Source organism: Pangasianodon hypophthalmus, chromosome 18 (assembly GCF_027358585.1).
Source record: "Pangasianodon hypophthalmus isolate fPanHyp1 chromosome 18, fPanHyp1.pri, whole genome shotgun sequence".
Lineage (NCBI taxonomy): Eukaryota > Metazoa > Chordata > Actinopteri > Siluriformes > Pangasiidae > Pangasianodon > Pangasianodon hypophthalmus.
The window spans coordinates 713,600-785,688 of NC_069727.1; the positions used below are offsets into that span (position 1 = coordinate 713,600).

General features: G+C 42.0%; 3 protein-coding genes across 3 annotated transcripts in view; all 3 read left to right on the forward strand.

Annotated features, from left to right (window-relative positions):
• Nucleotides 1–7,632: 7,632 nt before the first annotated feature.
• LOC113524705 (scavenger receptor cysteine-rich type 1 protein M130-like) lies at nt 7,633–15,391 on the forward strand. The gene is made up of 9 exons (XM_053241858.1): nt 7,633–8,251; nt 9,259–9,564; nt 9,722–10,036; nt 10,151–10,465; nt 10,550–10,870; nt 11,023–11,337; nt 12,891–13,196; nt 13,387–13,452; nt 13,873–15,391. The coding sequence occupies exons 1-9, from the start codon at nt 8,194–8,196 to the stop codon at nt 14,265–14,267; spliced, it is 2,397 nt and encodes a 798-aa protein (XP_053097833.1). The 5' UTR covers nt 7,633–8,193; the 3' UTR covers nt 14,268–15,391.
• Nucleotides 15,392–39,688: 24,297 nt separating this feature from the next.
• LOC117599442 (scavenger receptor cysteine-rich type 1 protein M130) lies at nt 39,689–55,723 on the forward strand. Its single transcript, XM_053241859.1, has 11 exons — nt 39,689–39,836; nt 40,642–40,950; nt 41,160–41,477; nt 41,592–41,906; nt 41,991–42,311; nt 42,468–42,782; nt 49,120–49,434; nt 49,549–49,614; nt 50,474–50,779; nt 50,911–50,940; nt 55,165–55,723. Exons 1-10 carry the CDS (start codon nt 39,779–39,781, stop codon nt 50,937–50,939), a joined length of 2,352 nt encoding a protein of 783 aa, XP_053097834.1. The 5' UTR covers nt 39,689–39,778; the 3' UTR covers nt 50,940; nt 55,165–55,723.
• Nucleotides 55,724–59,042: 3,319 nt separating this feature from the next.
• nav3 (neuron navigator 3) overlaps nt 59,043–72,089 on the forward strand; it is a 184,678-nt gene continuing 171,631 nt past the window's right edge. The window contains exon 1 of the mRNA XM_053241589.1: nt 59,043–59,298. The gene's annotated coding sequence lies outside the window, so the exon portion shown is untranslated. The remainder of the gene's footprint in view (nt 59,299–72,089) is intronic.

The following is a 72,089-nucleotide window of genomic DNA, read 5'->3' on the forward strand; positions in this document are numbered from 1 at the left end:
TTTCTGTAAACACGCCATTATACCCAGTAGCTAATGGCCATGGCTAATGTATGTCATGTGTGGTATCTGCATGCTTGTCTTCATGTGCTGAAGCTGTTGATGATTTGCAATTCTCAGTACCTCATATCATACATGTATTATAAACATTAAAGGTAAATAAGACCACATTACATGGACATTAAAAAGGAGGCAGCCCGGGAGGGGTCGCTTTCAAATTAGCTGGAGGGCCAGCCAAGCCACTCTCCAATCATCTCCAAACCGGCCTGCGGTTGGTTGAAGACCTCAAGAGGCCGGCTCATCTAAACTAACATAAAAACCACATGCCCAAGCAAGAAAAGACAGAGAAACACAGAAACACAGAACACCTCGACCAAGAAAAGAACCGAGCCGGAGTTGGAGCTGGAGCTGGAGCTGAAGCTGTAACCCGAACAGAGCTGGAACAGCAAGAGAACCTGCCTCAGAAGGTCCCAAGGCTGGCAACCTTGAACTTCGCCTGAATCAAGTTTTCTCCCAGCCGTTCAGACTCCAGCCTCCCTCTCCGGCGACGATCCATAACTCCTCTAACATCCTCCAACTCCGATCCGACTAGAACCTGCTGACCGACACCAACTCCTTCCACTCATCACCCAAGCAAAGCAAGTATTGATACCTCCCAACTTCATTTAAGCTGGTGCAGTAAACCTAAAACCCTTTTTCATCAACTAATGCTGATACAGAATGATGGCTCACTCAGGTCAGGGTCTAGTAAAATGGTCACGCATATGCTTCAGAACTCAACTCTCTGGTTATTATCACTGGTTCTTCTCATGTCACATACCCACATGTATGAATGTGTATGTCTGTGTGCGTGTTGATTGTGTGTGGTAAGTTAGGATGTGTGTGCGTGTTGATTGTGTGTGGTAAGTTAGGATATGTGTGTAGTAGTTAGGATATGTGTTGGTCATGTGTGTAGTAGTTAGGATATGTGTGTAGTAGTTAGGATATGTGTGTAGTAGTTAGCCTGTGTCTGTAGTAGCTTAGTATAATGAAGTCTCGTCTATGTTCAAGGTGACGTTGTTCTGTGATTTCCTGCTCACCATCTGAGTTCCTAGGGTGCCCGATCTGTAGTACCGTGCTCTATAAAGGTTGTCCTCAGGGGAAGTTATTACTGTCGACGGCCGCGATTGTAATGACTTGCCAGAGTGGATAATACACCTCGTCAAACTTATTCTGATAAAATTCCCTAAGATAATCAATATTACTGATTACATTAATAATCTTTACGTCATAATAATTATAAGACCAAACTAAGTCAACATCTAATGAGCTAAAAGTTCTTATATAATGGTGGAGAATACATCAGCTTAATTTAAATGAGCTAAACTTTCCCTACACCAGTCTGGGGTAAAGAAAGGCTCTGGCCATGCCAGGGGCAAACTCTAGAAAAGAGGGGGACCGACTCTCTTCAGGGAAGAGATGGCTAATAGAAATACAGTCTTGACTGTAAGAAATCTCAAAGACACCTCCTCTGAAGGTTCAAAGGGAGGTTTAGAAAGGGCCTCTAAAACCACGGCCAAATCCCAAGAAGGCACTCTAGGTCTTACCGGGGGCCTCAGCCTCCTGGTACCATGGAGGAAACATGTCACTAACAAGTTTCTCCCCAGAGATTGCCCACCCAACGGAGCATGATATGCAGCAATAGCAGCCACGTGAACTTGTAAAGTGGATGGAGATAACCTGTGGCAAACCGCTCTTGCAGAAATTCCAGCACTGAACCAACAGAGCAGTTAACTGGTTCTAACTGACGGTCTTTACACCATGTCATGAACAGATGCCACTTAGCAGCGTACGATTTCCTCGTGGAGGGAGCTCTGGATTGGAGTACGGTCTCCACAACCTCGGTTGAGAGACCAGAGGCTACGAGCTGGTCTCGATAACTCCCCCGCGCCTGAGAGAGGAGATCCCGCCTGACGGGAATCTCCCAAGGAGAGTCTTCGAGAAGGGCTACCAGGTTCGCAAACCATGGCCGGCCTGGCCAGTAAGGGGCTACTAATAGAAGACATACTCCGTCTCGGCGGACCCTCTCCAGAACTCCCGGGAGCAGAGCGATCGGGGGGAAAGCATACAAGCACAGCCTCGGCCACATCTGTACCATAGCGTCCAGTCCAAGAGGAGCTGGGTGAGTGAGGGAAAACCAGAGGGGACAGTGCGAAGTCTCTTGAGTCGCAACCAAATCCACTTGTGCTCTGTAAAACATCCTCCATATCTGCTCCACCATCTCTGGGTGGACCCTCCATTCCCCGGGCCTCAGCCCCTGCCTTGACAGGATGTCTGCTCCTTGATTGAGGTGCCCAGGGATGTATACTGCCCTCAGTGAGAGCAGCTTTCCTTGGGCCCACAGAAGGATCTGGCGCGCCAGCCTGTAAAGGGGGCGTGAGCACAGACCCCCCTGGTGGTTTAAGTAGGAGACCACTGAAGTGTTGTCCATGCCGACCAACACGTGATGGCCCCTCAAGTCTGGGAGAAAATGTTTCACTGCTCGAAACATGGCCAGCATCTCCAGGCAGTTTATGTGCCACTTGAGATGGGGCCCTTCCCACAGACCCTGGGCAGAGCGGCCACTCATGACCGCCCCCCAGCCCGTGAGGGAGGCATCCGTCGTTAGCCCGCAAGCGTCTCTTCAACCCGGGGAATTGCCCCATAACCACGCTCTTTCAGTCCCACCACATTAGAGTAGTGAGAGACATTGGGACTGAAGAGGTGGGCCGAGTATGGATTATTCCATGATCTGGACACCCCGGTGTGCAAATTGGGAAAGAAAGGCAGGCCCCGGCGTGGAGGCAGTGACTTAGATTGCAGAAAACGCTCATCTAACTTGCTGTGCAGACGTGCTTCCTGCTTTTCAGTTGGCCAGTCAATATTTAATTTAGCCACAGCTCGAGTCACCACCTCCAATAACTCCTCAAACTGGACAGACTGTGGTTGCAAGTCCACAGACTCGTCCTCTGCTGTGCACTCGTCCTCTGCTGTGCTCCCCTCACCTCCCTCCTCGGAGGAAGATAAGAGAAGCGTCGAGCCCTCTCCCGGGGGGAAGAAACCATTTCAAAACGTGCTTCCGTTCCCTGAGAGTGAACACTGGATCTGGCAGGTGAGGAAGAAGAAAGGGCTCTGCCAGTCTCCATTCCCTCTGCCAAATCCATCTGCGAACCCCACGATCTGAGTCGCCGCTCTGCCTCGGCAGAAGCGGGACCCGAACCGCGAGGAACGCTAGAGAGAACGCCCTCCTCAAAGAGCGCCCTCTGGGAGCGGAGCGTACGCATCGAAAGCCGGACGCAATGCTGGCAATCAAGAGCTGATCGAGCGTGCTCCGCTCCCAAACAAGCTACACACAGACTGTGAGTATCCCCACCCGTAATGAAACGCGGGCAGAGAGAAACACACAGTCTAAATGATTTTTTGCCTTTGCTTGCCATATTTTATTAGAGTGCTTCGATACAATATTGAGACATACAACAATAAATAAGACGAACACACATAGAGCGCTTACTGAACAACAGAAGCTGGCGCCGGCTCCACCGCATGCGCTTTTATACTTCCGGGTTGCTACATCATCCCGCTGGTGACGTCACGTGATTCCGTTGGACAGATTACGCATGTGATTCAGAGCGTGGTCACGCAGAGGTGTTCCCAAAGCATTGTTGACGCAGCTCGAGTTCCCGAAGGGGAACTAAGATGGCGGCGCGTTCACACATAGAGGCTTTGCGCTCTCTGAAACTATTCTACTTATTTATTTAGTTTTTTCTTTCTGTTTATATTACTACTAGTTAGCGCAAATATGGACAAAGTGTATGTGAACATATCAGCCTTCAGGAACTTATAAAAATCGGAACAAGCTGCAAGAAACTCACTCCCCAAGACTCTGATAGCATTCCTGCCGAGCTAATCAGAGCACCGACAGCTCCGTGGATCACTATGCCGGCAGGCAGTAGATACAACAGTCACTGTTTTGGTAAATAGTGTGTAATATACAAATGAAAAATGATTTATATTAAATAATAATGATATGTACAATAATAATAATGCTATAATCTGAGGCACAACACATTGAGCACACCTTACTAATACGTGGCCAAGAGTTAATTATCTTGTTCCCACATGTTACTAAGTCATGGCCATGCATTAGATGTTTTAAGTACGGATGTCACCAGCAGTGCTCCATATTTACACATTTTGCACAGCAGCTCTGCAATTTAACATCACAGTATGCTAGTACGCATTATCTCTGATTTTAACTGACACTGCCTGAAAGCCTCGCCCCCTCCCCCAATCTCACACTTTTGGGCACTCTCAATTTCTATCAAGGTAAAATGGAGAAAGTTTTGAGTTCATTAATATCAAATAAAATTTATCGGTCTGTGTTCAACTTAGCTAAGATTAGACAAGTTTATAGTTAACATGAATTAAGTGTCTCTATTAGGTATGTCACTGAAAATATTCAAAACCGCCACTTTCAGTTTTTCAGCCCAAAGAAAAGATTAAAAAGGCCTGTAATGAATCTAATTTAATAAATGATGTTAACAGTGATGCTAATTAGAAAGGGAAAGATTTTGTTGCACTCCAGCACCGGCGCTGTGCTGAATTCCGACTCCAGCTCACGTGTGTGTGCATTAAAATAGTAAATCGCACGCAGGGAACAATTAATATCGCACAAGCTTATACTGCACAACTGCAACATATTTTTATTTCTAATTTTCTGTATTTTAGGACTTTTTTTAAACTGGGAATAGAAAACCAAAATTCACTGCACTTGTACAACGACAATAAAGATTCTATTCTATTCTATTCTCAGTGTGGGGACATGACCAGAGCAAAAGGCAAGAGACACTGCTTGCAATCAATACAAAAGATTTATTCACTCCAAATCTTGCATTCACCAACAAAAATCAATAAAACAAAAACCATTAAACAGGGACACCAGCTCTGAGCCTCCTCACGGAGGTGCCTCTCCAGAACTGCCTTCAAACAGACAAAATGCACCCTTTCTATCTCAGGGCTCAAACCTATTCACAGGCATAGGGGAATGGAAATCACATATACATAAATGAATTCAAAAATAAACTTAACAGTTGACACTAAAATTCTAAATACATTTTAACATCAATATTACCAAAAACCAGACAAATACCAGAAATAATAAAACAATACATCTTCATAAACTATATTCAAAATAAACACAAAATAAAACAATGACCCCCCTGTTCACACAGGCTTGATAGACTAGGCCTACACTACCCATAATTCTTCATGATAGCATAAAATGGGGAACAGGAAGGCCGCACATCCTCTTAAACTCCACCCCCGGAACCTGCTGCAGCCATGAACCCAGAGACACAAGGTATGAAAAAGGAATTGATACAAACTCTAAATAAAATAAAGAAAGAAAACTCTTGGTGTCTTTTCTTCAGTCTAATGTGCACCTTAGACTAGAAAAAATAACCACAATCATTTTCCAGCAAACAAACAAAGAAGAACAAACATTTATACCAATAATGTAGACCAAACAAACACAGAACATATAAACAGTAAGGGTAACTTATGACATCGTCACACTCAGGAACACACACATGAATACCCCTCCTATTATCTTTGGGGTCAATTTGACCCCATTCAATGTTTAATGTCTCTAAATACATGGTTGACATCATTTTTTTGCTTCTTATTTAATGACTTTTCCTAATATAATGGGGACAACGAGGAAAACATAAAATGAACATGATGATATGTTTTCAATGTCCTGTACACATTTTGTAGCATCAGTTATCCTTGGGGTCAATTTGACCCCAGGCTGTTTTAGCTGTATAAAACATATAAGAAATATCAACATTTTACACACATTTGTTTTAAATGATATTGAGGGTCACTATAACATACAATTTTATAATCTTCAAAAAACGTCCTTCTGCTTTAGGGCCCTAATCTAACATAACCATACCTATAGTATTGCGAGAACCACTCATAGTTCACGTGACAATGGGAAGGGGTAAACACAGTTCTTGTGAGGACATTGATAGTTCATCTAACATAGGGGAGGAGCAAACATATAAAAGCTTACACAAAAGCCTTCTATAAAGATTTCTCTTGGTGCTCTGTGGGCTCTATTTTCATGAAAAAAATAAAGATTGAAAATGAATTGAAAATGACCTTTTAGCAAAGGTTTTCTGACAATGACATTTTGTCACAGTTATTTGACAGTGTAAGTGCCATAGAGGAGAATGTGTCTGAGACAGAGGATAATGTTGAGGATAATGTTGACTCTGATGAGAATGATACTCTTAGTGTTGATCTTCCTGTTGTCTCTCAACCACCAGCAGACACATTACCTTCCAAAAATGCAACGTTATTATGGTCCCTCTCCCCACTTGAACGGCAGGGTAGGGTTAGTGCTGCTAATGTCATCAAAATGGTCCCAGCCCCAACAGATATGCTGAGGGTGGTATTGGACATGGTTGAAGAACTTAATGGTCAAAACATTACATGTGATTTTTTTTTTCACATCGTACACCCTGGGTGAAAAACTGCTGAAAAGGAAGGTTACCATGTAGGGGACAATGAGAAAAAAACAAGCAGGAGCTTGCTTCTGAGCTTCTTGCAATGAAGAACAAGAAGGTAACATCTTCAATGTTTTGCCTTCACTGACAGAGCCACTGTCATCTCCTGTTGCCCCAAGAAAGGGAAAAATGTCCTGTTGATGAGCACCATGAACAAATATGCTGTCCTGAGCACCAGAGAAGACAGGAAATCATAAATGGTCTTGGACTACAATGACTACCCCTTCTGTTTTACAAATTCTAAATGTTTGTAATTGTTTGTTTTTTAAAATTGCTGTACAATAAAATGTTTTTTGTATGTAGTCATGTATAGACAATAAAATAACATCAAATAGTGCAATGCATTCTCTTTATAAATTGGTCTATTTGTTGTTTATATATTATACATATAAAATGCATTATAAGTTAATGTACTCAGTATATATATATATATAATGTGTGTGTGTAATAATGTAATATGTTGTGTTAATGTTTATTTATATTGCTTTATTACTTAATATAAATAAAAATAATTTAACATTCTCAACATTGCAATACTGTAAATTGTAAAAAAAAAAAATTTTGTTTTTTAATTTGTCTTATGGTAAAAAATAATTGTCAACAACAACAACAATAATAATAATAATAATAATAATAATAATAATAATCCAGCAGCATCCTAACAGCGCCCTCAGCAGGTCAGTTAAGAGAAAAACACATTTCACTAAACAGAAATCTCAGTTTGGAAGTGCTTTACTGCCATCTTGTGGATGGAAAAAATGTCAAATTATAAATAACACTAAACATTTATTTTTATTATTAACAATATTAATATGTATTTGTGTATTTGTGTGTACACTTTAAAAATAATATCTAAGTGAAAATGAAAGGATGCACTTTTTGAATAGAGTCAAATCTCTAATATGTCTAATAATGCTTAGGAAATAAATGTTTAACTTCAGTAAAAAGTCTAAAAATTGTTTAATGTGGTTTAATGTATTCATGTAATAAAAATAATGTTATAATAGTGTAGTACTGAAAAATATTAGTGTGTATGTGTGTGTGTGTAGAAGGTATGTTTAGCTGATGTAGTTGCAGTGTGCTGCAGTGGTTTATCAGTGTGTGTATCTGCTCTGTGCAGCTGTCAGGCATTAATGCTGTACCACAGCCGAGTGCTTCCTCTCTCTGAAATCAGTGTGTGATGTGGTCGACTCTCATCAGTCACACACCTCAGAGACGGGAGGCGGAGCTCTGTTCCTCAGTCACACACCTCAGAGACGGGAGGCGGAGCTCTGTTCATCAGTCACACACCTCAGAGACGGGAGGCGGAGCTCTGTTCATCAGTCACACACCTCAGAGACGGGAGGCGGAGCTCTGTTCCTCAGTGCTGACGTTATTTTGATATATATGGAGAAAGTGAAAAATGCCTCATCTGATTTGTTATTGAGGCTGTGTGATGATTTCCTCTCATCTTTCTAATAAGGTAACAGGGAGTATGATTGGCTGCCTCTCTCTCTCTGTCTGTCTCTCTGTCTCTCTCTCTGTAGGGGGCTGAGTGAGGGGACACACTTCTCTCAGTCTCTCTGGGCGAGTGGAGGTGAACACATCGTGTACAGCGAGGAGGGAGATGGAAATCTGTCTGACTTTTATTCTTCTCTCATCCACACTCACACTCACAGCAGCTGGTAAGTACACACTGATTATTCACACTAAAACATCACACACTTCTCTCTTTAACAGTAGGGACGATTTTTAATCATGAAATGTGAGAAATTTTCCTGGAGTGATCGTAACTTTATAAAAGTGTTTCATTTTTATAGAATGTAAAAAGCTGTACATGAGCGTACACACATCATCCTCAGGGGTTTTTCTGAAGCTTCAGTTATAAAATCAGGTCCAGATTAATGTTTAGAGTTTACACATGATTTATTGTGAGTAAAAAACATAAATAATGAGTAACATTAGTCCATGTTCGAGTGTGTGTTTGAGAGAAAGATTGTGTGTGTGTGTGGGGGTGTGGGTGTGCGTGTGTTTGTGTGTGTGTGAGAATAAAACAGCTTTAAAGTCCCATTTCCACATCCTTCATTTTAACACAGTATTTATATTCCATCATTATCCTTGCTTTGACCAAACACTTGAACACTGGCAAACAATCACAGTTGAAAATTCCTTCTATTTTTTTCTTTCTACTGAAATAAATGGCCATCTTTGCCTGTCCAAAAAGACAATTAATTAGTCAACCTTTTTTCTTTTTTGTTTTACCATAAGAATAACCAAAAATAAACATCTGCTCACTAAACCGTTCACCAAAAGCTGTGCAGCATATAAACCAACTTTCTTAATCTTTCACAATTTAAGAAACAATGAAAAATAATTTCTCTGTGAGAGAGAGAGTGTGTATGTGAGTGTGTATGATTGTGTGTGGGTGTGTGTGCGAGAGAGAGAGAATGTGTGTGTGTGTGTGTGTGTGTGTGTGTGAAAGAGAGAGAGAGTGTGTGTGAGAGTGTGTGAGTGTCTGTGTGTGTGTTAGAGAGAGAGAGATTGTGTGTCTGAGAGAGAGAGAGTGCGTATGTGAGAGAGAGAGAGTGTGTGTGTGTGTGTGTGCGAGGGTGTGAGCAAGAGTGTGTGTGTCTGTGTGTGAGCGAGAGTGTGCGTGTCCTGTCATAAACCATAAATTCTCTCTCTCTCTCAGGCAGTGTGAGGTTGGTGAATGGTGGAAGTCGCTGTGCTGGGAGAGTGGAGGTTCTTCATGATGGACAGTGGGGAACAGTGTGTCATTTTAGCTGGGATACGAAAGATGCTGCAGTGGTGTGTAGAGAGCTGCGCTGTGGGGAGCCTGTAGATGTGCAGTATGCTGGTCACTTTGGACAAGGATCAGGACCAATCTGGATGAATAATGTGCACTGTAGTGGATCAGAGTCGACACTGAAGGACTGTAGCTCAAGTGGGAGGGGGGATAGTTGTGGTCATAGACTGGATGCTGGAGTCACCTGCTCAGGTAAACTGCTGTATTTAGAAAAAAACATTACAGTTAGTTAAATTATTATTATGATTGAATTGATTACTTTGAATTATACCAATAAATTAATTTTAATAAAACTTAGATTTTATTTTATAATGATTTCTTGATATTTACACAATGAAATAAAACACAGGTGAAAATGTGAGACTCACTGCTGGTCCTCACCGGTGCTCTGGGAGAGTGGAGGTGTTTCATGGAGGTTCCTGGTCCACAGTGTGTGATGCTGACTTTGACCAGCAGGATGCAGAGGTTGTGTGTCGAGAGCTGGGCTGTGGGATTCCTGTGGAGGTGCTGGGATCAGCTGCTTTTGGCCGAGGGGAGGGTCAGGTGTGGAAAGAGGAGCTTCAGTGTAGAGGCAACGAATCTGAGATTTACTTCTGTCCAACATCATCTTCACTCAAACACTCAGACTGCTCCCATTACAATGATGTGGGATTAAAATGTTCTGGTTAAGTATCATGATTTAACTTCTGTTTAAATAGAGACCACATACCTGTCAATCAAACTTTGAGGTGCCTTTGTTAATTTTCCTCTTTCACTGAGCTCTCGGCTGTTTGTTCAGGTCACACAGAGGCTCGGCTGGTGAACGGACCGGACTCCTGTTCTGGTCGAGTGGAGCTCCAGTACCTCAGTGAGTGGGGCACAGTTTGTGCTGTAGGCTGGGATATGAGAGCTGCAGATGTTCTCTGTGCACAGCTGGATTGTGGGAGTGCTGTGGCTGTGGTGGAGGTGGACTGGTTTGGGGAGGGGAGTGGCCACATCTGGGCTGATGTGTTTGATTGTCAGGGGAAGGAGACACACCTATCACAATGTGGCATCTCATCATGGAGTCGAGCTGCATGCTCTCATAAACACGATGCTGGAGTCATCTGTAACGGTGAGATATTAACGTCACATACACCACGTTAATGAATAAAGTCAGTGTTCATTAGAATATTTAAATGATGTTCTTCTGCTTCAGGATCATCCGTGGCATTTCATGAGGGGCGAGTGCGGTTGTCTGGAGGGAGCGAGTGTCAGGGGGAGGTGGAGATTTATTTCAGGCAGGACTGGAGGAGAGTTCTCCTGGACTCGTGGAGTCTGTCTGAGGCGTCTGTGCTCTGCAGACAGCTGGGCTGTGGCTCCGTGCTGAACTACCGCTCCTCTCCATCCACCACTGAACACAAACACATGTGTGTAACAGGTTTCAGCTGCTCTGGGAGTGAAGCTCATCTGGGGAACTGCAGCAGTGCACAACCTGTCAACTGCGGCTCTGGGGAACAGCTGTACATCACCTGCTCAGGTAAGCAGCACAACACCTACCAATGAGCAACCACAAATGTTTTATAGTTTTAAATTATTCTTATAAAATACACAGACTAATCAAATATTTTACAAAGTTATGTAAGTTTTATATATATAAACTTATTAAATAAAAAAAAATCTTGAACCCAGTCCCGAGGTCCATCAGGCTGGTTGGTTCTGGGGGAGACTGTGCAGGAAGGCTGGAGGTTTTCCACAGCGGCTCGTGGGGGACAGTGTGTGATGACTCGTGGGATATTGAGGATGCGCAGGTGGTGTGCAGACAGCTGCAGTGTGGAGAGGCCCTCAGTACCCACATACCAGCCTGGTTTGGTCCTGGAACTGGGTCCATATGGCTGAATGAGGTGGAGTGTGAGGGGAGCGAGACGTCCCTGTGGAACTGCAGATTTCAGCTGTGTGAAGAGGGAGAATGTGGGCACCAGAAGGACGTAGGAGTCGTGTGCTCAGGTACAGTGTGATGTCTGAGATTAAACCCATTAAATGTGTAAAACATATACAGTCTTGGGACAAAGAAAGTACACCCCCTTCAATGTTTTTATTTATCAGGGTCTAAATACCAATTCTGTGGACCTCACCAACTTCTATAAACAAAGAAATAACCTCAAGGGACAACAAAAAAGCACAACATATTTTAATATGTAATCATTTTTTCCCCAAAAAAGTAAACCAACATTCAGAAACCAGGAAGTAAAAATACCCCAATTATTAAGAGAGTAATTAGCAGCTAGTTGTTACTAATGAGATGCACACAATTAGTTAATCATCAAGAAGTGTGACTACCTCTGTAAAGGCAGAACTTTTGGCTGTTTCGTGTTCTGGAGCACTCAGGTGTGTGTCTACATCATGCCAAGAAGAAGGGACATCAGCCATGATCTCTTAGAAGCAATTATTGCTGCTCATCAATCTGAGAAGGTTTATAAGGCCATCGTCAAACATTTTTAAATGCACCATTCTACAGTGCGTACAATTGTTTACAAATGAAGCACCTTCAAGACTTCCCAGGAGTGGGTGTCCCAGCATTTTCTGTCCAAGGTCACACCATTTAATGCCCAGAGATATGACCTCTTTAATCACATTAAATGTTTTTGTTCATTAAAATACAATCATTATAAGACTGAACAAGTATAACTTTCATGGAAGAGAGGCTGGGAAAAAGGCCCTTCTCTCCAAAAAGAATATGGCAGCACGACTTGGGTTTGCAAAATTGCATCTGAACAAACCACAAAAGTTCAGGAACAGTATCCTTTAGACTGATAAGGCTAAGGTGGAGATGTCTGCTCATCATGCATAGCACTATGTTTGGTGAAAACCAAACACATTGTATCACCACAAACACCTCATGCCAACTGTGAAGCCTGGTGGTGGGGGGTGATGATTTGGGCTTGTTTTGCAGCCACAGGACCTGGGAAACTTGCAGTCACTGAGACCACAATAAACTCCACTTTATAACAGAATAATAGTCATATGCAAGGCCGTCTATCCAGCAGCTTAAGCTGGCCCAGAATTGGGTCATGCAAAAGGAGAGCTGTGCAGAAACAAATGCCCTCAAATATCAATTGGCCAAAATTTCTCTAAAACAATGTGAGAGACTGATAAACTCTTACAGAAAAAGTTACTGAATTATAGGGTGTACTTATTTGTTCTCACCTGGTTTCTGAATGTTGGTTTACTTTTTGCGAAAAAATGAATACATATTGAAATCTGTTTTTGTTGTCACCTGAGGTTGGTGAGGGCCACACAATTGTTATTAAGGCTCTGATAAATAAAAACATGGAATTGAAGGAGGGTGTTCTTTTTCCCATGACTGTATATGTTTGTATTTAAATACTGAGGTCCCATCATCTCAAAGTTTCTGAAATTGAACATCAAATTAAAGAACTGTTTATAAATGTAATCCATGTTGAATATCTTTTTACATTAAGATAATATTACACATATTTTACTGAGTCAATAAAACAGGATTTTTACAAAGTAAGGGCAAGTCATTCTTCTTCCACCAGAGTTTAAAGAGATCCAACTCACGGAGGGCTGTGAGGGGAATCTGGAAGTGTTCTACAATGGAACCTGGGGTAATGTGTGTCACAATCAGATGGATGATGAGACAGTAAACATGGTGTGTCGAGAGCTGAACTGTGGAAGAAGTGGTAGTCTGTCAAACGCTAAAGCACGAGTAAAATCTGCTCCTAACTGGCTGGATTATCTGAAGTGTAGGAAACACGACTCTAATCTGTGGCAGTGTCCATCTTCACCCTGGGGACAGAACAACTGTGATAATGGTGATGAGGTGGCTCGTATTATCTGCACAGGTGGGTGGATTCAGACTTTTCTGGTTCTGTACATTACCATAAACTGCAATGTTTCATTATGAATAGTGTATAACTAATGTGGCTGAAATATAAAGTATATTTGACATAAAATAGTGTTAAAAGTCTGAGAAAAGTCTGCTCTGAAAGATAAACCTTTGTTAATTTCATTAATTGTATTTTATTACTGCAGATGATGGAAAGTCTCCACATACACAAGAAAAGTGCTCTTCATTTCCCTCTCAGAAACATTGCACAAGTAAGGATATATAAGGAAAAGCTTTCAGTACTGTTCTTCATTTGCATTTGTTAGTGACAGAAGATATTTCCTCATGTGTTTATAAAATCATTTTCAGAGGACTTTAATGTATTTTCTCATATAACCATCCTGAGGGCATCAATCTTCCTCACATTTCATGAAAATTAAACCAACAGAGATAAAATCAGTAAACAGAACCCAAAGCTGATCTTACTGCTTCAAATAATTTTGTGCATTCATTCATTCATTTGTAAACATATCAAAGTAAGCAATTTTCAGGATGTTATATAGTTGGCTAAGTTTTGTTTTCAGAACACCCCAAACTTAATATGTTTTTGGTAAACTAGACAATGTTGAGTTATATTGGTTATATAACATACGTGTTGGTGTGTTTCCTCATGTGTGGTGTGTGTGATGTAGAGCACTGGTCTCTCAGGCTGAGTGGAGGAAAGGGAAGCTGCTCTGGGAGGTTGGAGGTGTATCATAACGCTACGTGGGGCTCCGTTTGTGATGATCAGTGGAACATCAGGAACGCTCAGGTGGTGTGCAGACAGCTGGGCTGTGGGTCGGCGCTGAGTGCTGATAGGAATGTTTCGTTTGGTGCTGGTGAAGGGACTATCTGGCTGAACAGAGTGAAGTGTCGAGGGGATGAGATTCACCTGTGGGACTGTCATCATTCCCTGAAGAAACACACTGACTGCTCTCATGCTGGAGTCACCTGTGCAGGTCAGAGCTCTACTGACTCCACTCATACCCCTGTTCGCCCAGTATTAAAGCTTGATAACTTTTGTTTAGAATCTTCGACATTAGTTTGAAAGCTCAGACCCTAAACTGTAAACTAGCTGGTAATAATTTTATTTCTTTTATTTATTTTATTTTATTCATCATCTGTACTCCCAAAAATGTAAGTAAAAATATCCCTTAAAATTTTTCTTAAATATGGTGCTGTGTAAAAACAGTAAACGTAAGTTTTTGATTTTGATTGATGATGATTTGATCATCAAAGATGGCCGCCACAAACCAAAGCTCCCAAACTGCTTTGTGGCCTACAGAAATGGCCACCATGGACTACAACACCCTACACACACATCTTCACAGTCGCCATCATACTGGTCACACACAACTGGACTTAATCATGAGCCCTGCTGTAAGTAAAGTAAAGTAAAGCATGATAAGAGCAATAAGATGTTCAATAATGTAGAATTTATTTTAAAAATAGAATTTACTGAATTACAGAGAGAAAAGAAGAAACACCAATCAACTGCTTAACTATGAACCTAATTTTAAATAGGGACAGAAAAAGAGTTGCATATGTGTGTTAGAGAGAGAAGAGAGGAAAGGAGGAAGGTGTGCATGTGAGAAAAACATAGAGAGATGGAGAGCAAGTGTCTGTTTGTGGACGAATGCTCTGCTCTAAAGCTTGCGTGTCCGTGTGAACATTCATGCTGCGCTTATTAAAATGTATAACCATGAACCATGTGAGATAACAATCGCGTGAGAAATATGGTGGAGACTTTAAAGACTCCATGTATGGTGGATGGCCAGTGATAGAAACTATAAAAATAGCTCTGATGACAAAATACGTTACAAAGTGCGATAACTTTACTAGGAATAACATTACAGTGTTGGATCTTATTTTTCCTAAAAATAAATGCGGATGAACGACTGAGTGATCGTGTTAGTTATCGGAGAAATTTGCTTCTATCTTTAATCACTGTTTTGATATGATGATTGTATCAGTGAGATATAGAAACATTTATACGCCCTTTCTATACAATTATGAATATTCATTATTTTGTAACTTATGAGAAATTGTTCTATCGCTTAAATCGTGGGCTCGCTCTTGCTGTATAGCTGAAGTGAAAACTTACTGTTGCTGTATTGCTGAAGTGTGTCCCTCTGCCAAGAAAGAATAAACTTCTCTCCTTTTGATCTGTAAGACTGTCTGGTGATTTTATTTGGGGAATCGGGAAAATTCTCTAACAATCCTGGTGTCAGAAATTGGGATCCCAAAAAAGACAAGGTAAGCGTCTAAATTATTATTATTTTTATTTATTTATTTATTTATTTATTTATTTTTACATATTTAGTGAACCCTAACTCTTACTTTGGTTCGAGAGGATCCTTGAGCTCAGAGTAGAGAGTAGATTGGGTCTAGCTGAGAGCTCATAAAGAAAAGGACTAATGCCATTCTCTAACAGTGGTAATACAAAGGTGGCCTAAAAACAGGTCAAGCTAAAGAGGTGAACCAAGATGTGGCTGGTCTGTAACTGAAAGGACTACTGCCATTGCTGGAGGGAGTGGTGGGGGGTTTGGGTGGCCCACAGCAGATAGAGGAAAATTTACTCTTCAAATACAGGTCTGTGTGATATTGTGTGTGCATAAATGTGTGTGACTGTGACTGTAACTGTGAATTGCTCTGACTTGGTGTGACGTATGTGTGACTTTAACCTGAACCATGAACTTAACTTGAACGATAACTTGAACTGACAGTAGCAAATTGCAATGGGAGGAAAGTCCAGTAAAGCAAGGGACAAGTCCATTAGTGATGATTACTGGAAAGTCTCTTTGCCTGCTGCCTGAATTTAATAAGTGTAATGATAGTAGGTATACTCAGCTTCACCTCTGCCTCAGTCAACATTGTGCCAGAAGGCTGCACTTTTAAAGTTGATTTAACACCTGAGCTGATGGAAATTTTTGAGGTAGAAACCTCAAACCCACATGTCTTTCTCTTTCAAACCCAGATGTCGTGCGCAAAGTTTGGGTCCTATGATTTTGGCAATAACACAAATGAAAGTTCTAAGTTTGAAGCTGATACAGGCATTTTTTTGTCCTTAGTGAGAGACACTTCTTGTTGAATTTGAGACAACCACTGTCCACACAAGCAATTGAACTCAGTATAACCTCTGCCACCTAATATTGACATTTCACCACTACCTGCACTATCTGTGGTTAATTCTAGCTTTTAGGCAAAACACAAGATTCGCATGGGTCTTTTTTCATCTGCCAAACTCATGTTGTGGTGTCCCTCTGCCATGTGAGAAACAATACTGCCTAGCCCCAGAAGCTTTTAAAAGGGATATAGCAAGTTATTGATTTACTATTACAACAAGATGTTCCAAAAGAGACAAAATGTCCATGTAACCTAGCTATTAATCAAATGGTCATTCCCATTACACCCTTAGTACCAGACACTAACATGACCTTAAATTCCATACCAGTTAACGCTATGCATTTTACAGTAGTAGACTGTGTTCTGCCTTTTTCTCAATTGCATTGCATCCTGATAGTCTGTATCTGTTTGCGTTTGAATGTGATGGTAAGCAATACACATAGACACGACTGCCATAGGGTTATACAGAGAGTCCAACCATTTAATGAGCCACTGTAAAAAGGGACTTGGAGGACTTTGACAGGTCTGAAGGAACAGTTCTGATCCAGTTTGCAGATGACCTACCTTTAGCAGCTACAAGCTATGATATGTGTGTCACAGACTCACTGAAACTCCTCTCCACATTAGCTGACAAAGGTCATTGCACCTTTTTGGCCAAGTTACAGTTTGCACAGCCTCAGGTGCAATACTTAGACCATATCCTGTCAATAGGACAGATATCCATCTCCTCAGATTGAAGAGACAGAAAAAAAGACTTCCAGTGCCTAAAACATAGAAGGATATGATGTTTTTTCTAGGTGTGGTTAATCACCACCATTACTGGATCCCTGACTATGCCCTCCATGATCATGCACTGCATTCAAGCACTCCAAACACCAACTAAACAAGCTGCAGTTTATAGACAGCATGCACCTTCGTGTCCCTGAACAACAAGGCTATGCCACAGGGGTGCTCAGTCAGAAACATGGCACCCACATGAGACCAATTGCCTATAACTATTCTCTAAAATTTACCCTCAACATGCAAGATATGCCCTCTTGTTTCCATGTTATTCATGCTGTCTCTGATTTAATTTGACAAATCTTCCATATTGTGCTAGGCAACACGTCTGCTCAGAGACATTCTTGATATGAGGTTCTTTCTTCTCTCTATATAAGATTCTTTCTATAAAGGTTCTTTCTTCTCCCTATATAACTCAATCCTGCTAATCTTTTCTGATTCTGATGGAGACGAGAATCACCCCCCCCCCCCCCATGGACAGACTTATCTCAGACACCTCTGGATAATCAAGATTTGATTTTTTGCTATTTTGACATGATGATGCTGAAGCCTATGGATTACCACAAATGGTTTCAGCCTAAGCAGCTAAACTCTGACACGTGCATGTATTCTGGCATAGAAACAGACTGTTAACATTTATACAGACTCATGCTATGCTTTTGGTATAGTACTAGTGTAGTAACTTTGTTCAAATTTGGAAGCACCATAGCTTTCCCACTTTGCTGGCAAAGCCATCTTGCATAGACAGCTGTTCTGTAATATGTTACATGAGTTTCAGTTGCCTTCTAAGTTCACTATATAAAATGTTTAGCTCACACATCTGACCACAGACCTGGTTTCCCTGGCAACTCAAGAGCAGATTAGAGCACATTTCCTGTGTGGTTTCAGGCATGCAAACATGCACACACACCAGAGAATGACTTCTGTAAAAATCTAGCTGAAAGATAGTGTTTATATACTGAGCCAGAAAAACATAAATGACTTCTAAATGCTGTGTTCCTAATGCATTCGAAGTCTGGGTTCACACAGATGGCCATTTAGTTTGCCCATCTAGTTTGCTTCCAGTGCTTGTTTTCACATAAATGACCCAGTGCGTGTAAGCAAAGGGACGGATCACATTTGATAATCAACAGGGAAAGGAACAGGTTTACATGAACATCTGTTGCTGCTTGTAGGCCTATTCACACATTTACAGATTGACTTCGTTCACATGACAGGCTCCTAATGCTACAGGTATGTTGTTATGTGTTGACAGATTTAGTAAATGACCAAAGTGTAGCCAGCATGAAGAATGAAGATGCCAAAATAGTAATTAACCCTCTGGGATCGACCAACGCGCCGGCGCGTTCTGTGGCATCTTCTCCTGATAACGCCAAAAAGAACTTAAATTACTCTGTCAGTTTTGATCATACAGATAAGAGCAATACATCATTCGAATCTGTAAAGGGTCAACAAAACGCTGTGCAAACTGTGATTCTCAGATTGGAATTCTGTTATGCATAGATTCCACGTTACCTAATTTTTAACATATTATCTGACCAATATAATCAGTGCAACAAGACTAAAATGGCCCTTCCCATTGCATTCTGCTATGTCAGATCCCATACAACTACAGGTTTTTCCCACAGAAGGTCCTGATGAGGAGACTGATTAACCTGTAATCTGCTGTTCCTCTCTCTAAAGAGAGGCTGTCTTTACTGTGGGTGGATGAAAATATGAAAGATTTCTAACTAAATCGTCTGTTCTTTTGAATAGGAATTGGAAGGCTACACGAAACCATCTGAGATGCTGCCTGAACCATCTGAAAAACTATATTATGAATTTAAACCTGGTGTTTATTAACTTTCTGCTCTTACTCCTAGGTGAAAAAGCTCATACCTAGTGGTCCTGAAGGCTGTTAAGGCTCAAGGCAAACCAGTGTGGCTCCACAACTCGTGTTGTACCTGGCCAGTGGAACCTGCAAGCACAGCAGTCCCCGCTGGCAATTCTCATTTTAGTTAACAATTCATCTGCAAAATTTTAAGTTCAGACATTACATCTTCAAGTCAAGTCAAGTGAGTTTTTACTGTCATTCTTCTATGTAACTTGTATACATTGGAACAAAATGTCGTTTCTTCAAGTCCATGGTTCAACACAGAACAGTATGCAAGACTACATAAAGTGCAAATAGACAACAGTGTCAGACGAGTGCAAGACAATAAATACACAGAACAGGACAATAAATACACAGAACATGGGCTGTAAACTGTAAACTATTGTGTGATGTAGCAGCACAAGTGTAGCAGCAAAATTGGCAGCAAAAATGAGTTCCATAATATAAAAGTGTCTGATGCAACTTTGTAAAGTGCAGTGTGCATTGGTACTGAGTCATACTGGGTTAGGTGTTACATGGTAATCCCATGTGAGTATTGGGAGACAGCAAATTGTTGAGTAATCTGACTGCCTCAGGGATGGTGGTGGCATGGATGCTCATGTATCTTCTGCCAGACTTCAGGCCTATGGCCTGTGGCTTTCATTACATCACATGTAATGAAGACCCTTGAGAGGCTGGTTCTGCAGCACCTCAGGCCCCTGGTATGTGACTGCCTGTATCCTTTGCAGTTTGCTTAGCAGGTTGACATTGGTGTGGAGGATGCCATCATCTATCTGCTTTACAGAGCTTACAAAAACATGGAGAGGCCACAAAGCACTGTGAAGATCATGTTCTTTGACTTCTCAAGTGCTTTTCTGACATGGTCCAGCCAATCTGGCTGGCTGACAAGGACCTTGTGGCCTGGATTACAGACTACCTCAATAAAGCAATACCTGCTTCAATTCCAGAATGCGCCACCTACAGAAGATCTCGGATGACTCCTCCATTGTCTGCTGTATCACAGATGATAAGGAAAAGGAGTACAAAGACCTTATCAAAAGCTTCATAGGATGGTGCGACAACAACCACCTTCAGCTCAACATCAGGAAAACCAAGGAGCTGGTGGTGGACTTCTGGGGCAGCAAGAGGCCCCCACGCCTGTCACCATAAGGGAGGGAAGTGGACGCAGTGGACACCTAGAAGTTCCTAGGGGTGCAACTCAACAACAAACTGGAATGGTCAGACAACACTGAGGCCCTCTATAGGAAAGCACTTTTTCTTTCTGAGTAGGCTCAGGTCCTTTAATATGTGCACTAGGCTGTTACGGCTGTTTTACTAGTCTGTAGTGGCCAGCATTATTATCTTTGCTGTAGTATGCTGGGGAGGAGGCATTGGGACTTGTGGTGCCAACAAACTGGGCAAGCTGGTGAGGAAGGCCAGCTCTGTAGTGGGGATGGAACTGGACAGTGCGGAGGCAGTGATTGAGAGGGAAGTTGAAGACTATCATGGATAATCCTTCTCATCCTCTCTGTGCTGAGCTGAGGCAGCTTAGGAGCACGTTCAGCCACAGATTCATCCAGCTACGTGCCTCAAGATGTCTGGGGAATCTTTTGTGCCATCACACATCCGATTCCACAAAGCAACAGTACCAAGTACCTCCTACTCCACAGAGTCTCACAAACACACACCCCCAGTTAATTGTCATTCCACAGATATTGCACATGTGCAATATCCTTGGTATTTATATACATGTGTGTATATATATATATATATATACAAATAGAACTCTAGAATATGTACATACACACTGATCTATTCTGTTTCAATTATCTCTATTATTTTTACTCATCTTATATTATTTTTATTTTATACCTCTTCTGCTGTATATGTATTTACAGAGATTCTTTTCTCTTTTTTGATATTGCTCCTCTTACTTGTGCTGCTGTGTCAAGTTGAATTTCCCCTATGGGAGATCAATAAAGATACATCTTATCTTATTTTATCTTATCTTAGACTCACGTCTGGTTCCAGCTCCTCCCTCTTGGGAACCACCATCGCCAGAGCCATAGGAACTGCTTCTCTCCAAGGTTTTAGGAGGTTGAGTTGGTAAATTTGAAGTGCATTGCCCCTGTTCATTTGCCTGACCTTATAGCCAACTCGCAGTGTGACCTCAAAGGGTCCTTGCCACTTTGCAAGTAATTCAGAGCTCTATATGGGTAGCAAAACAAGTACTTTATCTCCTGTTGCAAATTCCCATAGCTGAGTACCCCTGTCATACAGCCAGGATTGACGTTCTTGTGCCTGTAGCAAATTCACCTGTGTTAATCACCCCAATGTGTGGAGTTTCACTCTTAGGTCAAGAATGCACTGAATTTTGTTTTCGTTTGTAGAAGGTCCCTCCTCCCAATTTTCCCTAACAATGTCTAAGAGGCCACGAGACTTGTGCCTGTACAGTAATTTAAATGGAGAAAACCTTGCAGGAAATTACAAATCATATTTTTAAGTGTTTAAACTGTTCGATCAGCCCATCTATCTGTGGATGGTAAACACTGGTCTGAATCGATGTAATCCCCAATTATTCATACAGTTTGCATAGTGTGTGTGACATAAACAACATGCCCTGGTCAGTCAGGATCTCTTTCAGGATCCCGACTCGGGAAATAACGCCGAAGAGTGCCTCCAAAACACTGCAAGCTGAGATGTTGCAGAGAGGCATGGCTTCTGAGTATTGCATTGCATAGTCCACTAAAACTAACACAGAGCGATGCCTTCATGCAGTCCATTCTTATCGCCAGATGAGGGCCATACCAATTCTTTCGAAGAGGACCTTGATCAATGGAAGCGGGCACACTGGCCCTTTTGGGGTGGCTGGCAGATTCACCAGCTGACATTCACGACATGCTGCACACCACCTGCGAGCATCACTGTGAATGCCCAGCCAATAAAAATGGGCCATGAGACGCTTTAGTGTTTTATCCTGGCACAAGTGCCCAGCCATGGGATTATAATGAGCCTCATGGAACAGAAGTTCTCTACAGATTTTTGGTACCAACAACTGGGTCGTCTCTTCTTTAGTCTGAGTGTCCTGCATCACTCGATATAACCTATCCTTAATAATTGAAAATTGCAGATGGGATAGCACAAAATTAGGCTGAATTAGCTGACCATCAATTACTCTCACTTGGTTGAGGGCGTGCCTCAGGGTCTCGTTGCGTGACTGCTCCAAGGGAATATCTCCAAGGGGAATTCCTGCTCGATTGGAGGAGGCTTGTGGAGCATCAGGGATCCGGATCAGTATTCCCGCTTCCATGAAGGAACACTGATCCTGGAAATGCCTGGCTTCCCCACCGCACCTGCCTATGTGCCGGTGCTTTTTTTCCCTGGTCCTGGTGGGCATGGAAGGTTCTCCCTGTGTAGAGAGAGAGGGAGTTAGAGGAGACATCAGAGGATGAAGGAACGGGGGGGAACTGGGTTTGGGAGGGCCAGTTTCAAGAAGCTAGGAGAGAACGAGGAAGAAAGTGAGAAAAAAGGGAGCCAAACTGACTAGGAACCGCTGCCAAGTGATCCTCTTCCAGCTGCACAGCTTCATTGAGGGACACGGGCCAGTTGCACTGTCCCCACTCCTCTGTTCCTATCGGGAGTCGGGTGACGATTTGCTCCAGTACCAGTAGCTCAATGGTCCATTCTGCATCCCGCTCCTCTGCCATCAACCCCTGGCAACAGGAGTCTCTCAGCTGCTGCGTGTAGGTGAAGGGGCAGTCGACCTTGGAGAGCTGCAGCAACCGTAAACACCAGCGGTGCTCCTCAGGGGTCCAGCCAACGTGCTGCAGGACTGCCCTCTTTGTGCTGGAATACTCCACCTGACTTGACGATCTTGGCTAGTGATTAGGTTTCCATGGCGGCTTCGGAGCCTTCCCCAGATTCCCGGGTTTCAGCACCACTGTAGAACCCCAGTCTGTGAGGGTATGGAGGAAGACTCGAGAGACAGGAGGAATGTTAACTGAGCCCCGGGCTCACGTTTATTCAGGCCTTTTCAGTGCACTTTCAAAACTCAACCGAACACAACACAAAACTCGCGACTTTCCCACAATCAGGTTCAAGTTCACGTTTCTTGGCATGTGTAAAATTGCTCAACATTTCCATCTATGATTCATTGGCTATGTATTGATGTATTGATGTATTGTACTGATTTCTTGACTGGTTTGCGTGATATTTTGAGATTGTTCGAATCTGAGAAATTTTAATTTAAATATAAAATGAGATCCCTCTATGTTCTTCCCCAGTGTGTAAGTAATCACAACTGGCAAGGAAAAACTGGATTGGACATGAAAAACTGGATTGGACAATATAAAATTATGATATTCTTCTTTGGATCCTGCTGGAGAAAAGTAAGAGAATCAAGAATCTCTGTTGTTATATAGGGAAACACAACAACTGAAATTTGTCCTGGGAGATATTTTTGCAAACTAAAGAACAATCCTCTCAATTCTGTGTACATGAATGTTACATTGGCTATGACAGAATATGGACTAAGCATTTTAATGTCTCTAGAGTGCTTGATTGTCCTAGACATGAGGATTGGGGTTTATACTGTGATTTTTAACTGAATATGGTTGTGTTACATCGGTGAACCGACGCACCCTCTTGAGTAGAAAGAAGGCCTCAGGGGCCCAACGAGGGAGAAGACAAAGAAGACGCAACTTTCATTAACGCTTTAGCACTGTGTTAGCATTGCTAACAAAGGAGGGAAAGTGTTGGAGAATTTTGCTTCTCTGTGTAATCTCTTTAATCACTGTTTTTATATGATGATTCTAGTGTTCCTGTGCAGATTAGTTGATCAGGAACATTCTCCAACATTAGTAAACACAGAGTGAGATTGCATGCAAAGAAAGAGATCAAAGAGAGAAGAAGGGAGGTTCCTGTGTTTAATTTAACATTTTGCAGCTTCAAATTACTCAACACAGTAAAACTTTGAGAGAAACAATAGTAAACACTATCTGCCCTTCCCAGATGTCCAGTCTTACCTGGAGTTGCTCAGTTCATAGTGAGCACAAGAAAAATGCAGCTCGAGCCACTGAAGCATGTGTGTGCACTCTGAATGAGTACTGTTGGAAGAGTTGTCCTCATGCCATTTGCAGATTGAAAGACAGTGATTCTGCTGTAAGTGAATAGTGATGTAGCATGTTTCAGTCTGTCTTCATGCATGTGGGCATTTTGCAGATTGATCCATCAGAGGATTCGCTTCCTGATGCAGTTGAGTTGGTTTCATAACTCGCAGAGGTCTGGCCATCCAATGAAGCTGAAAGCAGCTGTTTTGATTGTCATTAAACATGAAAGTAAACTTGCACAAAAAAAGAAAGACAAAAACATCCGCAATGCTACTGGGTAGCACTGATTGATTCTACACCGGTGAGAGATGTGAGCATTTCTCTTCTTATAGCCTCATTGGTGAAAAGTGTGGGCCTCCTCTTTGGAGCCACATCCAGCGATCAGCCTGAGAGTGTGTGAAAAAAGGCTGGCCTTATGTGTCCCTTATCTGTGTCCCTTATCTGTGGATGCGTAGTACCTACAAGTGTATTATAACAAGTGCATTAATATAAATCTGTGGTTTGCATTACTGTCAGAGTATGGTCAGTTCTTGTTGATGTATCATTGTGGTGCTGTCAGCTGTGGGAATGGAGCTGTTATTCAGCGTTGGTGTGTTTCCTCATGTGTGATGTGTGTGATGTAGAGCACTGGTCTCTCAGGCTGAGTGGAGGAAAGGGAAGCTGCTCTGGGAGGTTGGAGGTGTATCATAACGCTACGTGGGGCTCCGTTTGTGATGATCAACTGGGCATCAAGTATGCTCAGGTAGGGGAGGGCGTTATTTCTCCTCTAACAGAAAGTGTCCTTTTTGAAGATCAGCATTATGGGTATGAGTATGTGGATGATGTGACTGTCATGTGAATGGTGGAATCAGCTCTAACTGCACATTGCCTCTCACACACTTTTAGTTATTTTTAGTATTTTGTGGTAAAACACACACACACACACACACACACACATAGAGGGAAGGAGGGAGAGAGTAATGCACCTGTACAGGAAAGCGTGCATGCACACACACACACTCTTGCACTAAACCAGAAGCTTTAATAGATGTTTATCAGCAGAATTTTGTCTCTACACCACATGTACTCTAACTGCACATTTCCTCTCACACACATTTACCTTATTTTTATTTATTTGTTGTAAAGAAATAAATCACACTGGATTTTGGGGAAAATTTTGCTTTAAGCACTGAGTTTGCATTGAGGTGTGTATTTTGTATTGAGTGATTTGATCATTTGCATGCAGTGAATTTCAGCTACAGGTTTAAATAGAATACAATAAGCGTGATGTGGAACAGTCCACATATCACTCACCTCCTCGAGTGGAGCTCGTGCTTCTTCTAGATTCAAGATTCAAGATTCAAAGAACTTTATTAATCCCAGGGGGAAATTGCTTAAAATTGCTAGTGATGTATCTGTGGTTGATCTCCTCATAGACTGCCAGAAATCTCAGTTTGGAAGTGCTTTACTGCCATCTTGTGGATGGAAAATTGTCAGGTTCTTAATTAAAACACACACACACACATACTTCCATTTTCAGGGGCTCAAAGGTATTTGGACAATTGACTGACAAGAAGTTAATTGACCAGGTGCGGTCCATTCCCTCGTTACTTCAAGACAAATGAAGCAGATAAAAGGTATTAAAGCAGATAAAAGGTATCAGGTATTGAGTTGGCATTTGGCAGCTGTTCGACTGGAGCTACTGTAACATGTCTGGACTGGGATGCAGTCACACAAAGACCACACACAGGATGAGATCCAGCTCTGGCTTTAATCTGCAACTGGAGAATTAATCAGTGGATCACAGGCAACAGCTTCTCCCTCTCTGGTATACACAGAGTTGTTTGCGGGGAGAAGCATCGGTACTTGCATTCATTAGACTCTTAACAGGTAGACTGAGGCTATTACATAATCAATTAAACAAAAAACTTAAATACATGTAAATAAAAAACTGATCACAATATACAGACTTTGTGTCTTCCTTATGATACATCAATATACTTATTAATACATTACAATTTACATATTACAGTGTTTTATATTGTATTTTACATTTACATATTTATTCAATTAAATATTTACATACTATACCATACTATAATATATATATATATATATATATATATATATATATATATATATATACATACATATATATATATATATATATATATATATATATATATATATATATATATATACATATATATATATATATATATATACATACATATATATATATATATATATATACATACATACATATATATATATATATATATATATATATATATATATATATATATATATATATATGTATATAATAACAATCGTATCAATAAATCCATATTTTACACGTTAAGTAATGAAATGAAATATCCAAAATATCTAGCATCGTACCGTATGCAGGCCGCACCACATGCGTCATGCATAGCATAAACCATTAAAATGGATTCTTCCCCCTGTAACACTCTAGGCACAATATGCATTCATTAAGGAGCAACTAGATCTCTTTTCTTTTTAAGACAAAATGAAAGAAGCAACATACCTGCAACAGGAGAATTAATCAGTGGATCACAGGCGACAGCTTCTCCCTCTCTGGTATACACTAAACATACGATGCTAATCAGTTAGCGCCATGATGTACTTAATTTAAATCAAATTAAACGTTAAACAATATATTTCCATCATAACCAACATAATCGTGTACTTATATCAATTTATGATATTCATCCAGTGATGAATATGCATTTAGACAAGAAACATCATCATACCAGAGTTGTTTGCGGGGAGAAGCATCGGTACATGCATTCATTAGCCTCATAACAGGTAGACTGAAGCTATTACATGTCGCACGTGGGGAAACCCCATAGGTGTTCCACTGATAGCGTGTTCCTCCCAATAACAAACACTCGAAGAAACGTTCTGCTATTTTAACGTTGTACTCTTATAACTCATGAACAATAAAAAGAACAAAATTTTTGAAGTTCATTAACTCAACCTTATTACGAAACATATAGAACATATAACAGCATAAACAGCATATTAAAAAAAATACAATATAGGAAGGAAGAGACAAAACAAATTAAATTAAGTCAATGAATTATTCTTACCAGTTACACTACCAATATGAAGTCTAAGGAGATCTCAATGCAAGTGAAGGAGGCCATCATTAGGCTGAAAAAAACAACATAAATCTATAAGAAAGATAGCAAACACCTTAGGTGTGGCCAAATCAACAGCTGGGTACATTCTTAAAAAGAAAGAAAGCTCTGGTGAGCTCAACAAAATTGAAAGGCCTGGAAGACCATGGAAGACAACTAAAGTGGATGATCGCAGAATCCTTTCCTTGGTGAAGAAAAACCCCTTCACAACATCAACAGAAGTCAAGAATACTCTGGAGAAGGTAGGCGTATCATTGTCAAAATCTACAATCAAGAGACGCCTTCATGAATGTAAATACAGAGGGTTTACAACAAGGTGCAAACCACTGGTAACATTCAAGAACAGGAAAGCCAGATTAGACTTTGCCAGAAAACATCTAAAAAAGCCTGCCATGTTCTGGAATAAGATTTTTTGGACTGATGAAACCAAGATTAACTTGTACCAAAATGATGGGAAAAGAAAAGTATGGTGAAAGAAAGGAACATCTCATGAAAGTGTTATGGCATGGGCATGTATAGCTGCCAGTGGAACGGGCTCACTGGTGTTTATTGATGATGTGACTGCTAACAGAAGTAGCAAGATGAATTCTGAGGTGTATAGGGCTATACTCTCTGCTCACATTCAGCCAAATGCTACAAAACTGATAGGACGCCGCTTCACAGTGCAGGTGGATAATGACCCTAAACATACTGTGAACGCAACTCGAGACTTTTTGAAGACAAAGAAATGGAATATTCTTCATTGGCCAAGTCAGGACTGAAGGCAGAAAGACCCACACACAAGCCGCAAGTGAAGGTGGCTGCAGTGAAGGCCTGGCAAAGCATCTCCAGGGAGGAAACTCAGAATATGAGTTTTGAGAACATGGGCTCCAGACTTCAGGCAGTCATTGACTGCAAAGGATTTTCATCCAAGTATTAAAATTATGGTTATATTTACAATTATGTCACTTTGTCCAAATATCTTTGAGCCCCTGAAAATGGAGGTACTTTGCTTAAAATGGCTGTAATTCCTAAATGGTAAATGCCATATTTTTGTGGAACCTCTGAAAATGAGTGGAGAGTCTGCAGAGAGCAGATGTGGATTCCTTCCATGTCACCTGATATGACCAACCTTTCAGGTAGGAAGCAAACCACTGCCATGCTGCACCAGGAATTCCAAGACTCATGAGGGTGGAAAAAAGAGGCTTGTGGTTCACCGTGTCAAACGCTGCTGAAAGGTCAAGGAGGATGAGGACTGATGATAGTTTGGCTGATCTAGCAGCATGTAGCTTCTTAGTGACTTCCAAAAGGGCAGTCTCTGTGGAATGTGCCGCTTTGAAGCCAGACTGGTTAGGATCTTGGAGGTTGTTCTGTGAGAGATAGAGAGACAGTTGACTGCAGACAGTTTATTTGAGGATTTTTAGAAAGAAAAGAGAGAAGTGATACCGATACAGGATGAGAATAAACCTTGCTCTCATGAATGCACAGGTACATGACCAGATGTTATTGATGATAGTATTGATGAAGGGGAGGAGGTCTTGAGAGATGGTCTGGAGCACTGTGGAAGGGATTGGTTCCAATGGGCAGGTGGTAGGATTGCAGGAGAAGATGACTTGCAGGATCTTTTCTGTTGCTAGTTTAGAAAAACGTGCCATCAAAGGAAAAGGGGAATCCTGAGTGTGTAGTGTAAGGGTTGGGGTAGAAGTGAAGATCTGGCAGATTTTTAAAATTTTTTCCCATCATAAAAGGTGGCAAAATCTTCAGCAGTCAGGGACAACAGAGCAGGAGGAGCCGGTGGGTTGACTAGTAAAGAAAAGATGTTGTGGAGCTTGTAAGGATCTTGTGCAGAAGTTTCCAGCTTTTCCTTGTAGAAGGCAGTCTTAGCAGTTGTCATTTCAGATGAGAATTTGGACAGAAGAGCGCAGTAAGAGGCAAGATCTGTGTCGAGTTGTGATTTCTTCCACTTTCTCTCTGCTGTTCTTAATTCTCTCTGATTGCTGCATAACACATCCGATAGTCAAGGAACACGGCCAGGTCCAGGGCATTTCCTCCCTTGTGTGTGGGAGGGCATCTGATGAATATCAAGGAGAAGGAATGCAGAAGAGGAAGAAGGCAAGAGGACTAGTGCTTGTCGGAGGGGAGGTTGAAGTTTCCAAGGACACTAAGAGGGGTGCTGTCATTGGGGAAAAGACTGAGAAGCATGTCCATTTCTTCAAGAAGGCCCCTAGGGGACCAGGAGGGCGGTAGATGACAACAATGAGAAGGTTGATTGGGGAGGTAACTGTAACTACATGGAATTCAAAGGATAAGATGTTGAGATGAGACAGGGATAGAGGTGTGAAGCACCATCTCTGAGAGAAAGCATAAGCAGAGAATAGGGCAGCTGATGTAGCTGAGGTCTTTGGAGAGATCCAGGTCTCAGTTAGTGCCAGGAAGTCAAGAGAGTAATGGGAAGCTAAAGCTGAGATGAAATCAGCTTTCTACAGCAGTCTGGCAATTCCGGAGCCCACCTACCACAACTGTTTGAGACTGAGACAACAGAGGAGGGTAGATGAGGTTACTGGTAGTTCAGCCTCTGGTTTGTGGATGAGAGCTTCTGGGTCTGTGCAAGGTGACAACAGAGATGGGTTTGATTCACAAGTCTGCAGCCTAGTCAGGAGTGGAGTTAGTGAAAATAGAGCTGAGAGGGAACTGGGGACATTTAACTGAACAGAAGAAATAAACAGCAAAGGCCAAACAATACAGAAGTTTTGAACTTTTTCTCAGTGAATTGTGTGCTGAGTATGATGATGTTCTAGACAAATAAATCAGAAGGCACTGATTTCTTTCCTTGATTAATGAAATCAGTGCCTTCATGGAATCAAAGGAGACACACCCCTGCTTGCATTCCTGGTGGATATAACAGAGAAACTGAATCACCTGAACTGACTTTGACAAGGTAAAAACAAATCCATATGTGACATAATCAGTGCTGTGGGGACCTTTAAAGCAAAACTGTCATTTTTACCTCCAGCAAGTGAAAAATTAAAGACTGCAGCACTTCCCTTTAGTTGTAAAGATATTGGAAAGCATGTAGAGGCAGCTGGAATTTTGGATATAAGGAAATATTGTGACCTGCTCTGTAAGCATGGGCAGGAGTTTGAGGACAGGTTCAGTGATTTAGCCCTGAGTGCCATTTATTTGCCAACCTCTTCATGGAGGTAGATGTAAGCGAGGTTGCAGAGCAGATGGATGAACTGTTCAGCATCAGTCCTGTAAATATGGAGATTATAAATCTCTTATTGGCTGCTGAAGAATCAACATGTTTTCCATCTTATGGTATGGCTTAGAAACCATCCACGTTGTGTATCTCATCTCTCCTCTTCCTTTTTAAGGTAAAGCTCACAAAAAATTAATGTTGATTCTTTGAGTCAAAGTCAGACTAGGGACAGCCACACAGGAATCATTATGATAAGAGCAGGAGGAATAGACTCCCCTCCATGGCCTATGTTTCATTTTTGGCCATAATCCACAACAATATTTAATTATTTAATTTATAAAGTACAATTTCCAAGATGGCGCAGCAGATGGCTGCCTCAGTGTTTTGGTGCACTCTTCTGTGTCTCTTTTTGTGTTTTAATTTAGTTTTCTGCCACTGCTCTGATGGCTCCTACTCCAGGGAAGAGCTCATGAACATCAGAGCTACTACCCCTGTGGACCTTTTTCCGACTTTTCTGACTTCTTCCGTTGATTTACGAGCTATTTTGACCAAGGACGCTCGTAACAAAGTGAGGCTCCGCAGAAGAGGTAAACGCTCAGGTGTGCTTGTGCATCTCCGACGGCGCGGATTACGCACCGCACTTCCCGGGATATTCCTCTCTAACGTGCGCTCACTTTGCAACAAAATAGACGAGATGACACTGCTGCTGAATGAAAATAGAGACTTTTCTACGTCCTGTGTTTTGTGCTTCACGGAATCGTGGCTATGTGATCTTATACCGGACTCTGCGCTCCAGCTGAGCGGATTTCAACTCTACAGAGCGGACAGACACACGGAGCTTTCCGGCAAAAAAAAAAGGAGGTGGAATCTGTTTTTATATCAACAGCGGCTGGTGCAACGATGTTACTGTACTGTCTCAGCACTGCTCCCCAGACCTGGAGGCCTGCATCATTAACTGCAAACCTTTCTACTAGCCCCGCGAGTTCTCCTCATTCATTCTCATTGGTGTTTACATCCGCACAGTGATACGCGTGGGGCGCAGCATGCACTGTCTGACGAGATACTGAGTGTGGAACGGACAAACCAGGATGCCTTGGTTATTGTCCTAGGAGATTTTAACAAAGGTAATCTCTCCCGCAAACTCCCCAAATACAAACAGTTCATTAAGTGCCCGACCAGAGAGGGGAATGTACTGGACCACTGCTACACCACCATCAGCAGTGCTTATCGTGCTGTCCCTCACGCTGCACTGGGTCAGTCAGACCACATCATGGTACACTTGATTCCGGCATACAGGCAGAAGCTAAAACTCTGCAAACCTACTGTGAGGACATCAAAGAAGTGGACTACTGAGGCTGTGGGGGAACTGCAGGAATGTCTGGACTGTACAAACTGGGAAGTTTTCAGGTCTGCCACCAATAGTCTGGACGAGTACACGGACACTGTGACGTCCTACATTAACTTTTGTGAGGACAGCGTCATTCCATCACGCACCAGGGTGAGTTACAACAATGATAAACCCTGGTTCACAGCTAAACTCAGACAGCTGAGGTCAGAGAAAGAGGCTGCATTCAGAAGTGGGGACAAAGACAAATACAAAGAGGCCAAGTACAGATTTAGCAAGGAGGTGAGAAGTGCTAAATCAGAGCATGGTGAGAGAATGGAACAGAAACTCACCCTCTCCCTCACCAATCACACCTCTCTCCATCAAAGAGGGAGATGTGAATAGACTGTTCAAACGACTGAACCCCCGCAAAGCCGCAGGCCCGGACGCTGTCTCCCCCTCCACCCTGAAGCACTGTGCCAACCAGCTGTCTCCGGTGTTCACTAACATTTTTAACACCTCACTGGAGACATGCCATGTGCCAGCCTGCTTTAAAACTACACAGATTATTCCTGTCCCTAAAAAGGCGAGGATCACAGGACTTAATGATTACAGACCCGTTGCCCTGACTTCTGTGGTCATGAAGTCTTTTGAGCGCCTCGTCTTGTCCCACCTCAAGAACATTACAGACCCTCTTCTTGATCCCATGCAGTTTGCCTACAGAGTCAACAGATCTGTAGACGACGCTGTAAACATGGCCCTCCACTTCATCCTCCAGCATCTGGACTCCCCAGGATCCTATGCCAGGTTACTGTTTGTGGACTTCAGCTCTGCCTTCAACACTATTGTCCCATCTCTGCTCTGAGACAAGCTCTCACAGCTGAACATGCCGGACTCATTGTGCAGGTGGATCACATACTTTCTGACAGACAGACGGCAGTTCGTGAGGCTGGGGAAGTATGTCTCGGACTCCCGGGTCATCAGCACTGGATCCCCCCAAGGCTGTGTCCTCTCTCCTCTGTTATTCTCCCTGTATACCAACAGCTGCACTTCTAGTCACCAGTCTGTCAAACTTCTGAAGTTCGCAGATGACACCACCCTCATCGGCCTCATCTCTGATGGAGATTAGTCGGCCTACAGAAGGGAGATGGACTGTCTGGTGTCATGGTGCAGCATGAACAACCTGGAGCTCAATGATCTCAAGACAGCGGAGATGATAGTGGATTTCAGGAAGGATCCAGCCCCCCACCCACCCGTCATCCTCTGTGACACTCCGGTGACCTCTGTTGAGTCCTTCTGCTTCCTGGGTACCACCATCACCCAGGAGCTTAAGTGGGAGCAGAACATCAGCTCCCTCACCAAGAAGGCTCAGCAGAGGCTGTACTTCTTGCAGCAGCTGAAGAAGTTCCACCTCCCCGTGAAGATGATGGTCAACTTCTACACTGCCATCATCGAATCTATTCTCACTTCCTCCATCACAGTCTGGTTTGCTGCTGCCATGGCCAGGGACAAGGCCAAGCTGCAGTGCGTCATTCACTCCGCTGAGAAGGTGATCGGCTGCAGCCTCCCATCACTCCAGGACTTGTACGTCTCCAGGACCCGGAGACGTGCAGCCAGGATTGCAGCCGACCCCTCTCACCCCGGACATGCACTCTTTCAGCCTCTCCCCAAGAGGCTCCAGTCCATCAGGACCAGGACCTCACGCCACAAGAACAGCTTCCTCCCCGCTGCAGTCAGCCTGCTGAACAGTGCCCCAATTTCTCTCAGGTGACACCCCCCCCCCCCCCCCCCCGCCCCCAAACCTACTGACAGTCACTCTCCCCTCTGAAGCTTTCTATCTACCATGTACACTCACTTTTTCTGTATATAACTATTTATATTTTTGATTTAATATATTCTATCTTCTGCTGTTTACATATTTCATATTTATATATAGCATGTTCATCTTGCACCATGGTCCCTGCACTTTAGTTTTGTTTTACCCTTGTATTGTGTTGCATTTTTTTGCATTTTTTGTATTTTTTGTATTTTTGTATTCTTCACTTCATCTTGACTTTATATCTTTGATTCTGTGTTTGCACCTGACATCAAGACAAATTCCTAGTACTGTAGAGTGTCCTTTACTGTACCTGGCAATAAATTGTTTCTGATTCTGATTCTGATTCTGATAAAAAATCCTTCCATGGGTGTGTGTTTGTATAAATGTAATAATGTCTGTAATAATATGTCTATGTTGTACTAATGTCCCCTGTGATGGGGAGGCACCGTGCCACACGCCAATACCAACACATGCTTCTTGCACTACTGCCACGATGGTACTAAATGGACAGCACCCCTTCAGCACCGGTGTTGTGGACAGCAGAGAAGCACATGGCTTGGAGGCAGAATGCAAGAATGAAACATAGCTGGTGTTCACTAATCCCCGTGGCAGCTCACCCTCCTTGAGTCAACTGGGGAGTATAAAAGTACAGCTCAGACAAGTGGTTAGTTGCTGGCACCATACTAATGCTGCCTCACTCATACATTTTGTTCACAGATTCAGTTGACGAAAATGCTCTTCCACTGCTGCCATTCCCAGCTGGATACTGCTTCACTTGAGCCACTCCAAAGAGTTCCTAATTTCCTCCTGCTATGCTCTGCTACCGGCCCATACTTCTCTGATTGGACCTTGCATGACCACAGCACTGCTACTTCCAAGAAAGACCCCATAGCCCAGAGCTCACCAAACCAGCGTTCCTCTCATTTCTTCCTCAATTCCTTCAGACCTTTTTTATTTTATATTTATCTTGTAAATAAAAGAAACCCTGCTTAGGGTTGTCCTCATAAAGCAAATATGTGTCTTCCGTCCCCATAATGTTATATATAAATGAATGTGTGTGTGTGTGTGTGTGTGTGTGTGTGCATAAAATGCAAATAAACAGAGTTGTATATTTTTTATCAGGGAGCCAGCAAGTGCCATTGTTTTACAAATACTTGCCTTAACTATCATTTCACAAACAACCACACACACATACTCTGGGGATGTAACAAATATGAATACATTATTTTGATTAAACAAATGTGTCCTAAGCAAATATGAATGCAGATTTGAGCTGTAGATGGGATCTCAAAGGATAAAACAAAAAAAGTTGATCTAAGTTCATTAGCATTATATGAATTGATGATGTACTATTCCTTTTTTGTAAGTGGTTTGCTCCAGCAGCCCAACCTAAATACTGCCATACTGAGCTCCACAGTAAAACCATATTTCATATTTCTGTACAAACAATATAAAAGCCTTGTGTATTTATATAGCCGCTGCTCCATATAGACCATGAACATTGTGTGCTATGCACAGGGCAGCATACAATATCTCTGCTGGGTCTCCAAAAATTAGTACCTGACATATATCACATACCTGAGATATGGGAGGTGGAGCTCTGTTTGTCAGTCACACACCTCAGAGACGGGAGGCGGAGTTCTGTTCAGCACTGAAGTTATTTTGATATATATGGAGAAAGTGAAAGATGCCTCATCTGATTTGTTGTTGAGACTGTGTGATGATTTCCTCTTGTCTTTCTAAGTGAGTGTGATTGATGGCTGTCTCTCTGTCTGTCTGTCTCTCATTGAGTCTATACTTGTAACTGCCTGTCTTGAAGAACAGTCTGTGTGCTTTGAATCTCTACTTTCTATTTATCTTGATGGCCAGCATATGTGAACCAAGTCTGTACTTCTATTGTCCTGTCATGATGGCCAATCTGTGTGTAATGTGTCTGCAAATACTGTATATCCTCCTGTCCAGATAGTCAGCTTGTGTGCACTATGTCTATACTTATCCCAGACCATATAAATGTCTAGTTTGTGTGTGCTGAGTCTGTATTTATTCCAGCCCATATTGATGGTAATTCTCTGTGGACTGATTCTGTATTAATACCAGCCTGTCTTGATGCCCAGTCTGTGTGCACTGAGTCAGTACTTACACTGGTCCATCTCGATGGCCAGTCTGCATGTGCTGAGTCTGTACTTATACCAGCCTATCTTAACGGTTCAGTCTGTATGCACTGGATCTATACTTGTCTGGTACAATAGCCTGTGTGCATTGCGTCTTTACTTATATCAGTCCACCTCAGTGATGAACCTGTGCATGCTGAATCTGTACTTGTCCATCTTGATCGTCTCTGTAGACTGAGTCTTTACTTTGTAGGAAGCGTTCTGTGTTTTGCTGTTGGTGGGTGTTAGTGTAGCATTGATGTGTGCTATATCACTGATGGTGTGTGTTAGTCTAGTGATGGTGTGTGTTTGGGTTGTGATGGTGTGTGTTACTGCAGAGCTGGTGTGTGTTATTGTAGTGTAGTGTTGTGTGATCATAAAATTTATTTATAATCAATAATTACAATGAATCAGTATTTATTCAGTAATGTAGTATATTACTTGACTATGTAATGATTATCATTACCAATAGTGGAACATATATTCACATTAAGAATGCACTAACTGTGAACTTCTGTATTGTTTGACTCAAGGCAAGATTTACTGTTTTTTTCCTGTTATTCTACTTATAACACTGTTGATGATACATTGAGGGCAGGATGACCCAAACTTCATCCTGTCATTGTACCTACCATTTATGATATATGAAGGGCAGGGTGACCCAGACTTATTGTCTATTTTAACCCATGTCTTCTCTGTTTTAGTCATTTAAGCATTTTTAGACCCTGTTTGATATCCTGTTTGATATCCTGTTTTTGTACAAAAGCACCAGAAGCGCGTGATTATCATGTTGAGCCATTTTTAATAAACACTGTAAATACCATTGTAACGAAGCTTCAGCTTATTGTTGTTCTTGACTTGTCTCACAGTGCTTCTCAGTTCTCGAGAATCTTACTACAGTTTTTCCTGAATGCTTAAACACTAACAGTGATTCTTGAAGTACTATCTCTGAAACCCTTAACACTTGTAGCAAATGCATTAACCAAGTGTGCAAAGCTGAATGCACATTCTCTGCTTTACACTCAGTTTGTAATTTTATAACACACTTCTAGCAAACTGTACACCTCATGCTCTTTGTAATCTCCTTGTCAGAGTTTGAACCTGTGTAAAGGCACAAGATGAAAGTCACTGCACCACATGGAGCAACTCCAACCAGACCTTTAAATGTTTTGGTGCTCCTGTAGTTGGAGAATGTCTCCGAGTGGAGCATCAGAGATGTGGGACTCTCACAGAGAATTTTTGTACAGTCCAGGATGACTCGCAATTTTGGACTGAATAACCTGAATTTCTCAGGCATGGAGGATCCCATTTGTTCCCTTGACATCCAAAGGGGAACCAAGCCTAAGACAAAGTACAGTACAAAGTAATTTGCCCAAGTGATGGTCCTGCTTACTGTGGCCATGCTTACACCAAAGATGTCAGCAGTTACTTGCTCCCTAAGGCCAGCAGCTACCCAGCAGCAGTAGATGAACAGCTCATCTATGGGCTCGACTTTCCATGCAGGAGTTTGTAACACTCGGCGGGAACCCCACTGAGTTTTACACTACCATTGGTTTCATAACTTCTCTAAATAGTGTGTATCTGAGTCCTCCGGAACAAAAACAGACCACAGCAAACTGTTATAAGACACCCAATGTGTATTATACATATGCAACAGGTGTAACCACAAACAATCAAAAAGTAAAATCAAGTAAAAGCGTGTGTATGTCTAGACTTTCATGTCCCAAAGTCCTATATACAATTAATAGTCTCACTGGAGTGCTCTCACCAGCTTGGCATATCTACTCCAGCAAAAAGTTCAATAAGGGGGAGAGATCCTTCTCTGAAGTGTAATCGGAAGTCAAATTACCCTGCGATGGTCATTCCTGGAAGCAACAAACCCAGAAGTGTGAAACTGGCCTATTGTGTTGTGCCTCCAGTTTGTTTTGCGTAAGTTTGTTTAATTAAAACAATATTTTTTTCCTCTAAACAGTACATAATATAATTTATTAAATATGAAATATTTAATATGTTATTTAATTAATAACTAAGTCATATTAAAATCAGCAGTTGGAGGCACACCACAATGATCACGTCTTATTAATATGTGGCTATGAGTTAATTATCCTATTCCTTGTGTTCATATCTTGTTCATGGAAACATAGTAAGGTCCCTTTCCCTTGCAGTAATAAGTAGTGATGTCACATGCAGGGCTCCATACTTACACAATTTGATCAGGAGCCCCACAATTTAACATCACGGTCACTTGCCAGCAGTGAAAAGTTAAAGCTGTCATTGATTTTTGCAGTGCAAAATTTGACTGAAAGGATAAAAAAAACAGTTAATTTTTGTTAGTTATTTTATATACGGGTTGTTAGAGCTAGAAGTCTGCCTGCTCGAAATTATAGACAAAGTAGTGTCTTAAGATTACATTTATTTGAATTAATTATAATAAATAGTTATTATAGAGAGAGAGAAATTGTGTGTGAATTACCTGCGTCTGTGCCAGGTCTCTAATAATGATAAAGCTGCGAGTTTAACTACCGTATGCCACTGTAACTGTATGTTATTATGATTATGATAGTTTATAGCTAGCACATTAATTTAGAATGGTGATCAAACTGAATGGAATTACCTGTGCATTCAATGGTTTGAACGCACACCTTCCAGCCAATCAGAATCGAGTATTCAGACAGACCACAGTATAAATGCATCTAATGACCTGAAGACTTTGTGGGTGCGGTGCGCAGAATTAATGCCTGACAGCTGCATACATGTGAACTTCCCTTCACACGTATGCGTGCCTCATAGTGGCGTATTCCTTACATTGCATGTTCTCAACAGAATCTCGAGTAAAGTACAGTATGCATATTCTGTAATGTACACAAAGAGGAGTCGGGTTCTGCTGGGGAGTCTGAATTGGACACAACACTGGCAAGCAGTTCCCGAGCTCCTGTCTAAGCTGTCAGTTCTGGATGAGGGGACAGCACAGGGAATAAAACAATATCGCACAAGCTTATACTGCACTGTTGCGCTTTCACCTCTCCATGACTACCCCTGTAAGCTGCTGTACTATTCTACAACCTATATTTTTATAACTATATATTCGCTTATTTTTATTTCTAATTCTGTGTGTTTTAGGATTTTTAGGAGGAATTGCAAACCAAATTCACTGTACCTGTAAGATAACAATAAAAATTCTATTATATTCTATTCTCAGGAACAAACACTCATAAATTTCTACACATACATAAAATGACCACACCCACAGTTAAATCTGTGTAATTAGGACTTAATACTGAAATTACATACATCATAAATAGTATTCAGAAGTTTTGTTTGTATTATGATCATTTGTTATATTTCTGTTTTATACAATATTTTTCATGTTTAAATTAAAAATTAATATAAATTGTATAATAATAATAATAATAATAATAATAATAATCCAGCAGCATCCTAACAGCGCCCTCAGCAGGTCAGTTAAGAGAAAAACACATTTCACTAAACAGGAATCTCAGTTTGGAAGTGCTTTACTGCCATCTTGTGGATGCAAAAATTGTCATGTTATTAATAATAACAATAATAATTTATTTATTTTTAATTGTTAATGTGTATGAATCTGAAACCCAGAATAAATGTGTGTGTGTGTGTGTGCTGTTGAAATAATATCTAAGTGAAAGGATTAGAAATCTTGAATTTATTCAAATGTATCTGTTTTTTGAAAATATTAGTAAATAAAATTCAAAGTTTAAATCATGTTATAATAATGTGTTAATGATAAAAATTAGACGTGTGTGCATGTGTGTGTGTAGAAGGTATGTTTAGCTGATGTAATTGCTGTGTGCTGCAGTGGTTTATCAGTGTGTGTATCTGCTCTGTGCAGCTGTCAGGCATTAATGCTGTACCACAGCCGAGTGCTTCCTCTCTCTGAAATCAGTGTGTGATGTGGTCGGTAATAGTGAATGTGATTGGTGGCTCTCCCTCTCCCTCTCTCTCTGTCTGTCTCTCTCTCTGTAGGGGGCTGAGTGAGGGGACACACTTCTCTCAGTCTCTCTGGGCGAGTGGAGGTGAACACATCGTGTACAGCGAGGAGGGAGATGGAAATCTGTCTGACTTTTATTCTTCTCTCATCCACACTCACACTCACAGCAGCTGGTAAGTACACACTGATTATTCACACTAAAACATCACACACTTCTCACTTTAACAGTAGGGACGATTTTTAATCATGAAATGTGAGAAATTTTCCTGGAGTGATCGTAACTTTATAAACAGTGAAAGTGTTTCATTTTTATAGAATGTAAAAAGCTGTACATGAGCGTACACACATCATCCTCAGGGGTTTTTCTGAAGCTTCCGTTATAAAATCAGGTCCAGATTAATGTTTAGAGTTTACACATGATTTATTGTGAGTAAAAAACAACTGAACTAATAAAAGAAAATGTGTGTGTGTGTGTGTGTGTCCTCATAAACCATAAATTCTCTCTCTCTCTCTTTCAAGTCAAAGTCAAAGGTTGCCTTATTGGTGTGATAAATATTAACATTTGTATTGCCAAAGCTTGGAAACAGACTTTGGGAACAAATTAGAAAATAACTACAGAAATAAACAAATAGAATCAAATGTACATACATTCAAAAATGGAGTCAAAAAGAAACACTAGTGGAAAAACAGGGGAAAAAACAGGGGAAAAAAATAAATAAAAAATAAATTAAATTAAAATTAAAAAATAAATAAATAAAATAATTACAAAGTAAAATTGTGTGTGTATGTGTGTATATGCGTGTGCGTGTGTTATATTAGATGACGTGGTCACTCACTGTCCCTCACCCGGTGGCAGGTGTGTTTGTGTTAGGGTCGAACTGATCTTCACTTGGGAAAATAAATGCTGCAAGAGAATGAGCCCAAATGTCAGGGAAATAACCTACACTCACAATCATACTCTCACTCTCTCTCTCTCAGACAGTGTGAGGTTGGTGAATGGTGGAAGTCGCTGTGCTGGGAGAGTGGAGGTTCTTCATGATGGACAGTGGGGAACAGTGTGTAGCGATCGCTGGGATATGAAAGATGCTGCAGTGGTGTGTAGAGAGCTGCGCTGTGGGGAGCCTGTAAATGCAGTGGGTTCTGCTCACTTTGGACCAGGATCAGGACCAATCTGGATGGATGAAGTGGCCTGTAGTGGATCAGAGTCGACACTGAAGAACTGTAGGTCACAAGGGTGGGGGAAACATAACTGTCATCATGGTGAAGATGCTGGAGTCACCTGCTCAGGTAAACTGCTGTATTTAGAAAAAACATTACAATTAGTTAAATTATTATTATGATTGATTTGACTAATTTGAATTATACCAATGAATTAAATTTAATAAAAATTAGATTTTATTTTAATTTAAATCATTTTGGAACAACATTGTAATGATTTCTTGATGTTCTGTCATGTTAAAATTTGCACAATATTTACACACTTAAATAAAACACAGGTCACAGAATGTCTAGACTCACTGCTGGTCCTCACCGGTGCTCTGGGAGAGTGGAGGTGCTTCATGGAGGTTCCTGGTCCACAGTGTGTGATGCTGACTTTGACCAGCAGGATGCAGAGGTTGTGTGTCGAGAGCTGGGCTGTGGGATTCCTGTGGAGGTGCTGGGATCAGCTGCTTTTGGCCGAGGGGAGGGTCAGGTGTGGACAGAGGAGCTTCAGTGTAGAGGAACCGAATCTGAGATTACCTTCTGTCCAACATCATCTTCACTCAAACACTCAGACTGCTCCCATTACAACGATGTGGGATTAAAATGTTCTGGTTAAGTATCATGATTTAACTTCTGTTTAAATAGAGACCACATACCTGTCAATCAAACTTTAAGGTGCCTTTGTTAATTTTCCTCTTTCACTGAGTTCTCGGCTGTTTGTTCAGGTCACACAGAGGCTCGGCTGGTGAACGGACCGGACTCCTGTTCTGGTCGAGTGGAGCTCCAGTACCTCGGTGAGTGGGGCACAGTTTGTGCTGTAGGCTGGGATATGAGAGCTGCAGATGTTCTCTGTGCACAGCTGGATTGTGGGAGTGCCGTGGCTGTGGTGGAGGTGGACTGGTTTGGGGAGGGGAGTGGCCACATCTGGGCTGATGTGTTTGATTGTCAGGGGAAGGAGACACACCTATCACAATGTGGCATCTCATCATGGAGTCGAGCTGCATGCTCTCATAAACACGATGCTGGAGTCATCTGTAATGGTGAGATATTAACATCACGTACACCACGTTAGTGAATAAAGTCAGTGTTCATTAGAATATTTAAATGATGTTCTTCTGCTTCAGGATCATCCGTGGCGTTTCATGAGGGGCGAGTGCGGTTGTCTGGAGGGAGCGAGTGTCAGGGGGAGGTGGAGATTTATTTCAGGCAGGACTGGAGGAGAGTTCTCCTGGACTCGTGGAGTCTGTCTGAGGCGTCTGTGCTCTGCAGACAGCTGGGCTGTGGCTCCGTGCTGAACTACCGCTCCTCTCCATCCACCACTGAACACAAACACATGTGTGTAACGGGTTTCAGCTGCTCTGGGAGTGAAGCTCATCTGGGGAACTGCAGCAGTGCACAACCTGTCAGCTGCAGCTCTGGGGAACAGCTGTACATCACCTGCTCAGGTAAGCAGCACAACACCTACCAATGAGCAACTAACAACAGTCATAATTGTTTTATAATGTTAAAGTATGCTAATTAAATACACAAACTAATCGAATATTTAAAAAGGTATATTAGTTTTATATAATTGATTAAATTAAAAAAAATCTTTTACCCAGACCACAGCTCCATCAGGTTGGTTGGTTCTGGGGGAGACTGTGCAGGAAGGCTGGAGGTTTTCCACAGCGGCTCGTGGGGGACAGTGTGTGATGACTCGTGGGATATTGAGGATGCGCAGGTGGTGTGCAGACAGCTGCAGTGTGGAGAGGCCCTCAGTACCCACATACCAGCCTGGTTTGGTCCTGGAACTGGGTCCATATGGCTGAATGTGGTGGAGTGTGAGGGGAACGAGAAGTCCCTGTGGAACTGCAGATTTCAGCTGAGTGAAGAGGGTGAATGTGGACACCATGAGGATGTAGGCATCGTGTGCTCAGGTACAGTGTGATGACTGCTGTGCATAATTGTGCATCAGTGTCTACATATGTGTGTATTTTCATAATGGGGACCCTTGATCCAACCATCTTCATAAAGAAATACTAGTTATGTATGTTACCGTGGTTCTATGCACAGGAGATAACCACAGGGAACCCTGGCAGTTATTTGCTGTTCAGAGAACCACAGTTACACATGTAATAAGGAGCACCAGGGGTGGTGAGAATCACCTGGATGACATATGCCTAACTGCCATGTAGAACTAACTCACCTTAGGACTGACCATTGTGTTCGGAGATGACCTCCCTGACTCACTGGGAGGGGCAATGTTAATACTTTAGAACCTGGAGAAGATACATATTGACACCCATATAGGAGCAGTGCCAACCTCCAGAAGCAGCACCCCCATAAGTACTGTCCTTGAGGAGGAGATGTTCCTTGTAGAATGGCATGTAACAGTAGGCACCATTCCATCTGTAGGCCAAGCTGATGACATCCACCACCTAATGGGCCAGTTTCTGTTTTGATAGGGGAGATCACTGTGTCTTTTCCCTATAAACGATGAACAGCTGATCTGATGAATGAATCACAATCACAGTAGATGCTCAGCAGGTTCCCTCTCATGAAACACTGCTCGGTTGATAGACTGACTAAGAAAAATTGGTGATATGACATTGGGCAGAAACACTAGGCTCAACCAAAAGGTTACTCCAGAGTCATCTGGCCACTGGTGCATTGAAGATGAACTGATCACTAGCAAAAAGGCAGTCTGCGAGGTCTTAAAGGACTCCAGTACATGAACGAGATCCCATAAAGAATACAACTTGTTTCCTTTAAAAAGACTATGACAGGATTTTGACCCTCTAGAAAAACTCCATCCAAAGTGCTGTGATGCACTGTGCTGTCCATCACATACACCTTCAATGTAAATGGGGACTTTCCACTGTATAGCAGCCCTTGTAGGAAGGTTGGTACTCTAGGAACTGTAACCTGATTATTGATGCATTTGACTTTCAGAATTCTCTCTGAATGGACGAGCACACGTCGCTTTCACAGAACCTTTAAGAAGAATTAGTTAGACAGACTGCCTACAGTTTCAGATGTTTGATGTGTTCTGTTCTCACACTGTGTCTCTGTGGAGCTACACTACTCCCCAGTCAGTGAGGAGAACAGTTACTATCTCTCTAATGGGGCACTGCACCCAGGCAAATCCCTTTTGTGAGAAAAGTTTTGTGCCTCCATTGAGCTAGATGTGGGTCTGATGCATGTGAGAGAATGAGAAGTGAGTGCTGCTGTGAGCAATAGAAAAGTTTGTAGCTGATTTATGGACAGAGCAGGTAGTTGATGGGTTATAAGACTAATGAGCTAATGAGGAAACCCAAATCAAACTTGTAGCCCTGGCATCCTGAATGGCTTCAAAATGTATAAAATACATTAAATCATCACAGTCTTAAGAGCTGAATGAAATGATAGGAGTCGGTCATGGACTGGATAGCTATCCATGTGTGTGTGAAGATGGATAATCCACTGGACTTCAGTATGGAACTTTTTTCCATGAGAATGAGCGATGGTAAATGGTAAATATTGGTTATTTTCAGGAAATAACCAATACATAATTCAATATCAAACTACTGTGTGTAGTGTTAGTCATGCACATGACCAGCAAACTTACAGAGACTGAATGATGTTTTCGGACAAAACGGCAACAATCATATTCTGACAGTTTTAGATAATTAATGAAAGTTACTTTTCACATAAAAACATGTCTAACTTAATTTCATTTTATTGAAATATTTACTGTTTGATACTGAATACATTTAAAAGCAGTAGTTGTTTTTTTTTACTTTCACTTGACTATACAGTATTTTTAGCTGGATTCTTTTAAATGAGAAGGATTATTATATGTACTTTTACTTAAGTACAATTTCTCAGTACTTTTTCGATCCCTGGTAATGCAGTCACTTTGTTGTTGGACTTTGTTGAAGATTTTGCCATGTGTGCATGTATCCACAAGAAGGTAGCCAGGTGATTCTCAGTGTCCCCGAGAGTTAGAAGGGGTGAAATAGAACGTCTCCAGGTTACGTATGTAACCATGGTTCCCCGAGGGAACGATACGCTGCGTCACGAAACGCTATGGGAACGCCCCCGCGTGAACGCGCTCTGAATCACGTGTCTAATCCGTCCAATGGATGGGCGAGACGTCACGGGCGGGGTGACGTAGCGACCCGGAAGCATAAAAGCCTGAGCGGCGAGCCCCACGTTAGCTTACTGGAAAATGAAGCAAGCGCCGCAGGGACGCCGGAAGTGTGGCACCGAGACGCAGCGTCTCGTTCCCTTGGGGAACCATGGTTACCTGCCAGAAAGGCCTTAGAGGCTGCCACCGCTCGGGTAGAGTGAGCCTTGACCCCCAGGGGACTGGGGAGACCAGAGGACTCGAAAGCCAGAGAAATGGATTCTACAATCCACCAGCTCAGGGTCTGTTTAGAAGCAGGAAAACCCCTCTTAGGGGGACCAAAGCACACAAGCAATTGGTCCGCCTTTCTCCACAGGCCTTTCTCCGTACTTCCGATGGTCGGGCTCCCTGAAGGGAGGAGGACAGAAAGCCTGCAGCACGACCGGCCGTGGTGCCGAGGAGGGGACTTTCGGTACGTACCCCGCTCGGGGGTACAAGAACGCTTTGGCCAACCCAGGCGCAAAATCTAAATAGGAAGGGGACACAGAGAGGGCCTGAAGATCCCCCACTCTCCTAAGAGAGGAAATTGCCAAGAGAAAGGCAGTTTTTAACGTCAGAAGACGGTCCAAAATCTCCTCAATGGGCTCGCAGGGGGGTTTGCAGAGAGCCTCTAAAACCACGGCCAGGTTCCACGAGGGGACCTGAGATCGAGCTGGAGGTCTGATCCTCAGCGCACCGTGGAGGAAACGTGTCACCCAGGGGTGTCTGCCCACTGATTGGCCATCGAGAGGGGCGTGGTAGGCCGCAATAGCTGCCACGTACACCTTCAGGGTGGAGTGGGTCAGCCCCGCAGAGAGGCGGGCCTGCAAGAACTCCAGCACTGTACCAACTGGGCAGTGAACAGGGTCAAGCCGGCGGTCTCCGCACCAGGAAGTGAAAAGTTTCCACTTCAGGGCGTACAGTTTCCTCGTAGAGGGAGCTCTGGAATGGAGGATGGTCTCCACAACCACAGCTTCCACAGCTCCGGGCTCTCAATGAGAGGAGTTTCCCTTGGGAACACACAAGGATCTGGTGCGCCAGCCTGTAAAGGGGGCGCGAACGCAGACCTCCCTGGTGGTTGATGTAAGAGACCACCGTCGTGTTGTCGGTGCGCACCAACACGTGGCGGCCTCTTAGGTCTGGGAGAAGGTGTTTCAGAGCCAGAAACACGGCCAGCATCTCCAGGCAGTTGATGTGCCAAGTGAGATGGCGGCCGCTCCACAGACCACGGGCAGGATAGCCACTCATGACCGCTCCCCATCCGGTGAGGGACGCATCCGTCGCTAGCACTACGCGGCGACCAGGAGCTCCCAGGACCGGGCCCTGAGACAAGAACCCAGGTTCTCTCCACACAGATAAGGCACGGCGGCATCGCCGCGTGACCTTGATCATGAGGAGCGGGTTTCCTCTGTTTCGGAAAAACCCCCTGGTCTTGAGCCACCACTGTAGGGGTCTCATGTGCAGCAGGCCAAAAGGTATCACGTTGGACGCAGCTGCCAATAGGCCCAGCAGTCTTTGAAACTGCTTTACAGTGAGTGACCGGCTTACTTTCACTCTCGCGACTGCTGTGAGGACCGACTCGATCCGAGCCGGAGACAAACGTACCTGCATCGTGGTCGAATCCCACACGACGCCTAGATAAGCGGTTCTCTGAGCTGGAGAAAGCAAGCTTTTCTCGGCGTTTAGTCTTAACCCCAGTTCCTTCATATGGGCGAGAACGACATCTCGATGCCGAGCCGCCATCTGCTCTGAATGAGCTAAAATCAACCAGTCGTCGATGTAATTCAGTATGCGGATGCCCTGGAGTCACATAGGAGCCAAGGCAGCATCCACGCACTTCGTGAAGGTGCGGGGTGAGAGTGCTAGGCCGAAGGGAAGAACCCGATACTGGTAAGCTTCGCCCCCGAAAGCGAACCTCAGGAACTTCCTGTGTGGGGGAAGGATGGAGATGTGGAAATACGCATCTTTTAGGTCGATCGTGACAAACCAGTCCTCAGACCTGATCTGACAGGGGGTAAATGAACTAACCGCTGCGAAGGCCTCAGAAGAGGCCGCGAGCCTCCCAGACCCGCTACGTTGCCGGGTGAGAACTGGGAGAGGCGCTCGCCGGAGACCACTGCGCCCTGAAGCACCATAGGTGGCAGGGTTGGCAGATCGACCTCCTGAGGGCACTGGGGGGACCCGGGCACCGTGAGATGAGGTGTACGCCACGTACCTGGGCCAAAACCGTCAGGGCTTCTTAGCTTCTGCCCTTCTGGACATGAGGATGGTCCTCAGATCCGCCTTAGTGCCCAAAGGGCAGGGCCCAGAGCGTCGTCGCAACTCCTGCTCCCACCTCAGGGGAGCACGGGAGGCGACGCTCTGTTTTTGGGACTCCCTGTAGGAGAGGGCCGTACACGGAGAGGGCTGCCCCCGCCCAGGAGCCCCACGAGCTAGAGAGCGACGGGGGAGGAACGGCTGGAACGCCGCCGCCTGAGCACGGGCCTGCTGGTATCTCTCAACGACGGAGTCTACAGCGTCGCCAAACAGGCCCGAGGGAGTAAGCGGGGTGTCCATGAGCATGACCCTGTCCTTCTCTTTCATATCGGACAGGGTCAGCCAGAGATGCCTCTCCGCCGCCACCAGGACTGCCATAGACCGACCGATAGCACGGGCGGTCTCCTTGGTGGCGCGGAGGGACAGATCAGCGGCCCGCCTGAGCTCCGCTACCTGCTCAAACGTCATCTCCCCGTTCTCATCCAGCTCTTTAAGCAGGTCGGCCTGGTACGCCTGTAACACCGCCATGGTGTGCAGACACGCACCAGCCTGACCTGCTGCCGCCTACGCCTTGCCTACCAGCGCTGAGGTGGTCCACAGCGGCTTGGTAGGCAACGCTGGAGCCTTCAGGGACGATGCAGCAGCAGGGGACAGATAGCTGGCTAGCGTCTGTTCAACCCTGGGCATCGCCCTGTAACCGGAGTAGTCCAGCCCCGCCACATTAGCATAATGGGAGAAAGTGGGACTGAACAACCGGGCTGAAAAGGGCCTATTCCAGGACCTCGACACCTCAGTGTGGAGGTCTGGAAAAAAGGGCAGGCTCCGGGGTGGAGGTGGCGGCCTACTGCGCAAAAAGCGCTCATCTAGCTTGGAGCACTGAGGCTCAGGCCGTGTCTCAGCGGGCCAGTCAATGCCCGTGTAACCACCTCGAGCAGCTCCTCGTATTGAGGAGACTGCGGCTCTGGGTCGACGCTCTCCACATCGACCTCCTCGGAGGACGATAGGCGGAGCGCCGACTCCGCTCCCCGGGGGGGAAGAAACTGCAGAGCGTGCTTCCGAACCCAGGGAGGGGACAGTGGACCTGGAGGGTGAGGAAGGAGAAAGGGACAGGCCCGTCTCCATTCCCTCCGCCAGGTCCATCTGCGAGCCCCATGAGCGCAACCGCCGCTCTGCCTCGGCAGAAGCGGGGCCGGCACCGCGAGGCATGCCAGTGAGGGCTCCCTCCTCAAAGAGAGCCCAACGGGAGCAGAGAGTATGCAGCGGTAAACGCTCACAATGTGCGCAGCCGGCTCCCTCGAGAGCCGACTGAGCGTGCTCCGGTCCCAAACAGGCAATGCACAGACTGTGTGTATCCCCGCCCATAATATATCGCGGACAGGGAGGAACACACAGCCTGAAGCGCTGCCCGCTCTCGCCCTTAGACTTGTCTTTGGCTTTTGGCATGCCGCCGACAGAACACAAAATAGACAGACAATAGACAAACGATAGACATAGAGCGCTTGCTGAAAACAGGAAGCTAACGCGGGGCTCACCGCTCGGGCTTTTATGCTTCCGGGTCGCTACGTCACCCCGGCCGTGACGTCTCGCCCATCCAGTGGACGGATTAGACACGTGATTCAGAGAGCGGTCACGCGGGGGCGTTCCCATAGCGTTTCGTGACGCAGCTCGAGTTCCTGAAGGGGAACTATGGTTAATGATTAATGAAATGTAGGCCAACATAATGTTTACAAAGTAAAGCATCAGATGTTCATTAACCTTATGAACCTTATAATCTTATAAATTCTGGAAGTATATTAATGACAGTTTCTACATCACAAATAATGTTTGTAAATTAAGTTTAGTCTCAGTAAAAATCATCCTTCTCTCACCAGAGTTTAAAGAGATCCGACTCACGGAGGGCTGTGAGGGGAATCTGGAAGTGTTCTACAATGGAACCTGGGGTAATGTGTGTCACAATCAGATGGAGCTGGAGATAGAAACGGCAAATATGGTGTGTCAAGAGCTGAACTGTGGAAGTCTCAAGAGTTTGGACTCAGCCAGTGCGAGAGTCGAATCTGCTCCTAATTGGCTGGATCATGTGAAATGTAGGAAACACGACTCTAATCTGTTAAAGTGTCCATCTTCACCCTGGGGACAGAACAACTGTGATAGTCGTAGTGATGAGGTGGTTCATATTACCTGCACAGGTAGAAGGATTCTCTCTCTACTAGTTTTATACATTACTGTATAATTTGCATAAATATTCCAGCTATAAAATAAGAATGAGTGAAAAGTCTGTTTCATGCATTTTATTACTGCAGAAGATGGAACGTCTCTACGTACTCATGGGACCTGCTCTAAATTTCCTCTTCAGAAATATTGCTCAAGTAAGGACACTTAAATCTGTCACTTGTTAAGGAAAGAGTTACTGTTTCTACCCAGAAGTTGATTATTTTCCTGTAACAGCATGAAGTGTTTTATTCCTCTCATAGCACAGCAATAAACCAACAATTACATTTTTTTTTAATTAAAGGATGACATGCCATGCATTTTATCCATTTATAGTTTCATTTAATGTTGTGGAATAAAAGAAGCTAGTTCCTGTTATCACTTACTTTATAGCAGCTATAAACAGTCGTTCCCTCGCCAGACTCTCTTTTTTCTCTCTGTTGAAGTAAATAAGCAAAAAAAACACCCGCACCTTTTCATGTTACAGAGAAACCGCAAAGAGTAAACTCTTCTGTCCTGAAGATGTCAGAAAACGTAAATTTACAGCTTTATGTCTGACTATTACGAAGCACTGACACTGGAGACTCCTTCCATAAATGTTAAATAAACATCTCCGTACAAAATACATCACCATATGATTACAGACGTTTATCTTTGTAAAGTAACCACACAAATTAAAGTCCACTTTTATTTATTAGTCTTAGATTATGTGGAGCATCTTTCATACACGTCCCTGTGACTGAGCTGTTACTATAGAAATGATAATGCAACCAAATGAGTGCATTAATATAAACCTGTGATCTGCAGCTGCACTACTGTCAGAGCTGCTGTTATAGAAAATTAATCAACACCTTCTGTCCAATCACAGTCCAGAATTCAGCAGTGTTCAGGAATAAGATGGTTTTAATAGATGATGGTCAGTTCTTGTTGATGTATCATTGTGTTGTAGTGAGCTGTGTGACTGGAGCTGTTATTCAGCGTTGGTGTGTTTCCTCATGTGTGATGTGTGTGATGTAGAGCACTGGTCTCTCAGGCTGAGTGGAGGAAAGAGAAGCTGCTCTGGGAGGTTGGAGGTGTATCATAACGCTACGTGGGGCTCCGTTTGTGATGATCAGTGGAACATCAGGAACGCTCAGGTGGTGTGCAGACAGCTGGGCTGTGGGTCGGCGCTGAGTGCTGATGGGAATGTTACGTTTGGTCCTGGTGAAGAGACTATCTGGCTGAACAGAGTGAAGTGTCGAGGGGATGAGATTCACCTGTGGGACTGTCATCATTCCCTGAAGAAACACACTGACTGCTCTCATGTTGGAGTCACCTGTGCAGGTCAGAGGGGTGTGCTAACTTTTCAGCTTTCTGTCTCCACTCATTACACTTTTCTCCCACTATTAAAACCTTATTTTAAGTGAATATTATTTGTTCCTCTCTTACTGAATGTTTTTTTCCTGTATGTCCAGATATATCTGTGTCCACCAGCACCAAATAAGGTACAATATTTTTTTATTTTACAATATTGTTATTTGTTACCATTACCACCAATATAAATACAAGATTTATCTAAACGTTTATGATTCTCATCTGTGTTTTTGATTTTTGCAATTTGGTTAAAGAGAACAGCCACTTCAAAATCTACATTTATTTTTAAACTCCTTCAAAATTTACTGCTTTATTATTGCTGTGACCAAGATGGTGGTGCGTGCACATCATGAGGCTCGGTGCCTCGCAAGTTTTTTGCAAAATAGTGATAATCTACTTAGCAGTTTTCAGTTTAGATTTTCGATTCAGCCATGCATACATTTCCTTGCAGCCAACAGTCACTTTTGGATATAGAACTTCGATGCACGGACATTGCATTAGACTATAGATTCTAAGCTAAAGGCTAACCCGCATAGACCTGCACTACATAGCATATTTCTAGCTAATCTAAGGACTCTGGCGAACAAGATTGATGAACTACGGCTTTGGATAATTCAGAAAATGCTTATGGACGGCAATGTTATGATTGTCATGGAAACTTTGCTCAATTGCTGCACTAGCATAACTGAGCTAGAAGGATGCAAATTTTTCAGAACCGACAGAACAGCAGCGGACTCTGGTAAAGGCAGAGGAGGAGGCGTTTGCATCTATGTAAACAAATGTTGGTGTACAGACACTGTCATTACTGAGACACGTTACTCTGCTGATGTTGAATACCTCATTATTAAGTGTCTATCTACCGTGTGAGATTACATGTGTTTACATTGCTGCTGTCTATGTCCCCCCTGGATGTAAATGCTAAACTAGGCAAGAAAGAACTCGAGCATTAGCAAGCTACAAACAGAACATCCAGACTGTGCTCTGATCAATCTGATCACCTATCCCTGCTGCTACTCCTAAGTATACCCCATCATGAAAGGTTTTAAAACATCAGTGAGAACAGTGAAAGTGTGACTAGAGGGGGCAGACTTCTCATTACAACATCAGTTCCAGCACACAGACTGGAGCACATTTGCTGCTCTTGCCACACAGGACTCCCACACGGACACACTACACTAACTACACTAACGCCATTGTTCAGCATATTTACAGTTGTGTTGGCTGAGTCACTGCCCTTAAGACAGTTAAAACATATCCCAATCAAAAGCCTTGGACGAATAAAGAAGTCCATCTCCTACTGAAGGCACGAAATGCTGCTTTCAGGTCTGGAGACCGGGAAGCTTACAGTGCATTCGGGGCCAACATGAAGCGAGGAATCCAGGATGCCAAGCACAAATACAAGCTGCAGATGCAAATTTTAACACCTCTGACCCTCAACGCATGTGGCAAGGCATGCAAGTTCTCACAGACTACAAGCCAGCCAACATCATTCCCTCAACCAGTGACAGCTCCTTCCTGGAGGAGCTCAACACTTTTTATCCTCACTTTGACCGGAAAATACAACAGTGTCTGCCAAAGCTGAGCTTCCACATAGTGACCCTCAGCTCTCTTTCATTACCAAAGACGTGTGCTCCATCCTGAGCGGGGTGGACGTAGGCAAGGCTTCTGGCCCCGATGACATCCCAGGTTGGGTGCTCAGAGCATGTGTGGAGCAGCTAGCCAGGGTTTTGACAGATATATTTAACTTATCCTTGGCCCAAGCACTTGTCCCCACCTCTTTCAAAACCACCACTATTGTGCCATTACCAAACACGATGCTGCACTGGCACTCATCGACTTCTGTCCAGTTGCCCTTACCCCCATCATCACCAAATGCTTTGAGAGGCTGGACCTCTCTCATATGACAACCATCACTGGATACCCGTCAGTATGCTTGTCATCATAACAGGTCAACAGAGGATGCCATTAGCTCAGCCCTTCACTCTGCCCTCATTCATTTGGAAAATAGCAACTCCTATGTGAGGATGCTATTCATTGACGTTGCAATGAATAGCAAAGTCATTGCATTTAATACTGTCATTCCATCTAAGCTGACATCTAAACTCTCCAGTCTTGGTATCAGCACCGTTCTCTGCAACTGGACTCTGGACTTTTTGACTTTAGACTTGGGTCTTGGGTAGGCAACAACTCCTCCTCCACCATCAGGCTGCATGCTGAGTCCATTCCTCTACTCCTCTTCACCTCCCAACACAAAAAGACTCATGAACAGCTTTTTCCCTTCAGCTGTAGTAATGATGAGCTCAGCTTCTAAGCACTAACTGCCAGCCTCCACCTAATATTTAAATAGTAGCATTAGACATAATACTATACTGTATTGTACATTACTGCTCTTATTTACAAGTACTTGCACTTTACTGCAATTATCTGTCATTATCACAATTATTTATATGAGACTGTTACTTGCACATTATTGCTATTTGCACATCTGCGTTCACTGTAATCCACTTTATGTATCTACTGTATCAAATTGCATGCTTCATGCTAACTGTATACTGTTTATCTCAACGTATTGCACCATAATTCTTATTTATTTCATTTAACTTAATTGCAATTTGCATTACTGGTATGCATCATACTGTTTCTTTTTACCTGTACACTGTTTTCTTAATTTTTTGCACCATAACCTTATTATCTCATTTAACATATATGCTATTTGCACTACTGGTTGGATGCTAACTGCATTTTAATGTAGTAGTAGGAGTAGTAATGTGGTAGTAATGGCTGACATTCCCTTTACTTCTTCTTGCACGTTGAGCAAGTTATCTTTGCAGCAGCTTGGGACTACAGTCAGAGCTACATGTGAGCCATTCCTCCAAAGCTGGTGATAGCTTCATATTAGCTTGTATTAGCTTTGTTTTAGCATCTCATTAGCTTCAGTCAGTAAAACTTATCTTAGCGAAACTTACCTCACAGGCAGCTGAGGGAGGCAAAAAACAAAAAACAAGGATTTTAATGCTAAAACTAAAGAAGAAGTAGGTATTTAGTCTACATTTAAAGACAGTCAGTGACTCCAGATAGTCAGAGCTGTTCAGACAACCAGGTGAAATTCATTCCCCCACCTTGGTGCCAGGACAGAGAAGAACCTTGATGTATGTCTTCCTTGTACTCTGAGAGATGATTGGTCAAATCAAGCAGTGCTAGAGGATCAGAGAGAATGTGCTGCAGAATGGGTTGTTGATGAGTGCTTAAAGGTAGGTGGGTGCTGGTCTGTTTTTGGTTTTGTAAGCAAGTGTCAGTGTTTTAAATCAGCCTCTACGGGAAGCCTGTGGAGAGTGCGTAACTATGGGGTGGTGTAGGAGAACTTGTAGAGGCTGAGAACAAGTCGTGCAGCCTCAAGTCATGCAGCTGCGTTAGTTGAAGAGATCAAATGACACACAGAGGTAGACCTGCCAGGAGCGTGTTGCAGTAGTCCAGTCTCGAAATCACAATCAACCTGAGTGGCCTGTGTGGATAGAAATGGCTGGATCCACCACACGTTGTAGAGGGAAACCTGCATGACCGAGTCAGTTTAGTGATATGAGGCGAGAAGGACAGTTGGTTGTCCACTGTTACTCCAAGGTTGTGTTCAGTGACAGACAGTGAGATCTGAGAGTGGTCCATGAAGATCGTAAAATCTTCTTGTGGAGAGGCATCTTCAGGAATGTACAGCAGCTCAGTTTTGCTGGGATTTAGTTTGAGCTGATGAGCTGCCATCCATGACAAGATGTCTGAAAATCACCAAGAGATTCTCTGGGTATAAAGAGAGAATAGAAGAGGACACTGCACTGAGCATCTAACAAGTGCTGCTATATTTATTATGCAGTTTAGATAAGTTGGATACTATATGGAGACTTATTTACATATTCTCTAAAATACTGTCACACTAAAATATTCTCATATTTCTATATTTTAGTAAATGTCATCTTTTAAGGACTGATATTCATATTTAGGTCTTGGTTTGTACCAGATACTACTCAAATTTGTATAAACTGAGGTTTTATATTATACAAAAATGTAATAAGCATTCAGTTTGTTTATAGTATTTATACAGGGTTTAGTCTGTTTCTTTACACTGGCTTTGTAAAATATTTGAAATTTGACTGGCATCTCTCTTGCATCTCAGAAACATGTCTGGTGCGAATGCTGTATTTAGATAAATATTAAAGATAAATGTCCTCTTTTTTCTCTTTATTTATTGTCGGAATATCAAAGACATAGCGTTTCATTTACTATATTTTAGGTTGTTAGAGCACAACTATTATAACTAAATACTGTACAAAATATATATTAAAGAGGTAAATGTATTTATTTTACAGAATATGATGACATGGAAGAGAAACCTTAGGAAGACAGGGACCTTGTGACTGAGACACGCCTCCAAAAGCCTTTAAGGTCTATGACCTCAACAAATGATTTCATTATACTTGCAAAAAATTTCCTGCATTCTGAACTGTTATCGTCTTCTTCTTGCTAATCTTGTTATTTCAAATAGATTAGAGAGAGTTAAATCACTTTCATTATTACTTAACCAAATGTGCTTTCCTTTCAGAACGCTTTTAATGCTATAAAATATAGCGAGCTTAAATATCACTCACACAACTCACCTCACTTTTCTCACCAATTATTCCATATAAACAAAATAACTATAATCTTACATTTAATCTTTCAAACCAGTTGATCTTGTTTAATTGAAACTTGTGAACCTATTAATTGTAATTTTTTTGCACACTGTTATAGTCTTATGTGTCCTGCTATATGTATCTTATAATATGCTGCACAGATAAGAAGAAGCCTGCTGCCAAGAATTTCACTTTGAGGAGTTTGTACTCTGTGTACAAACTCTGTACAAATAAAGCTTGAATCTTTTATCTATTATTCAGTGTTTTTAGAAATGTGTCATTTTTTCTTTACTATTTCTGAAATAAATACTAGTTTAATAAAACAAAATTTCCTTTATATACACTGTTGTGCTTTTAGCTATAACATGTGCAATTTCAGTATATTAGAGAATTCCTTTATGATAATATGATATTCATATTTTGACATGCTCATGATTAGATAGCTTGCTGCAGCTAGCCATGTTGCAAGCCAGTTCATTTGTTCATTTATGTTTATTTTTATTTTCTGAATGGCTCCTCATAATATCAAAAACTCATTGATAGACAACTAAATTTTCATATTACATCTTATTAAACAATATGAAAACAAATATGACATTTTACCTTTCCACAGTGAGAACATTTTATTACTTTAATGCAAACTGAATTCAATCTTCCACTCCACATATCACATGGGCTGCTTGTATTTGATCTGTTCGAAAGATACAATGACAAAAGATAACCAGGAGGCTGGTTTAATAGTTTCATTTTTTTTTTAATTAATTCATAGTTTTTGATAATGTAAAAGTTTTCTATATCTATTCATAATAAAACTCATATAGAATCCACAAGGTGGCAGCAAAGTGCTTCTAAACTCTGAGTTCGTTCCTTGAAGTGGACTTTGGTCACTACCACTTTTACTGACCTGCTGAGGTGTAGAGAGTCAGGATTTGTGTTCTCAGAATATACAAAATGAGTCACGCTGCCTACAAGTGAGACGTACTAGTGCTGTTTATTGCAATTTGAATTAGAGCAAAGCAAAATATAAGGACAATTAACAAGGAAAAACATATCTGTATCTAATCTTACAAAACAATCCATCTTCAGGAGTAACAATCTCAAATGCTTTCCGTCTTTTTATAACAATAAAATCACGATTACAAAATGTTCTAAATTAATGTAATTTAAAAAAACAGTATTTCAGCAACAAACAATTAAAACTGACAACTAGAATCTATGACTCATGCGTATATCTACTTCACAGAGTCTACTCCACTTTTTTTGATATTTCCTTATTTTTTGTTTTATTTAATTTGCCTTTTGGCTCAAGTGTGTTATCTGAAATATATATTTTATTTTAAATAATAAAAATCAGTGCCAGGAACTGAGGGAACTGGCGGATCAGTAGCAAGACATTTTCATGGCTGCCTCATCGAGCCCATCGAACTGAACACTTCAGTTTGGACACCTACCAAAGTTCAGCGGTAGGAGATAGATGAGCCAAGTTGTCTTTATTTAAATAGCACATTTAAAGGCAAGTGCTGGGCAGAACGCTGTATAATAAAATCAAGTAATTCCAAAAATGAAATAAATCAATCATTGAATAAAAAAAAAGGAAAAGATGGGGACAAAAAAAGAACAAAATGGAACAAACAATACTGGGGACTTTAAAAGACTCAAAAGCCTGGGAGAATAAAAGTGGTTTTAAATGGATTAAAAATGTCTACCACATGCAATGCTTTTGTGAAAAAAAAGGGAAGAGGTGAGTAAATGCAAAAGCTGAAGAAGTCCAGCCTCGTTATGATGTCATTCCAGTGTCCTGAGTGAATTTAGTCACTGAGAGGTCATGGTATGGTGCTGTAGAACCATGACCCAGTGGACATGTTGGTCATCCACTCAGAAGCATGGGTAAAACAGCTAGTGCACTGTTACGAGGCGCTGAGCTGACTGCCTACCCAACGTCATTTATTATGGGAAGAGATACAGGGTGGATGGCCACAGAACTGTGTTCTTCTGGCTTTAGACAGTTCTATTTCCTTACATTGCAGGCTGCAAGTGCAGTTTCCTGCAGAACTAGAAAGCTGATGCTCTCTCTTATTTTCATGATCCTGACCTCAAGGACCCGACCATGATACAATCCAGAGACAACAACAGCAGCAAGCCGTAACCCCGGAGCATCTAACAAGCCCCTGAGCAGGTGGAGCTTCCAGGAGCCATCTGCAGTAAGTTGCCTACCTCATCTGGACACCCTGGAGTTACATGCACACAACAATCACTGACCTTGTCAATGTCAAGACTACTCATCAGCTACCTGCCAGGTTTTGCTCACACATTACTAAAGTAATAGCAATCTATAAACTGGCAGCTTACAGTATTTAGGATAATGGTCCTCAAAGTGGGGTTCAGGGAGTCCATGAAGTTTATTACAGTAGTGGACCTCACAACCCAGCATTATCAGTCATTATACCTATAAATAATGTCAACTGGAATCTAATCTTATATGAAGAAAAATGGGTCATATGTTTGGACAATTCAGAAATGATATTGAAGGATATTACACATTTAAATAATGTACAGTACTGTGCAAAAGTCTTGGCACCCTATATAATTTCTAGTACAATCTTTGTTATAGATGTTTATTTTCTGACTTCTACATTATTGATTCGGTACAAAAACATTTTAGATTCCAAACATTAGTTTTCCAGCACAAAATGAAACGTTACAGAAAAATGTTTGTATGTCAGTAAAGAAAGCAGCAGATTCCATAAGAGACACTTTTCAGATAAAAACATAATGAAGGCTGCTGGGTTTCGCTGCAGAAATAAGAAGCGAGTCGACAGTCAAAGTCTCCAGAAGAACTGTGGCTGCTTCTGCAAGATGCTCAGTAACACTTCCAGCTCATTTCCTTATAAAACTGCACACACTGCACCTCAGATACTGCTTTATTTATTTAAAGTGAAGGATCGTCACATTAAATACTGACTTTGTTTCATTTATTACTGTTCACTGCACTTTATAGTATTTTTTTAATGTAGAAACATTTAATTTCATTATTTTTGAAGGCATCTTTGCACTATAGCATTTAATTGCACGTGCCTAAGACTTTTGCACAGAGCTGTACCTGGGGACTGTGACTGTAAAATGTTTCAGAACCCCTGATTTAGAAGATTACATTTTAGAATTTAACTTTTTTTAAATTACTATATCAAATTCTTTTTAGATTTAATTATTATAATTACAGCACTTTTTTCTGAAGCACTGAATTCTTAAAGTCTATAATTTTATAATTTTTCTATAATTTTATAATTTCTATAATTTTATAATTCTATAATTTTTCAGAAGCCGGGAGCGTTACATTCACAAAAGGATCAGGTTCGATTTCTTCTTTTTTTTAACCATGAAATTGTTCATTTACATTTGGTTGTGTCTAATTTCTCTTTTATTTCAGCCACACTTACTCATGTGAACAGACAACAAACTAACTGATATTTTCCATTTCTATTCGTTGAAAATAAGTAAATAAATAAATAAATAAATAAGAATAACCCTAAGCAGATGAGCAGTCTGCGCAGCAGTGGCCCCCAGCGGTCGGTGTTGGAAGTGCAGGCGGAGCGAGAGGGAGCGGCAGCACGCAGAAATCGAACCGCTCCCGGATCCCTGCACACACTCATTTATCTGCCCAAAAATACTGCGCAGCAGCGTTAATCCGGAGAGCTTTCTGGAAGAATATCTGGAGAAACATCTGGAGAATCATCATCTGGAGGAATCTGCTCCGTCCCTCTTTCCATCAGCCGGTCTGCAGCTTTGACTCCAGCGCGTCTCTGTGCGTCTCTGTGCGTCTCTGTGTCTCAGGTGAGAGAAAGGCTTCAGCTCGCTGCTCTCCACAAGCCTCCTGATGCCGGCTAAAGCAAATCCAGGGCAGCAAAATGACGCGTTTCACGGCTGCAGGTGGACACCTGTGCGCATTTTTATCCAAAACCGGAGCAGATTGAGCTTTAATTTAACCCCGTGTGTGTGTGCGTGTGTGTGTGTGTGTGAGTGATTTGTTTATAGCTTTCCAGTAACCCTCAGAAACGTGTAATGCTGATGTGATGTGCTTTAGATGAGTTGCAGATGAGATGGGATCTGATCAATAGCACTAATCCCACTAATGACGCGTTATTTCATTTAAAATGAAAAGTGCATTAGATTGCAGACCAGCGCGCGCTCCTTCTCCTTCTCCTCCTTCTTCTTCTTCTTTATGGGTGCTGTCCCTCATTTTCCTTTCCCCCCCATTTTTTTTGATTTTCTGCATATTGTATTGTTAATGTTGCACAGATTGAATAATGTGCCACCCAGATGAAGTGCACATGCAGATGAGATCCTGAGCATTATTATGCATGTTGAATTTAAACCAGAACTGAATGACTGTGTGTGTGTGCCAGGGTGAGAATATTTGCAGTGTGAATGAATGGGACATGCTTCATTGTGTGCATTGTGCTGGATGTAATAATAACGCCCTAATTTTCCCTCCTCTATCATTGATTTGTGCCCTCGGGTTATTTTAGACAGACAACATCCAGCTAATGAGTTTAATCCGGTATTTAAAAAAAAAACACTGGAATTCAGAGATACTGTAGGTTTATTTGATCAGGCTCCAATTTCCTGTCGTCCTCTCCATCAGCCGTGGTGAATGAAATTCTGAACCGAGTATTCAGGGATTGTTACACACACTTTTTAGGGCTCTCAAGGTTCTCACATCCCAGCACTGATAAAGAGCCACAATTAGATCTTAGATAAAAGGGTTCCTTTGGTTAGCTTCCTGCTGAGAAGGAACCCCTGAGCTGTAAGGTTCTACACAGGATCTTTAATGAGTCAGATTCAGAGTAGAGTTAAGTGTGTAGAGTAGTATGGATTTAATAATGTGTGCATCAGTATTCAGACGTTAGACGCAGCTACAGACTTAAGTGCTATTCAGAACTTGCGTGAGCGTTACTCACAGGGGGCGGAGTTTCACTAAAACAGAGGCGTGTCTCAGTTATCCTCAATCCTGATCTTGCGCATGTTTCCAGCTCGTGCTAAATCCAGTGCCACTATCTGACAGTTTGATGTAACCAGAACATTTTACGCTGAAATTTATATTTTAACTGTAAATAACATTAAAAACGCCATTTAAGGTCAACATTAAATACATAAATAAGACACTATTTATTATTTAATAATATTGTCCCTTTAAAGTGTACAGAAACCTTCTTTTTCACACTGAGGACATCAGAGGAGACGCATCTTATTCATCTCGACGAGTGAATTTTTTAAGGCTAAAATTATAAAAGCACTTTAAGTGAGCTGTAAGTGAGCTGTAAGCCTAGCAGATGAGCGCTCGGTCAGATTAGCCTTCAAACTGTGGGCACGTTTCCTTTACACGTTTCCTGCACACACATTACGATTTAATGACCTCGATCCAGTGTCTCGTGGCGTCATTAAGTTGTGCACGTGAGTAACTGTCGGAGTTACAAAAAAAAAGCAAAATAACAGGATGCGCTGGATCAAGTGCTATTCTATGTGGAAGCAAATTTTACTAAAATAATCCAATGATTAATGTGATCATTACAACTAGCTCTATTCATGCAGTAATATACAGGTGATGTACAAGACTCCTGTTAGATTTATTTCAACACTCGCCGTCTTCTCACTCACATATCATCACATTAGTCTTTTATGTTTCAGTTTTTCATTGTCTGTGGTCTAGACGCTGTTGAAAAGCTCCGTCTCGGATGCTTTTACTCAAGAACAATCTGGCAACCTCGGAGGTTTGAACTACACGCAGGTGATTTTAATAATCTGAATGTGGAGCTCAGAAAATCCCGACTCTGAACATGCACATACACTTTCATAATCTGCGTTTCTTCATGTTTTCATGAGTTTAGATCATCAGATTCATGTGCACATTTTAACCTCAGGTGATCTTCTGCTCCATCGTAAAGAAGAACCTCCTCCTTAACACTGTGTTTGGTTCTAATCTAGTTGGAGAAAGCTGAATGATGTTTGGATGGAGTGAATACACGAGTAAATGGGACTGTCAGTCTCCGTGGATCTGTGCATGCGGAGGATGTAGAGTTGATGAGATTTCCACACAAACGTGTCACCGATGTGAACAGATTCTCCCTGCTGGATCATGAAGTTCTCCTCCTCTCTATCTGTCTCAGACTCTTTATCTAGTCGTCTGCTCTGTTACACTCCGCTCTACAGCTTGGGCTGCCTGTTTACCTCCCCGGGTTTCCTCTAAGAACGTTCACGTCTAAGGCTACGTCCACATTAATCCAGATTAAACCGCGTTTTCGTTTTAAAACAGTCTCCGTGTACACTGGCGTTTTCAAACATTTTCCAAAAATTGCTTGTCCACACTGAAACGTCTAAAAACTCTTACATCCCTATAGTGCGCGTGCGTAAAAACATAAGAAGCTTTGGCCTGCGTCATTTCCATCGAGCGTTTATTTACTTTCCATCTCCTATCCTATGAAAATTCCATTCCATCTCCTTTGAAAAAATGCAATCTGAAGGTTGTACAAAGTGACTGGATAGCAGGCACAACAACTGCAGTACAACATCGTCCACCATCTCGTTTGTTTTGAGTTGAATGGGTCACATGATGGCGTCACATGACTGAAAATGCCTCACTGTTTTGGAATATCTCTTTTCTCAGTCCAAACTACAATTCAAAAACGGCGTTTTTGAATTTATCCACTTGGGAGAGCGTTTTCAAAAAGCTCCATTTTCGCTGGACAAAAACAACTTCTCATTGTGCACCAAAGACCAAAATGTAGAGAAAAAGATGCATTTTCAAATTTGTTAATGTGGATGTAGCCTAAACTAGAACATCTTCAATCTTATGTTTGTTAAACACACTGTTTAGTTACACGTTCAGAACCTGCAGATTTCTGTTTGACGCTTGGCCAGACATTTCAGGAAAGTAGTGTAGAAAGTAGAGTTTCCTGAAATGTCTGGCCAATCACATTGCAGTGTTGTGACCCGCCTTCTGGAATGAACCAACCACTTTACACTAACAACGTGAGCTGATCTCAGGTTATCCAGGTTCCCTTAGTGGAACAACTGAAGAACTCTTAAGCTTGCTGAATATTTCAAGAGTGTATATGTACAAAAACACAAGACAAGCGTCAAACAGAAATCTGCAGGCACAACAACTGCAGTACAACATCCGTATTTAGTATTCACATATTTACACACCACTTTAATATTCTTTATATAATCATCAATGTTCAGTATACGCTCAATAGTAATTCATTAATATTGGGTTTACACTCTTTTATATTACTAAACTGCAATGTGATTGGCCAGATGTTTCAGGAATCTATACATTCTTTAATATTCAGTAGGCAGTAATTAATATTCAGTAAGTAAAAGTAAATAAAATTTATTTATATAGCACCTTTCAAGAACAGATGTGCTTTACAGTAAAATATTTAGTAAAGTAAAAATACAATATAAAAAAGAACAATAATTAAGCAAAAGCAAGTTTAAACAGTTTTTGGGTCCTTAGCTACTTTTTAAAGGTGTCCATGGTGTCCACAGATCTTAAATCCAAGGGGAAGAGAGTTCCAAAGTTTAGGAGCTATAACCTCAAAGGCACAATCTCCTTTTGTCTTGAGCCCAGAGCGAGGAACAACCAGCAATCCCTGATCAGAGGCCCTCAGATTCCTAATGTTAATGTATGGCTGCAATAGCTCTGGAATATAGGCAGGTAGCTGACCATGCAGGGCTGTAAACCTCATCACAAGAACCTGGATTCTATATTTAACTGGAAGCCAGTGTACAGAAATCAGAATTGGTGTTACATGAGACCTTCTGGATGACTTGGTCAGAAGCTTAGCAGCAGCATTTTGGACCACTTGTAAGCGGAAAAGAATTACAATAGTCAAGATGGGAGGAGATAAATGCATGTATAATCCTCTGCATCTCAGCTGTGGACACAACGTGCCTGAGCTTAGCAATTTACATGCTGATCGAGACTCAAAGAATAGCCCAGAGTAACGCCTAGATTATGGAGAGTTGGTTTAACAAAAGAAGATAAAAAGCTAAGATTTTCCATCAAACCCAGTATACACTGTTTACTATACAGTGTACACTCATTAATATACGGTATACACTACTAGACTCATATAGTATACACTCATTAATATACAGTGTACACTACTAGACTCATTAATATACAGTATACACTAATATACAGTGTACACTAATAGACTTATTAATATACAATATACACTAATACACTCATTAATATACAGTATACACTCATTAATATACAGTATACACTACTAGACTCATATAGTATACACTCATTAATATGCAGTGCACACTAATAGTCTCATTAATATATAGTATACACTCATTAATATGCAGTATACACTACTAGACTCATATAGTATACACTCATTAATATGCAGTGCACACTAATAGTCTCATTAATATACAGTATACACTCATTAATATTCAGTATATACTCATTAATATATAGTATACACTCATTAATATGCAGTATACACTACTAGACTCATATAGTATACACTCATTAATATGCAGTGCACACTAATAGTCTCATTAATATACAGTATACACTCATTAATATGCAGTATACACTCATTAATATTCAGTATATACTCATTAATATATAGTATACACTCATTAATATACAGTATACACTCATTAATATACAGTATACACTTATTAATATATCATGTACACTCATTAATATTCACTATACATACATTAATGTTTAATATCCACTAATTTATTTTCAGTATACACTCATTAATTTTTGGGAGTGTAGAGACCCAACCACTAGTCCTCCAGGAACCTTCTGTATACTCATTAATATGCATTAATTCACTCATTAACATGCCATATACACTCATTAACATACCATATACACTCATTATTATTCAGTATACACTCATTAACATACCATATACACTCATTATTATTCAGTATACACTCATTAACATGCCATATACACTCATTATTATTCAGTATACACTCATTAACATGCCATATACACTCATTATTATTCAGTACACACTCATTAATATCTAACTTATCAGCAATGTGATTGGCTGGTTCTGGAAAGAGCATCACTACCCTGCACTGTAATTGGCCCAGACTTTTCAGGAAGTGCAGTTTTGCTGGCAGGTGCTGATGGGTTTGATCTCTTGCCGTTTGTGTCAGATGGTGCCAGTGGAATGCCATCTGCTATCCTCAGGTGTGTGTGTTTTGTGTGTGTGTTTAAGTAGGAGATATTTCCAAAGAATAAGCAAATATCTGACACATTGTCAAAAGAAAACTTGTATTTGCAGGGCATATGCCCAACTCTCTCTCTCTCTCTCTCTCTCTCTCGCGCACACACACACACACACACACACACACACATACATGGCAGACTGTTCGGCTTCTGAGAGAATGTTTTAGATACTGCTTTAAGGATCTTAAATTATAAATCCTCTGATATTTCCCTAATTAGCCTGAGTTCATTTTCCCTCCTTTTCTTACCCTATTTCACTGCTCTTTCTTTCTCTCTCTCTCTCTCTCTCACACACACACTGTGTGTGTGTGTGTGTGTTTGGGGAACAAAATGCAGCCAACTAATTTGTCCTCTGCTCGTTTTGGCTGGTGTGTGTTGGAACAGACGACTCCATCTGTGATGGGATGCGGATGGCACTGATTGCTTGTGTATGTGTGTGTATGTGTGTGTGTGTGTGTGTGTGTGTGTGTGTGCGCTTTAGGGTTGCACAGTGCTGAAAGTGGTACGATACTGCTGTATTTTAAGTAGCAGGACTGTTAAACATGCTGTTAAACTTTCTGTAACAAGTGCTCATTTGCATATGCAATTAGTGGGCGTGAATAATTGTGTGAAATGACGTCACATGCAAAATCAGCAGAGAAACCATTACACAGCAGTGTTAGCATCACTGCTACACACACATTTCCTCACATATGAGGATTATTTATAAAGATTACACAAAACAAACGCCTTTTGCTGTTGGCTGTAATTTTCCGCAGCGCTCACGGAGAGTGAATGAATCCAGAATGTCCTGTTTTAAACATTACAAAGAAAATCAGAATGAGTAGAATGACGATTGGTCTTGGGAATGAGCTAACAGGATTAGCAGAGAGATTAGCGGAGAGATTAGCATGCTGTGACTGCAGGCTTTATCCTTTCCTTTATGCTGATTTGTGTCGCCTCCTCCTTCTACACACACTGACAGCTGAGCTAGCGCTTCTGTCTGACACGTATCCCTATTCCCTATCCCCTATTCCCTATTTCCTATCCACTACTCACTAGTGTCTATCTCCTATCTCTTATCCCCTATTCCCTATCCTCTACTCCCTATTCCATATCCTTTATACCCTATCCTCTATACCATACTCCTTACTCTCCATACACCCCTGACTCTTTACCCTTTACTCCCTCTACAATATCCCCTATACCCTATTCAGTACTCCCTAACCCCTATTCACTACTCCCTATCCCCTATTCATTACTCCCTATCCCTTGTTTCCTATTCCCTATCCCCTTCTCACTACTCTCTACCCCCTACTCCCTGTACCATACCCCCTATTCCCTATCGCCTGTTCCCTACTCCTTACTCACTACACCCTGCTCCTTACTCACTGTTCCCTATTCTCTACTCCTTACTCACTGTTCCTTACTCCTTACTCACTATTCTCTACTCACTACTCCCTATTCCCTACTCACTATTCCCTATTCTCTACTCCTTACTCCCTATTCCCTACTCCTTACTCCCTATTCCCTACTCCTTACTCACTATTCCCTATTCCCTACTCCTTATTCACTATTCTTTACTCACTACTCCCTATCCCCTACTCACTATTCCTTATTACCTACTCCTTACTCACTATTCCTTACTCCTTACTCACTATTCTTTACTCACTACTCCCTATTCCCTACTCACTATTCCCTATTCTCTACTCCTTACACCCTATTCCCTACTCCCTACTCCTTACTCACTATTCCCTATTCCCTACTCCTTACTCACTATTCCCTATTCTCTACTCCTTACTCACTATTTCCTACTCACTATTCCCTACTTCTTATTCACTACTCCCTGTTCCCTACTTCTTACTCACTACTCCCCGTTCTCTACACATTATTCCCTATTCCCTACTCCTTATGCACTATTCCTTACTTTTTACTCACTTTTCCCTACTCTTTACTAACTATTCCCTATTCCCTACTCACAATTCTTTCTTTCTTTCTTTCTTTCTTTCTTTCTCAGGTCTCTCTCTCTCTCTCTCTCAGACACACACAGTACAGGCTCTGTGGATTTTGTGTTATCTTCTCTCATTTGTTGTCTTGGAGCTGCTGAAGCTCAGTGTTTCACTTTTTTCACTTCAAACGTTCAGAATGTTATTTATGTATGTATGTGTGTATTTATGTATACGTGTATTTATGTATGTATGTATATGTGTAGATATGTACATATTCACTTATTTAGAGGTTATTAGTTTACCTCTGTTAACACACAGCGTGTGTGTGTTAATGTGGTGTTTCTCCTTTATCACATGACTTCATTGGTGATGAGGGTGAAATGTCAGGCAGAGATGATCGAGACCTTTTTATTCATGCTTCTGTGTGTGTGTGTGTGTGTGTGTGTGTGTGTGTGTGTGATTGAACACGGTGTGTAAAAGTGATGTGTAAAGGTCACAGCGTTACATCATCAAATCCATTTACACAAGCTTTAATTACACAGAGGCCACCTGCTTGTGTGTGTGCGTGTGTGTGTATGTGTGTGTATGTGTGTGTGTGTGTGTGTGTGTGTGTGTGTGTGTGTGTGTGCGTGTGTGTGTGATAAATGATGATGTAATGATGTGTGTGTCATTGCTGTGTCTGACTGACTAACATTCTTGATTTTCAGTACAACAGCAATGTTCCCTAGTTTACAGTGTTCACTAGCTCCCTTGTCCCCTAGATTACATACTGCCCTCTAATTTCCTTCTTCTGTAGTTACCCTCATCCCCGTGATTCTTCTTCCCTACATTCTAGTGTTCCAAGTCTACAGTGTCCCCTTTCATTGTTGTTCCCTAGTTCCCTTCTTCTCTACATTCCCTGTCCTCTAATTTCCTTATTCTTCTGGTTTTAGTGTCTAGGTCCATCTTCCTCTAGTTTCCTTCTTCTGTAGTTACCATAGTCCCCTAGTTTTCTTGTTCCTACAGTGTTCACTTTCTTATTTGTCCCCTAGATTCTGTGTCCCCTAGATTACTTTTCCTGCGGTTTCAGTGTTTAGGGCCTTTGTCCCAATTTCAAGTTCTCACTGTCCCCTATTTTCTCTCTTCTCTAGTTACCCTAGTCCCCTAGTTTTCTTGTTCTCTATTTTGAAGTATTTGAAGTTTACACTTCACTCCACTTTCTTACTTGTTCACTAGTTCTGTTGTCCCCTAGATTCTGTGTCCCCTAGAGACATGTTCACACTGCCACATAGTTTCCTTAATCTTCTGGTTTTAGTGTCTAGGTCCTTTGGCCCCTAGTTTTCTTGCTCCCTACATTCCAGTGTTCCTACTCTACATTAGTCACTTCTTACTTGTTCCCTAGTTTCCTTATTCTACACATACCACATTTAGAGTCTAGTTTCTTAGTTCACTCGTTTCTAATGTCACACATTTTACATGTTTTCTAGCGACCTTTTTTCACAGAGCTCGATGAATGGCTTAGCGGTTTGGTTTAGCAGCAAAAACCTATGTATCATATCACGGTACCTGAAGACATTTTAACAGTACATGATGTATTACGATATACATATAAGTTTAGTAACAAACTTCCAGTGTTGCATTAAAAAAGCTATAAACAACTTATATTTACAATGTCTAGAAAAATACATTAACTGAAATGGAAAGGGTTAAAAAAAAATACACTCTAATCATCACGATACCTGCAATATCTCAGGAAAGTGTATCATGACATCACAATATTGATATTATATCATCATATTGCCCAGCTCTACTTTCAATACCAGAAAATTATTTCTTAACTTATTATACTGATTTGCCTTTTTTATAGTTTACTTTGTTTGTTAAAAAAATCAAATATATGTATTCATCAGATGATCTGTAAATACAGTGTATATAAAATATTTACACACCTCTTTTAATATTGCAGATTTTTGAGATCTAAAAACAATATGAAAGAAAGATAAATCATGTGTGATGTTTTTTCCACCTTTAATGTAAAATACCAATCAACAACATTCAAGTAAAAAATTAACTAGAAACTTTTTAGGGAAAAAAACAGTAACCTGGTTGCATAAGTATGCACTTTGTGAACTAATACTTCGTTAAAGCTCCTTTTGCTTGTGATTCAGCACTCTGTGTTTTTGGATAAAAGTCTACTGACATAGCACATCTTCATTTAGCCATTTTATTCCACTCTTCCTTGCTAAAATGCTCCAGATCTATCAGACGGCGAGGGGATCTCCTGTACACAGATCTCTTCAAGTCATTGCACAGGTTTTTAATAGGATTTAGATCTGGGCCCTGACCATGACATTCCAGAAACATTCTTCTTCTGTTTTGGGAAAGAAAATAGATTGGAATTTGGAGCGATCCTGGATTCCCTCTGTTTTGACTAGAGCCCCAGTTCCAGCTGAAGAGAAGCAGGCCCATACCATGATGCTGCCACCACCATGCTTCACCATGGGTGTGGTGTTCTTTAGGTGACAAGCTGCCTTGTTTTTGCACCAAAATTATCTTTTACATAATACCTTGGTCTCATTAGACCATAACCCAGTTTGGCACATGGTTTGGGGTGATTTAGGCGAGTTTAGATGTTTTCTCTTGAGAAATGGCTTCAGTCTAGCCACCCTACCCCATAGCCCAGACATGTGAAGAATACGAGAGATTGTATCTCTTGCACAGTGTGACTAGTACTTGCCAGATGTTCCTGCGGCTCCTTTAATGTTGCTGTAGGTCTCTTGGCAGCCTCCCTGATAAGTTTTCTTCTTGTCCTTTTGTCAGTTTTGGAGGAATGTCCTGTTCTTCGTGATATCACTGTGGTGCTCCATTTTCTCCACTTGTTGTTGATGGTTTTCATGGTGTTCCATGGTCCATCTAATGTTCTAGAAAGTCTTTTTTACCCCTCTCCTGATCTATACCTCTCCACAGTGAGATCTCGTACATGCTGTGTAAGCTATTTGTGAACCACGGCTTCAGCAGTCAGATGAAATCAAGAAGATGTCAAGAAAATGGCATGCTGCCTGCACACACAGGGTGGTATATTCTGCACTTTCCTCTCTCCTAATTTATGCAATCCATCTTTTCCATATATGGTCGTCTCTCTGAAATTCGTGGAAGTTTAAATCAGGATATTTTTTGCTGTTAGAGAAGAAAGGTAGGCGACAGTAGCACTCACTACGCTGTGCTGTTTTACCTCAGTGAGCTCACTGAGCCGTAAATCCTGCTGTTGTTTATGTCAGGGTTCATGATTTGATTCCTGTGTTCCGTAGATTCTCGTGTCTCAATCCCACTGTCCCCTTGTGTTTAGTGTTTGTTTTATTAAGCTCCCTCGATCCCTACTGCGTCTCCTAAATTTCCAAAAAAAAACACTCATTCCTCCTAGGTTCCTACACACACACACACACACACACACACACACACCTGCAGAGCTCCATGGAGACCAGACTTCCCCGTCAGCTGATTCTATTAAAACTCTGCCTTTTATCACCACCGGCAAAATGATAACATCCCATAATAACCTTCCACCAGGCCCGCCAGCACGAACGGGAGAATCTTTCTTTCTTTCTTTCTTGCTTTCTTGCTTTCTGCTCTTCTTTGTTTCTTTCATTCATTCTGTCATTATTTTTTTCTTTAACTCATTGTCTTTCTTTCTTTCTTTTTATTTGATTCATTCTTTCATAAATTCTTTCTTTCTTTGTTTTATCCTTCTTTTGTGTGTGTGTGTGTGTGTCTGTGTTGTTTTTTCACCACTGTGTGACACTGCTGTGAAAGACACAAGATCAGTAGCGATGTCAGAATCAGATACATTCATGCAGTAGTGTGTGTGCGTGTGTGTGTGTGTGTGTGTGTGATGTTTGGTCTCCTTGTGCCCTTCACTATACTCAGCTCTCACTCTGTCTCTGGATCTGTTACCCCGGGCAACAACTCCTTCCCTGTTGAATTGGTGTCTGCTAGACTGTGTGTGTGTGTGTGTGTGTGTGTGTGTGTGTGTATACAGACAAAAGTGATATCATTCTGTGGATCTCTAAAGCCACAACCCCTTACTGTCTGCCTGTCTGTCTGTCTTGCTCTTTTCTCCATCTTTTTTTCTGTATGTCTATTTTAATCATTTCTTCTCCATCTTGTTTTATTTGCTGTTTATTTATGAGATTGGAATCCCTATCTATCTATCTATCTATCTATCTCCCTTGTTCTCAGCAGCATTACTGACCTTGAGCTCATGATTCAGCTAATCGTCTATAAATTACTGGCGCAGGCAGCACGTTTTTTTTTCTTTCTCTATTACTCTCTCTCTCTCAGTCTGTTTGTGTCTCTCACTCTTCCACTCTATTATTCTCTTGCTTTCAAGCTCCAGCTCAATTAGTCTCTTTTTTTTCTGACTCTCCTCTTTTGTCCTGGCTGTAATTTCATGCTTGCTGTTCTCTCTCTCTCTCTCTCTCTCTCTCTCTCTCTCTGTCTCAGTCTCTCTCTCTCTGCCTCTCATCTCTCCATTCTAAAGTTCCAACTATTATTCATCAAACATTAATGTTAAACACACCAGAAACAACACCAAAAACACCACCACCAACACCATCAATACCACCACCAACACCATCAATACCGCCAACACCAACAATACCAACACCATCAATACCACCAACACCATCAATACCAACACCAGCCCCATCAATACCACCAACACCATCAATACCACCACCATCAATACCACCACCAACACCATCAATACCACCATCACCATCAATACCAACACCATCAATACCAACAACAACATCAATACCACCAACACCATCAATGCCACCACCATCAATACCACCACCAACACCATCAATACCACCACCACCATCAATACCACTACCACCAACACCATCAATACCACCACCAACACCATCAATACCACCAACACCATCATTACCAACACCATCAATACCACCAACACCATCAATACCACCACCACCACCACCATCAATACCACTACCACCAACAAAATCAATACCACCACCAACACCATCAATACCACCAACACCATCAATACCAACACCATCAATACCACCAACACCATCAATACCACCACCAACAATACCACCACCACCACCACCATCAATACCACCAACACCATCAATGCCAACACCACCATCAATATCACCACCACCAACACCATCAATACCACCACCAACACCATCAATACCACCACCAACAATACCACCACCACCACCACCATCAATACCACCAACACCATCAATGCCACCACCACCATCAATATCACCACCACCAACACCATCAATACCACCACCAACACCATCAATACCACCAACACCATCAATGTCACCGCCACCATCAATATCACCACCACCAACACCATCAATACCACCACCACCAACACCATCAATACCAACACCCTCATT

Bases quoted from the DNA above. Each gene is read 5' to 3' on its own strand.
- LOC117599442 (XM_053241859.1), top strand. From the start codon at position 39,779: ATGGAAATCTGTCTGACTTTTATTCTTCTCTCATCCACACTCACACTC. The intron at 41,478-41,591 runs GTTAAGTATCAT...CTGTTTGTTCAG, and splicing joins TGTGGGATTAAAATGTTCTG to GTCACACAGAGGCTCGGCTG. The intron at 50,780-50,910 runs GTCAGAGGGGTG...CTGTATGTCCAG, and splicing joins TGTTGGAGTCACCTGTGCAG to ATATATCTGTGTCCACCAGC.
- LOC113524705 (XM_053241858.1), top strand. From the start codon at position 8,194: ATGGAAATCTGTCTGACTTTTATTCTTCTCTCATCCACACTCACACTC. The intron at 10,037-10,150 runs GTTAAGTATCAT...CTGTTTGTTCAG, and splicing joins TGTGGGATTAAAATGTTCTG to GTCACACAGAGGCTCGGCTG. The intron at 10,466-10,549 runs GTGAGATATTAA...CTTCTGCTTCAG, and splicing joins TGCTGGAGTCATCTGTAACG to GATCATCCGTGGCATTTCAT.